The following is a 72,089-nucleotide window of genomic DNA, read 5'->3' as shown; positions in this document are numbered from 1 at the left end:
GACAAAGTGGTCTCCGGCCGGAAGGAGACGAAGAGGAAGACCGAGGTCCAAATGGCTGGAAGAGGTGAAGCGAGATCTAGAGGGCATGGGTATTAGAAATGCAGAAGAAAAAGCAAGAGACAGAAGGAGCTGGAACCGGATATGTAATGCAGTTTAAGAAAGAGAAGAACGGAGGACTGATCCACCTCGAAAACATGGATCTAGAGAGCCTGTAAAGGCGGCGCTACCCCCACGGGGGTGTTTTAGCCACTATATATATATATGATATTCTCGACTTAAGCTTAAGATCTGTTGGTGCAACCGGGCATAAGAGTTTTAGATATATGAAAAAAAAATATTTTCATTTTTTAACTTCAAGGGGGTGTAACTTTTTTTTAGCTGAGTTGGACTATCTTTTTTAGATGGAATCGTAACCGTAGAGAGGGATTGCTGGTGACAGATTCGATGACTTCTGATTTCAATAAGGTCGTTGTACTGCATATCATGTAAGGAAAAGAAGATATGAATCATTCTCGTTTTTCTATGAAAGGGCAGTTAAAAAAAGACGAAATCAATTATCAAAATTTTATTTTTATAAAAAAAAAAAAGGTTGGTAGGCCAGGAACTCAAGCTTTTCACCTCGCAATTTTTACAGAATGGATCGATTTGCTTGAAAATTTTAGAATAAGTAGTAGATAGTCCAAGGATCAAAATCTATATGATGCCGTAAGGCGCTTTTATCATGGGGGTGGTTGCCACCCCATCTCGGGGGTGGAAATTTTTAATTATATTTTGACCGAAAAAGTTGATAAAAACGTTCATTCTAAGCAAAAAATGTTCTATACATTTTTTTGATAAAATTAATAGTTTTCGATTTATTCGCTATCGAAAGTGTTAGTTTTGTAATATAGAAAAAATCAATGTTTTTCGATATATAATCATTTACAATACACTCAGTTTTTGCCGTAGAAAAATTTTTTCAAACCAAGTTCTTGGGAATTAAATAACCTACAATTTTATATTAAAATATTTATTCGTATCTCTGATGCTAATCTTTCTATTCTGAAGAAAATGGCATTTTTTACCAAACTACAAAAATTCCTTATTCGCTTTTAACTCCAGTTATTTCAAAACTAATCATTCTAAGTCAGTCAAACTTCTAGAATCTATCAATAATACATAAATAAATAAGAATGAATAAGCCCAATGACTAAAAATACCGCCAACTTACATTATTATGCATCCAATTGGATTTCTCCTTTTTTTTTTTTAAAAAGATATATTGATTTTTTAACCGTAACTTTTGTATTTTTTATCTTAAAAAGTATTGTAAATAACAATTTTGTAGGGTTTTACAAGATCTATAAGCCTATTAATATTAAATCTTTTTGTTATCCTCAATCGCAAAAAAAGGTGACTATTAGTGGGATGGTAAAGGTGGTTTTTGCATGTTATTACAAGCTTTAATTGTCAATAGCTCACTCAATTTTTACCGTAGAAAATTTTTTTATGAACTGTGTTCTTGGGAATTAAACAAGCTAAAGTTTCATATTTAAACACTTTTTCGTATCTCTGATGCTAATCTTGCTATTCTGAAGAAAAGGCCATTTTTTTCCAAACTACAAAAATTCGTTATTCATTTTAACTCCATTTTTTAAAAAACTAATCTTTCTAAGCCGATCAAACTTTTAGAACCTATTAAAATACATAAATAAAAAAGACCAAATAAGGTTAATGACTAGAGACTTCTTTTTAATTTTGGGATAGATATTTTTAAGTACTTTAAATTAGTTTGAATAAGTTGTCCTCGAAAAATGCATAGTTTTCCAGTCTTTTGACTTTGAATCTAGAATATTTAGCATTTGACGAAGAAGAGCCAACATATAATAAAGTATAGCTCGATAACTATTGGTCTTAAAGTAAATTTAAAAAAACGGATTTGTTTATTTTTGATAAAGGTACATTTTTGTTAAACAAAGTTGTTTTGATAAAACGAAAACTTTTGGACTTATTAGCAGAAAACTGATTAAAAACATTGATTTTTTCGATATAATCCTAACACTTTCGATAACGAATAAATCGAAAACTATCAATTTTAGCAAATAAGTGTATAGAAAGTTTTTTGCTTAGAATGAACGTTTTTACCACCTTTTGCAATTAAAATAAGGTGAGTCGGGGTAAGATCGCACCAAAAAATGTAAACATGAAATTTGTCTGAAAATTGTAAAATGAAAATTAGGCATAGAATTATAATAATATGCATACTCTACTTTCAAGACATACACTATTCATCTACAAGGTTAGATTTATAGTTAACAAAACCGTATTACTGAAATATTAAAAATAATAATATATAGTCAGTGTCCGATCTTATACCTACTTATGGGGCAAGACCGAATAAGAGGTCAAAATTGTACAGAACATTCATTTGTCCTAATAAGGTGGAAGTTCGAATTCCGGTCTTCCCCAATGAGAAAATAAATTGTCTGTGCAAACGATGGCAGTAATTTAGTATTTTATTTAAGTCAGTATATAACAAGAAATAATGTAATACTTGTGAACAAAACTGGACATAAAGGAAAGTCCCATTATAACTAAATGTGTGCTTAAGTAACTACAAAATAAAAAGTAGTTTCTGGTGAAACTTAAAAAATACAACATTAATAATTTTAGCACAAGTTCATGCCAGAAAATTCAATATTGAAAGTCATATATGAGCCTCGACGATCTTTCTCAGGTTCTGGTAAAATCATTACAATTGTATCTTTCTTTACAGTATCTTCGTCGGGTTGCTCGGGCCAAAAAAACTGGGCACTGTTATGCTTATGTTTTAAGCATTTTACCAGGTATTCATCATTCAATGTGTTCACCTCGAATAAGGATTTATCTTCTGTGGGGCAAGACCGAATAGCTAAATTTAGTTAAAAAAACACACTAAATCTAAGAATATTCACTTCCTAAAATAAGTGTAAGTAAGCACGCTCCAACTTTGGTACCATCCAACTAATTCGTAAAGCAAGCGAAAGCACTACCGGTGACGTGATTTTACGAAGTAATCCGAGTTACAGCGACTGTGGACGGTCTTCCCCCAGATTCGATCTTACCCCGACTCACCTTATAATAAAAAATTTCCACCCCCCATATGGGGTGGCAACCACCCCCATGGTAAAAGCGCCTTTCGGCATGATATAGATTTTGATCCTTGGACTATCCACTACTTATTCTCAAATTTTCAAGCAAATCGATCCATTCTGTAAAGATTGCGAGGTTTTGTCCTATTTTAAGCTTCATTACTTGGACTATGGAGCCTGCAAACTGATTTTGTTTTGATGCAAATACCTGTATTCACTATCGAGGAGCTCTGATGAAAGATGTCCTCAGTTGAGGAGAAAGTAGTAATAATAAAGATGTTTTATTCAGTCAATAGTTTGCGTACTGTCAGAAATAGTAACGTGTGGCCTTAATTTTACGCACTTATTATGGCAAATGTATTCTATTTTTCAAAATTTTGGAATGTTTAAATCGTAGCACAATTTTAACTTTTGTTTTTAATACAGCTATTAATCCATATTGTGGTTCCAACTTACAGGGACATAATGTATATTTTGACAAAAATATTTTTAAATCTTTAGGCAAGTCAAAAGTGTAAACTTAACCTTAATTTAACAAGAGTTAGTATTAATTCCTTAAATATATTGAGAGCAGTAACACTGGTGGTACTCATTATTTTCTTTTAAAATATATAATATATTACAGAAGTATATACAAATCCCGTATAATATCCCTACTTTATAACATTTTCAATATCTTCCGTAAGCCGAAACGGTGAGTTTTCAATTTTTTTTTCAAGGCGTCCAACTTTCTTTGAAGCGAAGCTCAATTGTTCAAATATAAAAAAACTCTCCTGTGGTGTTGTGTGTATGAGATGATATGCCAGGCTTTAATGCATCATTGTCCTCTACGTTAACTTTTTGGTTTATCTGTTCAGCCTACAAAAAAGTTAATCCAATTTAAATTTTAGATCACAGCTACACCTGATATGAATAACATTGTAGCTCCACTTATAATGTTTTTCAAGTATTGCTTAAATGACATCTATAAAGGACAACTGCATTTTGATCTAAAAACTTTTATCCTATCCTATGTAAATATAAAGTTTTTTAATAAAATAACCTCAGTGTAAATGCAAATTTTGAATCACTCGGTGGAAAAAACTGTGTAGCCAATGTTAGAATACTATAAATTTCTATTATTGATGAATATTTTTGTAAAAACATTATAACATCTATATAATTTACGAGTGAACTAACTTCCACTGATAAAAATAAGGTAAGAAAAAACCTGATGTTCACAGTGGATTACATGTTCAAGAAGCATCAACAGCGGAAACCCCTTGGGTAAAAATTCCCAAAGAAGAAAAATCTTGGAAAGAAGAGACAAAGAGATCCAAGTGTTCCCAAAATGAATATTTTGAAGAAACTGAGGAACTCTGACCAAGAATACACTAGAAAAACTGGAAATTAACGTAAATGAGAGAATTGGGACCTCGATGTAACGATAAATGTAACATTAAATGTAAATCAAAATTATCTAAAAAAGAATGACTCAATTTATTTAATAATTTTTGGGCAATAGCTGATCATTATAAACAGAGTGATTTATGTAGAGCATACTTATGCAGATATGTTCTCAAACAATAGAGAAAAGTTAAAAGAGTCGAGGAGAAACTGGACATATGAATATAATTTGCAGTTAGCAGAACACCGACACCAAGTTCGTAAGAAACATTTTTGGATACTTTCAACATAACAAATATATGGTTAACTACGCTATTCAAAAAATTGATAGTCAGGAAGTTGGAGGGTGTATACCTGGAGATATGCGTGATTGCCACAAGAACAGAGCAGATTCTGTAGAAGGAAACGCACAGAAAAGCCATATGATTTAAACAGAACTAAGTCAAAACGACATCTTGGATTTTAAATAAATGTTAAACAAAATTATTGGGATTTAGAATTATATAGAAGAATGACAAGGTTTTTGATCGAAAGTACAATACCTATATAAAGATAGGTAAAGAACAACCACATGTTCTCAGTTTTCAGTACTCTTGTTTCTGAACAATTATCATTTATAAACCTAGAATACAAACCAAAGTTGAGCAAAACATCTACCAAACCGGGAATAAAAATATACAAGATTTATAGGAACTTCAAATTGCTTTAGTTGCACAACAGAATTCACAATGTATTACTTCCCATAACTACTTCAAAATATAAAGATCTTGTGGCTTTGGGTTCTAGTAAAGCTGTACCAAAGCAATATTGTAGTTTTTATTTGAACAAACACAATATTCGTGTGATGACTCTGAATAAAAGTTTGCTAGTGGTTATTTTTTTAAATAAAATATTATAAATTGTTTCATAATGTGTAAATGTTCATTTTGTAGTAAACAAATCCAACATTTATTATTTTATTTACTGTTTGTCAATATGTACGATGTGAATTTTTAGATACATATTTGTTACAGTAATAAATCACGTTTTGAGTAGAACCAAGAACCAACAAATATAATAATAATCTCTTTATTTTGATATTTACTCCTTACTTACCATTTATATGCACCCAATCAAAGAAACATACTTTGTTGAAATATCATTGTATAAACCACTTCATACTATACAATGATCTTCATCGAAAACTCTTAAAAAAGTGGCATTGCAACTCGACTTAAATCAGGACCATTAATGCTAACAACAATGTGATAAATGAAAGTGAAAAGCTGAGGAAAAGTTATAAAATATGGATTAAGCAAATTGGAGCTGGAACATCACATGACCTCATGGTTTATTGCAAATAAGGAGACAGTCTATTACCACCGTACTTTACTCAGCTGAGAATATTTTTTAACAAAAAATAAAAATGTTAAATCTGTTATAATGGAGAGGAGTGATGTTTGTTTTTAAAATTAATTAAATCACTCAAAAACTTGTCATTTCTATACAAATTTGCCAACATTCTTTATGATTTATTTTTTAATTGTTATATCCACTGGAAAAAGCATAAGATAAATGTGTTTATTGCATGTATTACTCACTTTTAATTCCCTTCTCCTTTTCCAATCTGCCCATTCTTTCAACATCATGTTACCTATTTACTTTTTGAGACTTGTGTACCTTTTCTTATGATGGAACTCAATCAGGATACTTTTCGTCCTCTAAGCAGGTTCGTCTAAAATCAATAGATTTATGTAAAATATTGTTATGTGAATGTATGAGGGCTATGTTTAAATGTCATAACAAAATTTGATCAGCTATTTTTAAAACACTAACCATTGGTTTTTATCAGTAATTTTGTGATTAAAAACCGCAGTCACAGAATAAAGCTCCACTTCTCAAGGCATGTAACGGGCATCTTTTCTATGTTAATAAGTCCAAAAATATATACGAAAACTATTTAAAAAGGCATTATAACTATTAACTAACTTTTGTCTGTTGTTTCTCTTCTCACAAATTTTAAAATGCAATAACCAATAACCACACAGAGCTGCGCCACAGCCGCCATATTGGATATTTTTGACATGCCATTTGAACACCCAATCAGAGCAAAGGTATAACGCTCCTGCGTCGAGGATCAAGGTTTTTGATTCACTCCCTCACCTTAAGAAGTATAACTTCAAAAACGAAAATGTTCACTTTCAAACTCTGCTCTTAAAAAAATAAAGGTATGTCATTTTGTACACCCTGCTGGGCAAAATGAGACACTTTTAATTTTTTTACTATTCCTAATAAAAAAGTAAGGGTGTCACTTTTTGTTCCAACCTGAGTTTTTTTAAGGTAGGCTCGTATTTTTTATATATTCGATTAGATTTCATAATAAACGTTTTTTGTTTCAAATATATTTTCTAAATAAATAACCACTATAGTAAGACAGAAGCAAAGTATAATAAAGAAATTTTAAATCCATCTATTTTTAAGCTTATAATAATTAAAACGTGGTAAAGTATTTTTTCATATCAAAATGATCAAAAGTAAGTAGAAACTTAGAATGTAGGTGTTATAAATACTGTATAATTACATGTAATAATTTATTGCGACAAGAATACTTGCTTGACCAAACTTTGCAGTTCAATGGGACTTATTGATTTTAAACTTGGTGTGTTTTGGTATGCGTTAATGCATTCTTCTATAGTTGGAACTGTTTTTAATGCTATATGATCACTGAATACGGAATAAATAATACTTGGTATAGTATTTCGTTTTTTTGATGGACATACGGAATTTTCTTTTAACATAATCTTTCTTTTATTATGCAGCCAAGTTCTTACTTGTGCCACTGTTCTTGATCTTAAACAGGGTGTACTAGTGATAACGTCTTGAATTTTACTGGCGCTTATTTTAAAATCTTGCTGAAGTAGAGTTTCCTCAAAAACATTCATAACTGCATTAATACAATCTGGTGTCCAGGGTTGTTTTCCATTTTTCTTGATGCAACCTACAAATGAAATGTCTTGAACAAAATATTGATTTTAATCACAGTAAAACAAGTAACTAAATACCAATTATCGATTTAGCCATTTAATTTGTTGAAGCACACTATTATGTTTCTGAATGTTTATGCAGTTTTTTGATAACCGCATAAGACAGTAACGACTATGTTATAGGATAACTTGAGATTACGTGAAAAACATAATTATGGGTATTACTGCTACTCACTCCTGTTTCCGTAGGTGTTTGATTGTATATACATATTAATTACTATTATTATTAATAAATAGTAATAATAGATATGACAATAGCACACAATAGGTCAGATATAACACACAATCAAATAACAGAAGATCTTATTTCTAGTCGATATTGCTATACTATCAGAAGCGAATATCAATTGGGAAAAATGAGAAAAAAACAGAAAAAATACACACCTAGCCATTGAAATCAGAGAGCTATAGAAACAGGAGTAACAGTAATATCAATAATTATGTCACCCACAGAAGTCATACCACACTCCTTCACAATAAACTTACTAAACGTCTATTCATTCGTGCATACGCAGATGCAGAGAGCAGTCATAATCAAGACATGCAATACAGTGCGGAAATCCCGCGATATAACAATATTCCTTCCTCCTTTGCACTTGGATTGCTCCCGTGCAGGAAGTGATTACCGTGGTGGGCAGTGGCGGCTCGTGACCTCAGTATGCGGGTAGGCGACAAAAAATATCCTACAATTTGTAATACATTTTGAGCCGTCTTGCTATACTAAATTTAATCTATGAGTGCAACAATGTGTAAAAATTGCTTTTGGAGCATCTACTTTAATTTTTGATTGTAATCCGTTTACAAAATGTGGGACGAGAAAATATAACAGCGGAAGAATTATACCAGCAAATTAAAAAATACATTCATGAGGCTGCAAGTGAAGCTTTGGGGTATAAATACAAACATGAAATAAAAAATACAGAATGGTGGTCGGAGAATATGCAAACGTTAGTAAACAAGAAGAAAACTGCTTATCAGAAATGGATGTCAACAAGAAAGGAGGAAGATCACAAGAGATATGCAGCATTAAATCGAGATGTAAAAAGAGAAGTAGTGAAAAGTAAAAATGAGATGTGGGACCGAAAATGCGCAGAAGTGGATAGGTATATGGGTGGAACAAGAGTTGGGCAAGCGTGGAAGGTAATAAAGTCTCTCCAGAGGGAAGGAAAGGAAAAATCTAACATAAAGTTAATAGATCTTAAACAGTGGAAACACCATTATGAGATTTTACTGACAGAAGATAGATGTAAATTCCAAGAGATCGAAATGGAAGATTTAGTCGAACATACACAAATAGTTGAGATAACAACCGGAGAGTTAAGCGAAGCCCTCAAAAGATCTAAAAACGGTAAAGCAGCAGGACCTGGAGACATCCCAATTGAGTTGGTAAAGTACGGACCAAACATATTACATGAGATGTTGGTTCAATTATTTAATAAATGCTTAAAAGGACAAAATATCCCTGATGATTGGAATGTTGGATACATCAGCTCAGTATTCAAGAAAGGGGATAAACGCATATGCTCTAATTATAGAGGAATAACTGTTACCAGCTCAGTAGGGAGGTTGTACGGTCGAATAATAAAGAAAAGAATAGAATCAGAATACGAAGACATGGAAGAACAAAGTGGATTTCGTGCAGGAAGATCGTGCACTGATAATATATTCGTTCTGCAGCAGGTAATAGAAAAACGGAAGGCAAGGAATCTATCTACCCACCTATTGTTTGTAGATTTGGAGAAGGCATACGATACGGTACCTTTGAAAAAACTGTTTCAAACATTGACGAAAGTAGGTCTCAGTAGAGAGTATGTGGATGCTATCGCAAATATATACAAAAATGCAAGAAGTGTCGTTAAAGAAGGAAACTTTATATCTGACTCATTCCCTATATCAAAGGGACTTAAACAAGGATGTTGTCTGTCTCCGACTTTATTTAAAATATATATTCAATCATCGCTAGAGCAGTGGAGGAAACAAGTATCCGGAATGGGAATAGACATAGGCGGTGGTAAATGTCTAACAACTTTGTTTTTTGCAGATGATCAGGTAGTCGTAGCGAATGATGAGGAAGACATGGACTACATGTTTAGAAAACTAAAGAAAGAATATGAAAAATGGGGCCTCAATATGAATATGTCAAAGACAGAGTATCTTAAAATAGGGGATGATGAAGAAGATCCAGAGTTAGAAATTAGAACCACGAAAAGATGTAATGAATATAAATATCTCGGATCTATAATATCTAAAGAAGGCACTACCAAAAGAGACATCGAAAAGAGAACGCAGCAGGGCAAAAAAGCGGTAAACATTCTGAGCTCTCTACTGTGGTCTAAAGATATAAGGCAAGAAACGAAATTGACAATCTATCGTACCTTGGTAGAGCCTATTATGACTTATGGGGCAGAAGTTTGGCAGATGACAAAAAAAGATAGGAAAAGAATAGAAGTAGTAGAAATGGATTATCTAAGGAGAGCGTGTGGTATATCTAAAAAAGATCACATCAGGAATGAAGATATTAGAAGGAGGACACATACTGTATATTCCAGTGTAGATAAAATTGAAACTAGACAACTAGTGTGGTATGGTCACGTGAAACGAATGAATGAAGATAGATGGCCAAAGAAAGCTTTAAATTACATACCACACCAAAGAAGAAGAAGGGGAAGACCTTCAGTTGCCTGGGAAGAAAATGTACGGCACATCATGAAAGATAGAGCCATCAAAGAAGACGAATGGATGGACAGAAAACGATGGCGGTCGAAATGCGAGAAGCGGCAGAGGCTGTAGGAACCTCGCTGATAGAGATAGAGATCCGTTTAAAGAGCCAGCCATTACACTTACACCATCGTAACATTGAGCAATTAATTTATTTTTGTAATCATATAGCTCAAGCGCGTTTGAAATTAAACTATATAGAGCTTCTGCAGATCTATTCTCGCTAATATCAAAAAACCCTAAAAATCTTTCTGTTACCTGACCAACTTTGTTAACAAAACGGATTGTTAAAGTACACTGATTTTTCGGTTATATCAGTAGTATCGTCCGCTAGTATAGAAAAAAATTGACTTTCATTAATTTCTGTTGAAATTTCATTTTTTACGTAATCGGCAAGACAATTAAATCATTTTGTATTGTTTTTGACAAACCCGTGAACATTCTATTTTTTTAACATGATCCCGGATTTCCTGATCGCGTTTAACTACTAAATTAAAAATTTCTTTAAAATTACCCATGTTTGAAGAATTATGGCTCTCATCACGACCGCGAAATGCAAATTCTTGTTTTGCTAACAGAATTGTAACATCAATTAAATATGTTAATAAAATTCTATTTTTTCTAACTTCTTCATTATATATCTTATTAGATAGAGAAATATGTCCAGCTAAAGCACTGTCAATGGTTTGTTTATTTTTTTCTAACCGTTTTAAACCTAAGCAATTGTTTAAATGTTCTTTCGAAGATTCATGTTTTTTTACACTAGCTGATAAATTTTTCAAATCTGAATATCCCTGACTCACCCAAACATTTTGCTTCAAATTTGAGAGCAACAGACAAGGCCAACAAAAAAGTGAATTTTTAAAATAACTTCCGCTTAGCCATTTATGATTTTCATACTATATTGTTTTAAACGATCTCGAAAATGGTCGATTGTCTTTTGTCTTATCTGTTGATAAAATTGTTAAATTTGGTAAAGGCCGGCCCATTGAAATAATTTCTGATCTTTCTTGATTTTGGCGCCTTGAAAAAGGCGTCTCGATCAAAGTGCATATTACATCGTTTAAAATATTCATATTCGATTACTAAAGTTTTTCCACCAATAAAACGTAACACACCTACGTTTCAACAACGTCAAATATTACTTATTTTATTTATGTATCAAATAATAATTTACTCTTCGAATAAATTAATAAATTAACAATTAACCTCGCTTTAAATTTTTAATTATCTATATAATCTAATAACACAATTCGTCAGTTTAACTTTAAATTGTCCAAATCGTATTGAAACACAATAAAAATATAATGGACGACTGACAAATAACTATTCACAGATTTATTTGCCGTTAGTGAATTATTACTAAATTAATATAAAATTAAAATGCCCTTCAATAGACCGATCTCAAATTTACCTGTTTATTATTCAGTTTTCATAAACAAATTTAAATTGTATTACCTAGTTTTATTGAATACTTAACCTACTAATAACAGCCAAAATCAAAAAACAATTATTTAAAACAGTTTCACAAGACACAAGAGAAGCAACTGATAAAATTTTGTAGGTCTTCAAAATCGTTGAATACGGCCGCTACCAGCAGACCTGCAGCAGGCCTTTAGTTCGCGTAAACAGAGAGATCGCACGTCAATTCGGTGTTGGCGTCGTTCTATTTCAGGCTACGTTTCCAAGTGCCTGACCAAGGAAGAATATAGAATCTTATGCAGTACTACTGATACTACAGGGAGCGTACAATAATTATAACTACGGAGAAAAATTTTTGGATATTTTTAAAAATAATTTGGATAATTTTTGCTATTTTGTTGTAGGTATTGTGTCAAAATTTATAAATTACAATTTTGAAATAAGTAATTTACATTAATAATTTATATTATTGTACTACATTTGAAGAGGGTAGGCGGCGCCTGTGGTGAGTGCTAGTAAGTTTTTTTAATGTTTAGTTTTTTAGTTTTTTCTACATACATTTTTTTATTTTTTGATGTTTTTTTTTAATTTAATTAAATCTAAAACCTTTTAAGATACCTCAATTCTGAATACAGATCTAAATCAGCCCAAAATTTCACGCCTAACATGTACCGGGTGGTGAATTGAAAAACGGGCGATAGGAAATTCAATGTAACATTCTAAACTGTTGAATTCCTGCTTCCCTAATTATTTTACATCAATAAAAATTAACTATTTGTAGAGGATTGAAATCTGTATTGAAAACAACTGTTAAAATTGTTTACGAATTAAACATATTTCAAAATTTTGTAAACATATAATACATTTTGCAGTTTTTCTGCCCAAAATTAGGCCACACGCAGTGCAATAATGTGTCACAATGAAATTATTGTCACATTTTTGAACTGTCAATATTTTTATTTTATCATTATGGTTTAAAAGCAAAAAAGGAAATTTCCCTCAATTGCTGAGAAAGTATTATTAATAAAGATGTTTTATTCAGTCAATAATGTGCGCATTTTCAGTTAAATAGTAACGTTTGGCCTAACTGTTGCACGCATACCAACTGTGGCAAATATTTTTTCCAATTTTGGAAGGCGTTTAAATCAAAGAACAATTTTAACTTTTGTTTTTAATAGAGATTTCAATCCTCTACAAATATTCTCTCATGACTTTTGATTTAAAATAATTAGGGAAGCAGGGATTCAACAGTTTAGAATTTTACATTAGGGTTCCTATGGCCCGTTTTACGATTCACCACCCGGTATATCATGTCTCGTAGCATACCGGGAACTTGCTGACAGACAGACAGACATATCGAAATTAGGTAACGAACTTTTTGAGTTCGTTGGTAACATATAACTTTTTGAGTTCGTTGGTAACAATAATGAATAAGTTTAAGATTTTTTAAATATTTACCTGCTAATTTTTCACATCATACATCATTTTTTGTGATAGACATACGCGGTTTGTTTCCCATTGAAAAACTATTATCTTGTAATTGAATATTCTCATCTTTATCATTCACATTTTCATTACCCTGAGCTCTTTCAAGCAGCTGAGATATCTGAATGATGTCTCGAACAGCAACCGGTTGTCTGTAATGTTTTAAATGAATTTCTTTATGATGTCCCATAAAATTAACTAGATCCTCTACTTGATTGTCAGATAAGTTTAGTGCAATACATGCTGTTGCAACATGTTTTATTAGCAAGGTGCCACGCAAAGTATGTGGAATATCTGCTTCACAAGCTTCCGAGTATTCTCTCATTAACATACAGGAATTTGCCTGTCCATCATTTCCAGGTAGCCCAAATAAATATGGATTATTAGCATGAACCCTTGCTTTTACTATGTTTCAATAATAACTTTATGCAATTTATGATGTCACTATCAATAAGTATTGGAACAGTGCGATTTAATTTTCCCCTCAACAGAATTCTGGAGTATTTCTGTGCTAATTTTTTCGCATTTATATTTAAAGATAGGAATAGATCAGTACAGTTTGTTGCATTGCTTTTTTCAATATTATTGAAATCTTCCAATTTGAGTCTTTCTATATCTCCAGCTCTTCTTCTGTTGAACACCTGTATAGTCAAAAGAGTAGTTTCAAGAAGTCTTTTCCAATGTTTTTGACTGTATCCACTCTAACTTCTCTACGCTTTCTGTATTTTTCGTCATAGTGCACTCATCGTTCCAAATCTTTGCACAATCTTTCATATAAGTTGAAATACTTAAGCCATTTGAAGGAGTTTCATACAAATCTCTATCTTCATTATATTTTCCAATTGCATTTACAGCATTTTCAAATGTGTGGAATGAAATACATCTGAAAGTTGTTTTAATATTTGGATCCAATCGATTTAATATGGTTACAAAATTCTCAAGTAATCTCAACTTAGCACGAATCATTTTATCACTATGTCTGGAATGCCTTTTTGTTGATTGCTATCAGTAAGTCATATTTAATTGTGGGATACATGTTGTCCGAATTCATAACACTTACTACCCTTTTTAGATGCGTATTAGCCCTCTCATGTATGTCTAGAAATATTCTTCGGCTCATTTGTTGAATTTGTCGACTGTTTTTGCTGGAACGTCCGCTACATATGTTGACATGGTGATGTAAATATTTGTTTGTTACAATTTCCTTGCAATGAGGACATGGTGCAAATTGGGAAATCATTTTAATTTCCTTGTTTTCTCTGCTTCTTCGTGCCACTTGAAAAGCATCTGTGTTGGTTGATTGTATTGAAATCTTCCTTGTTTACGCATTTTTTTCTAGAATTACCTTTCTTTCTTGTTTATGAGTTTTTGGAATAGCACGCAATTTCAAAACATCTTCATGGGATTTATGAACAGTCTCAACATGACGACTTAGTTTTTGAACCAACTTGTTGCAAAATAAACATGCATATCTTTTAGGGCTAAACGAACTGACCTCAGCATGCACGGCATCTGTAAAGAGTATACACAAATTAAATATATTTAATTAACAACTTCTGTCATATTTAATATATAAATAACAATGAGTAAATTACATTTTTATAATTCGAAATAAGTGATTCATTCTGTGTAAACAATCTTAAATTTGAAAAGGCGAGTGGCACTACGGGACTGACCGATGAAAAGGATAGGTAGCTTTCTTCAGTGGATATACAGTGATAGTCAAAAGTCCCCCCCCCCCCTTCGTAAAGGGGAAATAAACGAAAATCCTCGAGGAAATAAACGTAGGATTCTTAACTAGTCATGACAGGTGACGTAATAGTGACAGATGACTTTACAGCGCCACTGTGACAGATAATTTTAAATGGGATCTTATAGCAAGTGATACCTGATTTGAAAGGTATTGAAATACCTATTCAGTCATACTAATTTTGTTTAAGTTTAAGCTCATTTTGACGAAAAAATGAAATAAATATAAAATTGTAGTTTCGCATTTACTTAATAAAAATTCAAACTGCCGCCCACGGTTACTTGTTGTCAAAAAGGTAAAGGCTAAGGCTCCACGGGCGACAAATTTACGCTAGCAGTAGCCGTAAAACGAACTTCAGGTTCCGCGGAACGGAATAGAAATAGCCGAACTGAACCGACTACAGGACTTAAATAGGTAAATAGGTTTATGATACGAAAAAGCACTTTCGTATGTGCCAGATCGTATTTTACTTTTAGCGTTTGTAAAAATTCATCTATTTTCGTAAAACCATTTGTTGTTGGAATAGCATTACTTAAAATTGATTTTAATCAAAGCGATTTCATGAATTTTAAAAAATGAGCGTTTTCTTCATTTTTATTTAATATATTATAATTAAAGTCGCCCAAAACAATTACATTCTGATTCATTGGTAAAACATTCATTAATTTAGTTAGGCAATTTTCAAACATTATGTTAGTCGTTGATGGTGATTTGTAACCGCTAATTACATTGTAATTATGGATTTTAAAACTAAACAAATCTACTCGACTTTTTGTATTTTTTTTTCGAAAACATGATTTATGTTGCCATGAACATGTGGATACATATTTTTCTTAACGAAACATAACAATCCCCTACATGTATCAATACTTTTCAAGTCAAATATACTGACGTATTCGTCTGTCATAATATGAACATTATTTTGGTGCAGAGTTTCACCAAAAATTAAAATATCGGCATTTTTAAACCAATTGTCATTAATTATATTGTTCATATGTTTATTAATAGAACCGACATTGTGGTAAACTGTTTTTAAGTAAGGAATTATTTTCTTTTAATTCGTTGAATGGTATAATTAAGAACCTTTCTAGGTGCAAACGAGAAATTTCTTGCAATACTTCATTAGTTTTTTATTAACGTTGGGTACTCTAAACGATTTGATTATAAATAATCCACTTAATTTTGTTACTCGACTTAAAACAACATATGTCATAGACACTGTTAATGCTCGACATTTTTTGAAATCTATACAAATCTGATCGTATGTTTGACCTTGACTTTTATGAATTATTATTGCCACAGTTGGAGTGAGGGGATATTGTTTTCGGATTATTTGATATTCCGTATTCTTAGATAAATATAGGACATGCCCAATTTTAGTAATTGGCGTCAACTTAATATCTATATTTTGTGCTTTCATACACTCAAGGTATTGAGCTCGAGCTTTATTGCCGATTTTACTAGAATTAAAGTCGAGCCATAGTTTTTCTGTTTCTGTTACAGAATTTGGTTCGAAAGTGATATGTTTTAAACAACCGGTTGAACCATTAACCAGTCCATCCTCAACATCAATGTTATTTGTTATCATATATTTTATCGCTTTTTTGATAGATAACTTGTAAGGATATCCGCCAGTTTCGGATAGTTTTTTATTTATTAGACCGTTTAGTACTTTATTCTTAACATAATCTGAAGCTTTACCTACAATTTTATCTTTGGCTATAGAATTGTAGTCGTTGCCTGGATAATTCTCAATACGTTGCTGATTGTAATCATTAACATCAACATTTTTGTCAAATAGCCTGATTGCATTTTCCGGTACATCAATTTCATATATTTCTCGAGATTTTATTAGTTTTATATCTGAGTTAGTCATATCACTGGCTGCAAGATTATTTAAACAAGTTATAATTTCGGTTTCATCTTTTTGACGCATTATTTGATTAAGTTCATAATAGTAAAATTCATTCCACAATGGGTTGGTATCCAGCAATTCACTTAATTGATTTATTTTTGGCGCTTTATATATAGGTTTATCCATTACTGGAGGCAGGTGATTTAAATCACCGACGGCAAGAATTGAAACACCGCCGAACGGTTCTTTTACGCCTTTGATTTGACGAAGCCTTGTGTCAATGTAATGCAACATTTGCAACTATTGTCGTAATAATGTGTAATAACTTGATATATCATATTGATTACTAAACTTTTACCGACACCCGCAGAACCGCTTAAAAATATTTTAAATGGTATTCGATCGGTTTTGAAGCAATGTGTCCATCACAATTTCTCTTTGACGATCATTTAGTTTCTCTAATAGAATTAACATTTCATCGCCTGTCACTCTAGGGGGACACGTGAATCTTGTTTTGTTGACATCTTTAGAAATTTCTTTTCCAGCTTGAACTAAAATGTCCACTTGCTGCATTAATTTGTCATTTTCAAATTCTTGTATTTCATCATCGTTATCTTGTACTTTTGTTACAATTTCTATTGCATTTTCGATTGTTTCTTCAGCAATTATTACATTTATTTTTTTCGATTTGCTGTAATTTTTTTTCCTAAACAGATTTACAATCTATGTTTTCCACTTCGTCTAATTCATTTCTCTATGGATGGAAGAGTAGTATTTGCTCTCTATAATAATTATGAACATCTTGATCAAATTCATAATGCCTATATCTGACAGAGCTGGGTAGTATCCGGATACAATATCCGGATACATTTTATGTATCCGAAAGCTGTATCCGAAAGCTGTATCCAGATACTTTTTAAATTTTGTATCCGGTATCCGTATCCGTGATCAAATTTTAAAGTATCCGGCATCCTGATACTTTGTTTGATATTCGGATACTTTTAAATATTTATCGCCCGCCGATAATGCACCTAACGTAGGCACAACACTGCGATTCCTTCAATCCAGATGTGTCTAATATGTTAAATCCCATTTTTCGTACTGGTCACCGTTATAGGACAAAAGAACCAATTTGAACATCTTAAATGAATACCCAATCTTAAAAAGGGTGTCAATAAAGTACAACACATGCTTACCTTCGTCAGCACCAGTTGAAAGACTTTTCTCTTTTGCAACTATGAATGATACGCCTAAAAGAAAAGCTTTAAGCGATGACACTTTGAGGTATTGGTACTTACAAAGGCAAATTCAAAGGCACTTCACTTCTGACTTCGTCAGAAATTGGAATACTTTCTGTATTAGTACGTTTTTATTTTAATTTAATGTTTCCTTCTAAGTTTATGTTCTAGTTTTATTATTCATAAGCAATAAACAATTTTTTGAGTACTTTCTGATTTCTTTCTCCATCATTTAATGTATTTTTATTATTATATATTACATTAAAAATACATGCACATCACATAGTTCTAATACTAATAATTTATGTCCTTCTTAAAAAAAGTATCCTTCAAAGTATCCTAGAAAGTATCCGAAAAAAATATCCGGATACTTGTATCCGAATACATTTTTAAATGAAAGTATTCGTACTTTTTTAAAAAGTATCCGGATACATTTTGAGTATCCGTATCCGGTATCCGGATACTTTTTTCAGTATCCGACCCAACTCTGATATCTGATAACCACAGGCTTTTGTCTTTTTTCGTTATCATTATCTATAGCATCTTCATTTTCAGCAACGTTTTTATTAATTATGCCACTTTGTTTGTAAACTGCATCAAAATCAGCTAAACAGACGTTTTCCTTCAAAACTATTGCTGTATTTTTCAGATATATTTAGTTTGAAAACATCAGTTGATTTAAAATCAATTGATTTTAAAATTTGTAAATCTTTTATTTGTTTATCATTCTTACTCGTTCAGCTATTGAACTCGTATTTATATAAATTACTTTACGACTGCTTTTAGATAACGACAATGGCAAATTATGGTACACTGCTTCGTGCACTGAAATTAATTGGCCATTTAAAAATACGTTAGCAAATTTACGTAATTGTTCTTTAATACTAAGGTTACCCTTATTAATCTCAGATGCTGTTTCGCGCAATAATTTAGACAAACCAGCATCAGTTTTACTAAAATAATTCATAATATAAGATGCCAGACCATATTCATCTGTGACAAATTGTAGATCCATATTGGATTCAAATAAATATAAGAGGTCTTTATTATAATTGTTAATCCCAACTTCGAGATTACTACGTTTTAAAAATACTTGGGTACGTTGCAAAGAACTTCTAATAGCAATTATGTATTCTTGTTCTGACAATTTTAACATTTCAAGTATTTCATCGAAGGAAACTAATACTGGATTTTTGGATTTGTAAAAGTTGTTCATCAAATCATGGACTTTTCTGAAATTTGTTTTAATAGTTTCTGTGACGGTTCCTCTTGGAAGTGGTTCCAAAATTTTTGTGCATGGCATTACGGGTTTTGGAAAATTAAATCTGCATATTTTTTTTGCTCTGTTTTTATAACCCGTATACGTGTGATTGTGGAATTGCAATTTTATATACGGATCATTTTCTCTATATTTGCATGTTATATATTCATCAATAAATTGTATTCATTTATCAATGGATTCAGAATTATTCGGGTCATATTTTGGTGGATTTTTCGACCACAATAGAATATATTCATGTGGAGAACCTCTCATTTGAAATTCTACACGTTGATAACTATCTTCAATTGGATGGTTCTTAAAGATAGAGTTTTTGATTTTTAAATACAGCATCATTTTTGCAATTTTAAAGTTCAAATATCTTGCACATGTGACCGGGTCTTCTTTTATAAATCTAGTTTTTTCATTTGTACTTAAGTTAGCTGTTTCGTACACACTTAATGTTTTGGAATCTACTAATTTCGATAAACATTGTAATAATTCTATCCAAATAGTTTCAATTGCACTCAATGTTAAAAATAGTGTTGGTCTTCCCAGTTGCCTTATCAATGCCAGAAGATCTTTTTTCTTTAATTCCCAATAAGCAGGGGATGCTCTAATAGGTCTTAAAAATGGATAACCCTCGTTAATTTGAATACACTTTTTATGTATTCGGGATTTAATGCATGTGTAACGGTTATATTTTTATTGTTTAACGTTTTTCGTAATACTATTTCGATTATAGCACTTATAGCTAATTCTGTTTTTTAGAAGTTGTAAATAAAATTCTATGCGTAGTACAGGATCTGCGATCTTTTCTTCTGATTTCTGATTTAATTCGATCAGAATACGAAATATTATTAACGTTGATGGGAAAACCTCCAAATATTTTTGGAAAACATAATTCATCTATATCCTGTACTACATGCCAGGGCATAGGTACTTTGCCTTGTCCCGGGGCTATAATTTTGATATTATCATTTTGAACTATACTTTCATCTATTAGTAATACTTCTTCATTGATTTCCGTGTCAAGAATATCATTTTCGATATCCGAATGATCATCGTCTTCGGATCCTGATTCATTTTTTTCGTCTTTATGAACATCTTTATGTATGACAAAATCAATTGTTTTAGAATAATCATTCTCGTATTGCTCAAAGTATTTTTCATCAATTTTAATATCATGTTTTATGGAAAGCGCTGTTTTTATTAAAAACTTTAACGCGTCACAAATAGCCGCGGGCCTAATTGTTTCAAACATGTAATCTACAATATGATCTACATGTCTTTTTAATTTTACTTGCACAGTCATCTTTTCATTTATTTTACGAGGTAAAATAACTTATACCATATCTGTAATTTCAACAAGTATATTTACTACACTGCCTTTTAAACCTACTTGAGGATTTATTGTATAATATTTTAGTGGTCGAGTTTGTAAAAAGCATACGATAGGAGAAACAATTCTCTCTTCCAACGATGACAATGTTTTTAAACTTTAAAACATGTCCAGTAGTTTTTGCTGGGCGATGGCGACATACGTACGTACGTACATACTTCCGACATGTTTTTTTTGCTTTTTAGACTCAGGGCGACTCAAAACGTCTAGAAAAATTGAAATCTAAAATTTTTTTTTGCACGATCCTATAACTTTATCTTTTACACTACGTATGTGGTACGATAAAGTAAAAAACGGTAATCATTTCCGAAGGATGAATCCATTTCCTTCAAATGCTGTTCATAGGCACACATCAACTGCAACTTCTCATCACATGTAGCATGTTGATAGGACAAACACACAGAGCATTGATCTTTCTTTAATAATAATAATAATAATAATAATAATGGGTTCCATGGGTTGCAAAGAACAGCTTATCATCGACTCAGTCATTTCTAACCAGGCATTCACTAAAAAAAGGAACCTTTTTACTGCTTTTATTGACTATAAAAAGGCCTTTGATTCAGTACCGCATGAATGGCTAATAGATATTTTGAAAATATACAAAGTCGATGATAACATAGTGACCTTTTTAAGGCATATAATGAGAGATTGGAAGACTAAAATTCACCTCCAAATACCTGGTGAAAACAATATTGAAACCGAAAATATCGCAATCAACAAGGAGACTCGTTGAGTCCACTGTGGTTCTGTTTATCTTTGAACCCCCTTTCCCAGCTATTAAACTCCACTGACTCAGGTTTTAGCATTAAAAGCAATAATACTGTAGTCGCGAAGCTCAATCATCTGTTGTATATGGATGATTTGAAATTAATGGCTTCCACTCGAGAACACCTAGAAGAGATGCTAAAAACTGTAGAAACATTCTCTAATGATATTGGTATGCAGTTCGGTCTAGACAAGTGCCGTGTTTTGAATATAGTCAAAGGAAAGGTACAGCCCGGTGGATTCGATATGCAAAATGGCCAGAACATCGAGGCCATGGGCGATAACGATATGTACAAATATCTTGGAGTAAAGCAGGCGCGGAAAATTGACCATAAGCAAATGAAAACTGAGATAACTACTGAGTTTTAAGAAGGGTAAAACAGCTGCTTCGTTCACAGCTTAACAGTAAAAATTTGTTTAAGGCACTGAACACCTACGCTTGTTCCGCGCTTAGCTATTCATTTGGTATTGTTAAGTGGACAAAAACGGATATAGAAAATCTTCAGCGAAAAGTACGAACACACCTCACAAAGGCACAAAAACACCACCCTAAAAGTGCAGTAGAACGAACGACATTACCCCGGTATTTAGGAGGAAGAGGACTTATGGATATAGGTGAGCAATTAGATAAACAGATTGCTAATTTAAGAACTTATTTTCAGATGCAAGCTGAGACATCTACTCTACACCGCGCAATTTGCGCAGTAGATGACACAACACCGATCAAACTGAGGGAACCAGAAATGCGCATAAACCACCTTACTAAAGACGAAAAACTGCGCACCTGAATGAGTAAACCTCTGCACGGGCGACATCCCAATGAGGTTAGCCAAGACTATGTCGACAATATAGCGTCGAACTATTGGTTGACATCAGGAAAGATGTTCCCTGAAACGGAGGGTTCATTACTGGCCATTCAGGATCAGGTTATACCAACCAGAAATTACCTGAAATATATCGTCAAAGACCCTCAGGTTCAAAACTACAGATGCCGATATGGATGTCAAGCCCAAGAAACCATCCAACATATTACAGGGGGCTGCCAGGCATTTGCTGCAACTGAATACAAGGAACGGCATGACGCAGTGGGAAAAATCCTTCATCAAGAGATAGCTAACAAGCTGGGACTTCTCCAAACGGACCATCTCCCATATTATCAATACGTTCCTGAGAGTATGCTTGAGGATGGCAACTACAAGCTATACTGGGACCGCAGTGTGCTCACAGACCAAACAGTGGCACATAATAGACCAGATCTTGTACTAGTTAATAAATTAACAAGACAAACAACACTAATTGATGTGGCGATACCTAACAACAATAATCTACGTAGTAAATTTACTGAAAAGATCGCCAAGTATAGAGATCTGGAAATTCAAATACGGAGACAATGGAGAATGCAAAGTACCCAGACGATACCTATTGTTATGTCTACTACTGGAGTCATTCCGAAGACCCTCCTCGAAAGCATAAAAAAGCTGGGTCTCAACGAACATATTTATAAGACCATGCAGAAAGCTGTACTACTTGCGACGGCCAGAAGTGTAAGAAAATTTTTGGGAGATACACCTGCATTCCAAGTCACCTAGGGCTCGATAACACGGAAAGAGTCCCACCAGAGCTCAATCCTTTTGATACCGTAGGTATCTGGGATGAGTCAATTTTCCCCTCAGAGGGAGTGTGAGCCGTATGGCTAAATCTATAATAATAATAATAATAACCTGTGGGAGTTTTTTGTCAGTTCTTCTATCAGGCGCGGCCCCCTGCGAATGGGGGATGCTTTCTGGGTATTCGTAGCGCCAGTACCCAGAGAGTAGCAGGGATACTTGCCGTGGAACAAAAACTGACACCTGGCAGTAGGTATAAAATGCACACCCATGAGAATGGAGAATAATAATTTATGTTTAGGATCGCTGCCTGGGGATCGCCAGGGCACGTCTGGAGCCGGCGCTGGACGTGACAGCATGCGGGACGTCGGTGGCAGGGTGTTGAGGAGGCGGGCCCCTGTCACACAAACAGCTACAGCCCAACCACAACCACAAGCGAGCCAAACAACATCAAGAGCTCCACCCGCCGAAGGTGCTGCGCTGGATCATCAGCCGGCGCTCACTCAAGCGGGACGACCGAGGCAGCGCATGAAATGGACTGTGTCCATTAATGAAAACATTTTGCGCTTCTACTACAAGGTGACAAACCTCGGTCAAGAAACAATCGGCTACCGACAACAGCTGTATGCCGAATTTTGCAGGACGTACCCAGATATTCAAGTATCGGAGCAACGAGTATCAGACCAATACCGGGTAATTATAAGAAACAACCTTATCCCAGAGACTAGACGCAATATCATCAGAAGCGAAGTCGAACGGGAGATTCATAACGATATTGTAATTGAAGATCAAGTCCCCAGTGAAGTTCATGAGCAGATTCCTGAGCTTGCCATGCAAGAAACTCAACCTGACAATACAGAGCAGGAAAACAACGAGCTACATGATAACCTAGTAAGCGAAATGGCACGTGCTGTACAAGAGTTTAGTGGAACAAACCCACTTAGCAGACCACCGCTACCACGAATAAACTCTTGTAAGAGACTAGGTGTGCTGTTACAAATTGTGAACACTGAAGTCCTACCCAATTATGTCGTAGAAGCCCACACATTAGAGTATCTGCACATGCTAATCTACTGTGCAGCAACAGCAATTGCTAATGTAATGGGCATTAAGATCAGAACACGACGGGGTACTAATAATGGAAGGACTGGTAGCAGAACTGCACCCTGGGAAAAAAGACTGATCGGAAAGATTGAATTGCTGCGTAGGGATATTGGTCAAGTCACAGAATATATACGAGGTGTAAGAAGTACAAGAGTCATCAGGAGAGCTGAAGAAATAATACGGAATACTGCAAGACACTCAAGATACGATCCAGAAAACAACACAGCCCAACAGTGCCTGGATACATTAAAACAAAGACTCTCAGTTTATTCAGGACGACTAAGAAGGTACAAAGTGAGTAACAACCGAAAATCCGACAATGCCCTTTTTGAGACTGCTGAGAAGGCGTTCTATCGAAAACTCAATTCCACCGTAGAAAATCTCGATAAGTCTTACCCAAGCCAAGCAGAAATTCATGAGTTTTGGGGAAATCAACTTTCCACACCAGCTGCTCTTAACAACAATGCTGGATGGATAGAAGATACGGCACAGAACTGCCAACACTACACTACTTCTCTCTACGAACCCTTCACCACTGAAGAAGTCTCAACTATCATCAAAGAGCTTCATAACTGGAAATCTCCTGGACCAGACGGAGTTCAAAACTTTTGGCTCAAGAAGTTTTGGAGTGCTCATGAATGCTTATCAACACTAATTAATCATGTTATTTCTAATCCGCAGGATATACCATCATTCCTAACTCAGGGAACCACTTATCTAATACCGAAGGATCAAAATAACACCCAAGATCCAGCAAAATACCGCCCAATTACTTGTCTTCCAACTTTGTATAAATTCGTCACATCCTGTGTAGCCCGGCGTATCTACCAACACTGTGCTCTGAACAATATCATAGAGCCTCAACAGAAAGGATGCGCTAAGGGTTCCATGGGTTGCAAAGAACAACTTATCATCGACTCAGTCATTTCTAATCAAGCATATTCCAAAAAGAGGAATCTATTTACTGCTTTTATTGATTACAAGAAGGCCTTTGATTCGGTCCCGCATGAATGGCTTATAGATATACTGAGAATATATAAAGTCGATGATAATATAGTGACCTTTTTACAACATATAATGACAGAGTAGAAAACTAGAATTCATCTTCAAATACCTGGTGAAAGTAACATCGAAACTGAAAATATCGTAATCAGCCGGGGCCTGTTTCAAGGAGATTCGTTGAGTCCTCTGTGGTTCTGTCTAGCTATGAACTCACTATCTCAGCTATTGAATTCCACAGATGCAGGTTTTAGCATCAAAAATAACAACAATGTGGTGGCGAAGCTTAATCATTTATTGTACATGGATGATTTGAAATTAATGGGTTCCACTCGAAACCAACTCGACGAGATGCTAAAAACTGTAGAAACTTTTTCTAATGATATTAGTATGCACTTCGGACTAGATAAGTGCCGTATTTTAAATATAGTCAGAGGAAAAGTACAGCCCGGAGGATTCGATATGCAAAATGGCCAGAACATCGAGGCCATGGGTGAAAACGATATGTATAAATATCTTGGAGTAAAGCAAGCGCGGAAAATTGACCATAAACAAATGAAAACAGAGATAACTACTGAGTTTATACGAAGGGTAAAACAGCTGCTTCGCTCACACCTTAACAGTAGAAATTTGTTTAAGGCACTAAACACCTACGCATGTTCCGCGCTTAGCTACTCATTGGGTATTGTTAAGTGGACAAAAACAGATATAGAAGCTCTTCAGCGAAAAGTACGAACACACCTCACAAAGGCACAAAAACACCATCCGAAAAGTGCAGTAGAAAGAACAACATTACCACGGAATCTAGGAGGAAGAGGACTTATGGATATAGGTGAGCAATTAGATAAACAAATTGCTAATTTAAGAACTTATTTTCAGATGCAGGCTGAGACATCTACTCTACACCGCGCTATCTGCGCAGTAGATGACACAACACCGATCAAACTGAGGGAACCAGAAATACGTATAAACCGCCTTACTAAGGACGAAAAAGTGCGCGCCTGGATGGGTAAACCTCTGCACGGGCGACATCCCAATGAGGTCAGCCAAGATTATGTCGACAATATAGCGTCGAACTACTGGTTGACATCAGGAAAGATGTTCCCTGAGATGGAGGGTTCATTACTGGCCATTCAGGATCAGGTTATACCAACAAGAAATTACCTGAAATATATCATAAAAGACCCTCAGGTTCAAAACGACAGATGCCGATATGGATGTCAAGCCCAAGAAACCATCCAACATCTTACACGGGGCTGCCAGGCATTTGCTGCAACTGAATACAAGGAACGGCATGACGCAGTGGGAAAAATCCTTCATCAAGAGATAGCTATCAAGCTGGGACTTCTCCAAACAGCCCATCTCCTGTATTATCAATACGTCCCTGAGAGTATGCTTGAGGATGGCAACTACAAGCTATACTGGGACCGCACTGTGCTCACAGACCAAACAGTGGCACATAATAGACCAGATCTCGTATTAGTCAATAAATTAACGAGACAAACAACCCTCATTGATGTGGCGATTCCTAACAACAATAATCTACGTACTAAATTTACTGAAAAGATCGCCAAGTACAGAGATCTGGAAATTCAAATACGGAGACAATGGAAAATGCAAAGTACCCAGACGATACCGATTATTATGTCTACTACTGGAGTCATTCCGAAGACCCTCCTCGAAAGCCTAAAAAAGATGGGTCTTAATGAACATCTTTATAAGACCATGCAGAAAGCAGTACTACTAGCAACGGCCAGATGTGTACGAAAATTTCTGGGAGATACACCTGCACACCAAGTCACCTAGGGCTCGAAAACACGGAAAGAGTCCCACCAGAGCTCAATCCTTTTGATACCGTAGGTATCTGGGATGAGTCAATTTTCCCCTTAGAGGGAGTGTGAGCCGTATGGCTAAATCTGGATAATAATAATAATAGCTTTATTGCCCAACAGTTTCCCATTTCGGCGGGCGTAATTTCGGCCGGTAATCCCTTGGCCTACCTGCATAAATCAGGGGGTACCATTTATGACAGGGGTAATTTCGGCCGAGGGGTTGATGTTTACGATGAGATTAAAATATTGGTAATTACGCTTAATAGTTTCTGTAAAATATTAATTATGTATTTATTTGGAAATACCTAATCCTACGCCGCTGTAAAATTCACAAATACCAGGTATAAAATTATTATAGCTAGTCAGTTTGTATTGTATTTGTAGTATTGTTTTTCTTGAAGCTACTAGTCGATAGAAAGCATAAAATATATTATTTGTATACGATGGCATCTGTTTCAGTAATTAAGAATTCACGCGGTTGTGACTTACTAGTTGTAGAAAAGTTTCAGTTTTGTAAACAGGACGTATTAAAAAGTGGTGAAGTACGTTGGAGGTGTATAAAGAAAAATTTAAGATGTTTAGCCAAACTGTACACTGTTGGTGCGGAATACACAGTTACTAGAAGTGAATTAATCCACAACCACGAGTCCGATGAAACTACGTTGGAGAGAAAAATAGTGACGACTTCATGCAAGCGCAAAGCTGTGGAAGACATATCGGAGAAACCTTCAAAAATTATTAAAAGCGTTCTTTCAAATCATTTGCCAGAGAATTTGTCATCGATAGATGTCAGTCTAATAAAAAGAAATTTGTACAACAGCCGCCGTAAGCTCTTACCAGCCCTGCCTAAGGATATTCACGATGTACATTCTGTACTCGATAGTTATGGACCGAAAACCACAACAGGTGAAATTTTTTTGTTTATTAACAGCACAGCTGATAATATCATTGTTTTTTCTTGCCATACAAATATAATAAGTTTAAGTAAAATGAAAGATTTTTACATGGATGGCAAATTTTCTTATTGTACAAAATATTTTTATCAGTTATTTACCATCCATGGACTGGAAAATGGGCATTATGTTCCTCTTTTGTATTGTCTGTTGCCCAATAAGACCAGTGACACATATATGAGACTTTTTCTGTTGGTAAAATCTAAAATTTTTGAACTTTATAATATTGTTTTTGAACCGAAGGAGGTATTTGTGGATTTTGAAATCGCAATTCATAACGCATTAAAAGTTGTCTTTCCCAAAACCAAACTAAATGGTTGTAGATTCCACTTGCACCAGGCGTGGTATAGGAAAATACAATCATTAGGGTTAACCCAAATGTATAAAGATAAAAACTGCGAGGAAAGCAAATGGCTTACTCATACTTTTGGGCTAACTTATTTAGACCCCTCTGAAGTTGAAGATTGTTTCATATTTGATCTCATGTCATACAAACCGGACCATAAACTTATAGATAAATACGCAGACTATTTATTAGAAAACTACATAGCGCCAGAATCTCATTTTCCACCAAATATATGGGCATATGAAAACCCATCAATTAAAAGAACCACAAATGCCTGCGAATCATTCCATTCGCACTTTAATTCTAGTTTTTATTCAAGTCACCCTTCTATATTTATTTTTATAGAAAAATTAAAAGATTGTCAGATCGATGCATATTTAAAAATAAAAAATTTAAATATTCCAGCAAAAATTAAAGACAAACAAGTAAAACACAAACTAAAATTTATCGAAAACATGGTAAATATGCTTCGATCTGACAATATTTCTAGAATTAATTTCGTTAAATCTGTATCACATCTAAACGTTTTTTAAGTTTACTTAAGTTATAGAAATAAGTTGATGTAATAATTTTATTGAAATAAAGAAATATTTTAATATAAAGCATTCTGTTATTTTATTTGATTTGCGGCCGAAAATACCTATGAGATAAGGAAGCAACTTAAAACCTCCGGCCGAATTTACCTACCGGCTTTTAGTACCTGCCCTTTTTCCGGCCGAAATTGCATCCGCCCTCCCATTTACAGGACAATGATAAAAATATTACATAATTTATAACATCTATTATAGGTAAGATAAAGATTTAAGCAGTAGTACCAAAACAATAACATTAATAATACAAATTAGACTAAAATTAATATAAATTCAAACAGAAAAAGAAAATAAATTAATAAAAAAAAATAAAATAAAAAATTAGTGCTTATTTCAGATACTCAATAGCTACTTTTATAAAGTTCCTTTGAAAAGATGAAAAAATGTCACAATGCTTACCAATAACATTAAAATTTCTACACATTACATTAATAGGAGCCTTACATAGAATATTTGTACGAGCTCTTGTACACCTAAATAATACATTTGTTCTTAAATTTGACCTTGGAATATTAAAATTAATGTTTTCTAATATTGAAATACAATCAATTGCATTATTAACAAGTTTGTACAAAAAAATTAAAGATGCAACTTTTCTTCTTAATTCTAAACTACACATACTAAAACGATCACACAAGTAATTATTATCTACACCTCTAGCCGGATAAAGACCATTTACTTTAAACATTAAAAATTTTAGAAATTTTCTCTGAACGCTTTCAATTGCAATGTTATGACAATCATAGAAAGGACTCCATACAATACTGGCATATTCAAGTTTAGAGCGGACATAAGTATAATATAGCAATGTTAATGACTTTATATTATTAAATGACTTACAATTGCGAATTAAAAACCCATAAGCCTTCAACGCTTCAGAAACTTTAACACACATATGTTCCACAAAAGTGAGTTTTGTGTCAAAAATTACACCCAAATCCTTAACCGTGTTCTGTCTTTCTAATATTCTATCGTGACAACTATAGTTAAATACAAATAAACTTGATTTCCTAGAAAACGTGACTACTTTACATTTTTTTGTGTTAAGTTGTAATTTGTTGCTGTTGCACCAATTTTCCAATATTTCTATATTCTGCTGAAGTTGGTTACAATCATCCAGCTCCCTAATAGTAGAACATATTTTCAAATCGTCAGCAAAGCCCAGTCTTTCGCATGAAATATTTTCAAGAAGGTCATTAATAAATAGTAGAAAGAGCAATGGACCGAGATTGGAACCTGAGGCACACCAGACGCAGCAAGATATTTTTCTGAGACATAACCATTATATGCTACAAACTGCATCCTTCCCTGAAGATACGATTTTAACAATAAAAGAGCACTGTCAGTAAAACCAAATGTTGAAAGCTTGCTAAGAAATACTTCATGATCAATTCTGTCAAAAGCCTTCGAAAAATCGGTATATATAACATCAACTTGGCCATTATCGTCAATAACTTCAGAAAGATATTGGGTAAAATAAACCAAATTGGTTACAGTTGATCTTTTATTAACAAAACCATGCTGACGAGATGAAATATAAAGTTGAACAGAAGATAAGATCCTATTATACAACACGATTTCGAAAACCTTTGAAAAATTAGATAAAATAGAGACAGCTCTATAGTTTTCTATTTCTGACTTCACCCCAGCCTTAAATATCGGACACACCCTTGGTTCCTTCCATAGCTCTGGATACTTCATTTGTTGTATAGATAAGTTTATAATCTTGGTTAAAGGTATGACAAACGCACCAGCGCAATCTTTAATAAGAAACGAGGGAATCTTGTCAGGGCCTGATGTCATCTTATCTTTTAACTTTCTGATAGCAGCATTTATTTCATCCTCTGTAACCGATTGAAAATTAATTGATGTCATATATGGGTTTATTGGATAATTGCAACCACCTTCATCATCAGAAACTAAATACACACTACTGAAAAATTCCGCAAAAGCATTCACTATGGCTTGCGGATCTTTGTAATCACTTCCCTCAAAACTCATGTTGCCAGGAATTCGTGATGATTTATTTCTAGAATGAATGTAAGACCAGAACTTAGTCTTGTGTTGAGAAATATTTGTTTGAATATCCTCCAAGTAATTATCATATGCCACCTTGACCTGATATTTTATTAGTCGTCGTAATCTTTTAACCCTTTGTTGCCCAAATATAGAGATTTAAGAAAAAATTCAAATATTTTTACATTTTTGGCATAAAAACATGTAAAATGAATAATATATGTTGTTGTTTTAAATGATTGATATTTACAGGAAAAAAACAAAAAATTGGACTTTTGAGTACCGTCAGGAAATACCTAAGTAAATATAGGGCATTATATTTTATTTGAATATTTATAAAATTAATTGTTTTTTATGTCTAAAATAGTTCTAAAATATCTTAAGCTACACATTATCATTAACAAATAATTAAATATTGATAATATGATGTTACAAATTTATCTCATGATAAATCGCAAAACAGTTTTTTTTTTCATTGCAACAAAGAAACACCCCACATGTGCTGCATTTACTGTGAGGACGTGACTGGATACCTTGGGCACTACAGTACTCACACCGGCCTCTATTACCTTCGTATTTGACCCAGTGGCTTCCCCTATTTCCTAAACGTATGTCGTCTAAAACACTAAAGTTGTACTTTCGACGCTTTTGTAATGGTTTCAAGATTGAGTTTCTCTTCTTTGATTCACATTTGTTCATATTCAATAATCCTTGAGAGACTGACCTTCGAAACTCAAACGTGGTCATCTTTTCAATAAGGTCACAGTGTATGATATATGAATTTATAAATGCAATATCTAAAAATCCCCAAAATAAACGGTGCCACCATTTTTTTGATCTACGATTCATACCATACGTAGTACGAAGTTGATCAGCATGATCTACCCCACCCATGTGACGATTATAATCCTCCACAACTACTGGACAACTTATGTCAGATTTTGTACCATCTTTATTAGTTCTTTTGACTGATGTCACCTCGGTTCCGTGGAAGTTAGTTGCAAAGTTCACGATTGTATTATCATTCCATTTGAAAATACCTATGTTTGTGTTGGAGTACCTATAGTCAAAGTCTCCCCTTTTAAGAGTTTTATCTTCAGCTAAAGTCTTAGGAAAATCCTTTCTATTATTGCGAATTGTTCCACATGCCAAAGTATTCTCAAGTCGTAGTTTTTCCAGTAACGGTATTGATGTGAAGTAATTATCGAAATAGATGATTTTATTTTTGCCCCAATGTGGTTTTGTTAATGACAACACAACACGTTCTCCTAATCCATGGCGTCTAAATTCATTTTGCAGTTGTTCATTCTTGCCTTGATACACATCAAAATTTGAAATATATCCTTTTTGGTCAGCTAAGCACCAGATTTTATATCCTCGTTTTATAGGCTTCTGGGGATTATATTGTTTTAGGGTCGACCTACCCTTGAAACGTATCATACTTTCATCAACGGCGACCCTTCTTGTTGTTTTGTAAAGAGTTTGAAAATTCTGGTTGAGTTTTTCCATAACTGGACGTAATTTGTATAGCTTGTCTGTGTTATTTTTTGGAATTTCCAAGTTATTGTTGCAATGAATATTTGCCAAAATTTTCTCAAAGCGATTACGTGACATTGCATTAGTAACTAGAGGAATGCCTAAATCGGGACTTCCATTCCAGTAATGTTTCCAGTTCGGCAGTTGGTGATAGGCCATGAAGAAATTGATGCCAATGAAACTGAGGAGCTCCTTTTCCGTGAGATCCAATTGTATATTTCTCTGGACAGCGTACAAATTACTTTGGTAAGTGATATCGCTTATGATGGAGCCAAGAACTTTTATGAATACGCTGGTTGGTGTTTCAGAACTATCAAACAATTCCTCGACCACACCTTCCGGCTCGGGATAATCGGATATTTTGGTTTTAACACTACACTTCTTCCATCTACGCGCAGGTTGTTCTTGAACTTCATTCTTAGCAGACTCTTCTACTTCAACTTTTGATAAACGCAGCTTTCTGTTTATAGTCGCAGTGTTTTGCTCACAAGATTTTCTTGAAGTGCACGCTTCCAACGATACAGTGGTGATAGTGACTGAGTCGCTTGAAACGGTTGGAGAGAATCCAATATCTTGTAAAACAATATCCTGTTTCTCATCATTATTACCATCCAATTTATTTTCAAGTGTTTGTGGATATAAAGAACTAGACTCTGTGGCATTATCTTTATCATTCACTTCACTTGAAATGTTCGGAGGCAGTCTAATATCTTGTAAAATATTCACTTTTTTCTCATCACCATTTCTTTTGAAATTATTTTTAAATGTACTTGGAAATAGCGAATCGAAGTCAGTGTCACTATCATTATCACTTTCCTCTATATCAGTATCAAAATTATTATCTAAGGGTAAGTCATCACCTGCCATAATTTCGTTGGCGATGTCTTGCAATTCTGCTTCAGAAAGAGGTTTGTTGTAAAACCATTTTATTTTTTTATGTTCCATATTCCTGACGGTACTTTTGCGGACTCTGAAACAAATAAGGTTTTCTTAGCTAAACCTCTTTCTAAATACAGAATATTTGTTTTCTGTGCATACTAGATATACCAATTTACATTATATATATACAATTAGAGCTTACCTTGTCTTGTGAAATGTCGAAAACACGATAACAGTTAGGACTAGTTTGAAACTAACCTCACACCATGCACTTTAGAACGTAACTGATGAAATATGAATGTAAATATTACTTCTGCACATGCGCTGCATCTGAGAGGGAGAAAATACATTGGACTTCTGTGTACCGTCAGGCAGAAGCGAAACAAATGAACTATGTACAATATACACGCGTTCAAACTCTGTGGTACTTTAAGGTACCGTCGGGCAACAAAGGGTTAAACTCAATAAAATCGGAATTAATCTTAGATTTTTTATATTTGCGTCGGAATTTAGCTTTTAGTTTTATGTTTTTTATAATCGCGGAATCAAACCAAGGTTGATATTTATGAGCATAATTTTTGTAAACCGGAATATGCTTATCAAAAATTTCATAAATTTTATTATAAAAAGTTTGTACAGCAATATCTACTTCGTCGCAGCATTCGATAAAACTCCAATCACTCTGTAGGATACTTGAATATAAGTTAACAAAATCGGCATTCCTGAAATTATAAGCTTTATCAAGTGAATTTGGAATAAACGTTACTTCCTTAGAAAATATGTTGTTAAAATTTATTAGTAGAGCCGGATGATGATCATCCTCAGCTACAAGAGGCAAATCATCGTGAGACACAGTACATTTTATATTGGATGCTATCAAATCAAGTATTCGTTCAAGTGTATTTTTTATATTATTATATTGGTCCAAGTTATTAGTATTAAATAAATTTAAAATTGCTGCAGTTTTTCTATCCGATATGTCATTCTCAATAAATTTAGGCGCATTAAAATCTCCCAAAATAATCACAAAGTTATCATTCAAATAATCAAGTTGCTCTATAGATTCAAAGAAAAATTCAAAATCTAATAAACTTAACTTATCAGGAATATATAATATTATCAGGAATACATAAAAAACGATATACCTTATGCTGCATTTAATAACTAACATATCAATTAATGGAAACTGAAGATCAAATGGTGAAGTATCCATTACCTCGGACTTTATAAAAATTTTTATTGCAAGCAAAATGCCACCGCCTTTTGTTTTATCAACTAAATCAAATTTACGATCTTTTCGATGTACATCGTATTCATCAGTAAATAATTCATTACTGGATACTTCCTCAGTTAAACCTCAGTTTCACTTATAGCAATTATATCAAATTCAGAAACACTAACAGCAGCCAAAAAAGTCTTCAATTTACTGTTCAATCCACGCACATTTTGATAGTAGCATAATAAATCTTCTTTACAAGTTGAAAAGCTGTTGGGATTGTTCAGTTTAAATTTTGGACTATTCTTAGCACACCATTAATATACTTTATTCGGAAGTTTTGTTGGCCGTCCGAATTTTTTACAATAAGTTCCTCTTTTAATTTCTTATAATGAGTAATTTGACGCGGAGTGCGATCACTCGCAACAGAAACATTTTTATAATTTCCATTCCTAAGAACTTTTGAATTGCGAATTAATTTTAATACTTGATTTTCATCGCGTAAAACTACTTTGATCGGTCGAGTTCTTCCATCAGAAAATCTACCAACCCTAAATAGCCTTATATTTGAAATATCAAATTGCGGATCTAAGAGGTTAATAATTTTATTAACCTCCAGCTTATCATCAGCAACTTCACCCTGTTGACTGTGATCTGGAACTCCAAAGATGACCAAATTTTGCTTGCGTCTATTTCTGTCGTTAAGTTCCTCGATGACTTCTTCTAAATCCACATGCTGTGCACTAGGTTGTATTTTCACATTTTCAGCTTTCAACTCTTGAATATCATTTTGAAGTGATATAATTAATTTTTTCAAATCGCTTATTTGATTGCCAATTACTCTACAACTTGAACAAGACCAATTATATCCTTTATCAGGATCACTCAGGACACGGAGTTCCTCAGATGTTATGTTAACACAAGCATGTCGATAATGTCTATTGCAGACCGAACATTGAATCATTAAGTTGGTTTTAAACGATTTATTACAACACATACAAATTTTTGAAGGCATGTTGTAATAAAAATAAAACAATAAATGAAAAAAGAGTAATACACTAGCACGCCACTGGAACCAGCGAAAAAATCCAAGCTGATTCTGTATATAAACAGTAGTTCTTTTTTTGGTGATTATGTTTTAATTACACGACCGACGCAAAAAATTGTTTCACTAAATTGTCGATTAATAGTCTTTGATGGCAATAATTCAAATAAAACTTTAAATAAGTAAATACCTTATTTCCAGCAAAAATCAATTAAAAAGCACGGGAGCACCAATTTAACGTGTGTACACTTCTAATGCTAAACTACTACCTATTCTTTAGATTATAAAACGCAGTGTTAAACTCATTTCAAAAAATGTGTTTTAAAGTCCCTTTCTAAGTTCCTTGTTGAACTATATATTTGCTCTTTTGATGACACCATTCCTTATATTGGCAGTGCATCAAAGCCTTGTTCAAATCACCGTCTAGGTATTCCTTATTTGAAGTTGCTCAACAATAATGTGATCATTTTCTGGGGTAAGAATTTTGTATTCTCCGACACTACTTTTACTTTTATCTAGCACGTGTTATGATATTACTCAAACTCCTTGAAACAAAACCTGAAATATAACAGACATTATCATCCACATAATCAGTCAAACACTAATTTGAGCAATTTAGAAAATTTAGGTTGTTAATAGCATCTTCCGATTTTTGTTCAGCAGTCTGGTATCAATCTTCTACATTTTCAGTATTTGTGGGTTTGCCACTACTACAAAACAGTATTGAAGTTGCATCAAGGTTGGTCACGTCACCTGTATTCCCAGCATTTATTTCAGAGTGAACTATTAATCTTTTATATGCTCCTTCAAATTGTCTTGCGGTAGGGTCGTTGCTGAACCCTCCACGACTCCTCACAGCAGCAAAAATAATTCTAAATGGTCCTGAGAAATTTTATACGTTAGAATATATTGTAATTATTTTTTACCAAATGAGTATCATATAGACTTTTCAGACTCTCTATAAAAACAACAAAACCTAGAAATCCAGTTTTTCTTCTAGTTTCTAGAATATTAACTAACCCACAGGATAGATGGATTGTATATTCTTTAAGAACATCTAAATAACTGATAAACTGTTCTTTTGTTTTAGGAGATAATGGTTTTCTGTATAAATATCTGCAAATCAATTTTTTGAATTAACTAATTCGAATACATCGTTAAAATATTGACTGAATTTGGCTGTTGCCTCGGCACCTCTAAATTCGCATAATTTTAAATCTTGACAAAAATTTAGTAGCGCATCAACTCCACTTTTACTTAAAGTTTGAGCAGCAATTTTAACTTCCATTTTCTCCTTCGTCCAAATGACGTGACGCTTTCGCAATTTTGTCGCAACATGTAAGCCTTGATTATACTGGACACTGACCAGCTTGTTGATATAAGACCAATTAATTTGGTTCTTATCAAGATCTTCTAATATTTTTTGGGATCCTAAGCAGTTACGAACTTATTTGGTCGTATGACATGTATCTAGAAATATTAAAACATTTACTTTTGTACTGAATGACTAAAGTAACTTTTCAAAGAAGAGATTCTAATATCAGATCCTAAATATGTTGCCATTTTTAAATTAGTTGGAGCCCCATCGAATGTTATGGAGGTAACTAGTACTCCAGTATCATGTACCAATTCCAAACATTTCCGGACTAATGCAGCTTTTTCAGATCCATCAATACCAGCTAACAAAAAATATCCTACAGGTATCTTCCACGAACTATTTAAGGTAACTAGCATAAATACAAGCACTTCCTTAGCTTGTGAAAGTTCATCGCTATCAAAACTAGTACCAATATCCACAAAACCACAAAAATTTTTCCCTGTCCAATTAACTTGCCTTCGAATCGACATTAGTATGATACAATTGATCCAAAAGATGGCATAACCCAGACATCCAAAGTGAAAGATATCCTCCAACACCAAATTGTTCTATACGGTCCATATAATGTTCAGAAAAAAGTCACACTATTTTGAGCGTCGGGTTTGGGGATGAGAGGTGGAAGAAATCGGTAAATTCGTAGTTTTTTACGGTTTTCGTCAATATTTCTAAAACTATGCGGTTTAGTATGAACAACATTCTATACAAAAATGTTCAACATTAAATTTGAAATAAAAAAGGCCCTATGCATAATCCTTCTAAAATGGACGGTTCTAATGTTACGGGGGTAGTATAGTATAATTGGTCCAAAAAAAGGCCTAACCCAGTCATCCAAAGTAAAAGTTTTCCTCCAACAAATTGTTCTATATGTCCCACATATTGTTCAGTAAAAAGTTACACCATTTTGAGCGTCCGGTTTGGAGGGGGAGATGGGGAAAAGTCGGTAAATTAGTAGTTTTTTTACGTTTTTCGTCAATATTTCTAAAACTACGCTTTAGCGTAAACAATGTTCTATACAAAAATGTTCTACATAAAATTTAAAACAAAAAACATAATATAATAAAATACATTATTGTTATAAAATCAACGGTTCCAGAGTTACGGAGGGTGAAAAGTGGAGGTTTTTGATACTATTTATATTTTTTGGGCAATTGATGATGATTTTGGGTGGTGAGGTTGACGTTTCTTCAAGGGCTTATCACTAACATACCATCGGCCACTGAAATAGCAAATTTTATTTACAAAACACAATCCTGTTAAAGAAAATTTCTTTCACCAGTAGTAATATTACAAATTGCCCAAAAAATATAAAAAGTATCGAAAACCTCCACTTTTCACCCTCCGTAACTCTGGAACCATTGATTTTATAACAATTATATAGGACCTTTTTTGTTTTAAATTCTATGTAGAACATTTTTGTATAGAACATTGTTTACGCTAAAGCATAGTTTTAGAAATATTGACGAAAAACGTAAAAAACTACGAAATGCTCAAAATGGTGTGACTTTTCTGAACATTATATGGACCATATACAACAATTTGGTGTTGCGAGGATAACTTTCACTTTGGATGTCTGGGTTTGGGTCTAGTTATACCATACTAGATTTCATCAAATACCAGGTTACACACTATATTTTTATTTTGTTTTTTCATTAGCTTTTGCACTTAATGTCTTTAATGCCTCCTGTGTAAATCCTGGAGTCCCGTTTATTGATTTTGACAATGTTGTAGGGTGAGGTAGTGATTTATTCAATGTTTTTCTCACAAACTTCTACGCCCTTATTGAGTAGAAACGTAGAGTAAGAGCAAAAAACCTAAGTGCTGGTGAATATTTTTGATTCTGCCCGTTCTGCATTCTCTCAAGAAGACCATTAACAGATTCTGGCAAGGAGGTCTGAAATAAATATAATTAATTAATAATGTAATTATGTTTAAAAATATAGACAGTTATGTAGTTAGTTAGTATTGGATAGCCATACAATATTATAAATAATACTCACTTTGAGGTTTCACAATTTTCTTGCAAGCATGATTTTTGTTTCAACAACTTCTTTGAAGATGTAACCCTAGATTTCAACCTCAGCCTCCGTACTGATTGCTGCAAGGTTTATATCTTCCTTATTTGACACACAACAGTGTTTTTAAAACGTGGAATTTTTTTTTCTTGTTATGGGTGTAGAAAAATCACTGCTAGACATTTCCTCAACTGAATTATTTTTCCTGAAAATAATTACAAAATAAAGTATAATAATGAATATTAATAAAGAAAAAATTTTTATAACTAACATTTTCTTTGACGATATATTCGGAAAGTTGTTTTTTTTTTGTACTGTGGAGCTAGGAATATCATTGTTAGCTTGAACTTGCTCAGTTTCAGAAGTTGACATTGTGCTAAAAGATTTTTCAGGTGAAATGTCTGATGCACTGATGGTATTAGATATGTCGGATACAGTTACGGTATTTGATGAATCAGATTGGTGATCTTCTACTTCAATTTTTTTTCTAAAAAGACAAAAAAACAATGCCTTAATATTAATAGATCATTATTATTATCAATGAAAATTCACATATAAAGTAGAGAATAATTTAATGAATAATAATATATTTACAACTTTCCTCTTAAGCGGACGACCTTTAGGATCAATGTCAATCTCAAAATTCTCAACTGAAGCTGTATCAAATGATGAATTAGTTGAAGCTTGTCTATCAAGTATTATCTTAGAGCCTAAAATATGCATTACATATATTATATACAATTTAAACGTTCATAATGATTTTACATATAATAATACAAAAATGTATATCCTCAATATACCTTTTTGTCGATGAAGGACCTCGAGAATTCACATTGTATTTAAAATTAAGATGTGATTCATTGTGTACTGATGTATCTACAAATAATCTCTTACTTCGAATTTCTTATCTGAAAAGCAGTATGTATTACTTTTGTTTATTAAAGTTTTGCAATATGGATATGAAATTTTAAATTCAACTTATTACTTTTATATTGATATAATTATGTTTACTTTAACACTAATTCTGAATCAACTTCAGAAACAGGCATAGCACCATTTCTCAAAAAAATTTTGCCGCTTGGTTTACTTTCAAAATCTCCTAATAACATGGTATAACTAGACCCAAACCCAGACATCCAAAGTGAAAGTTATCCTTCAACACTAAATTGTTCTATATGGTCCACATATTGTTCAGTAAAAAGTTACACCATTTTGAGCGTCGGGTAAAATCATTCTAAAACGAACGGTTCCAAAGTTACGGAGGTAGTATAGTATAATTGGTCCAAAAACGGCATAACCCCGTCCTCCAAAATAAAAATTTTTCTCCAACACCAAATTGTTCTATATGGTCCACATATTGTTCAGTAAAAAGTTATACCATTTTGATCGTCGGATTTGGGGAGAGGGGGCGGGGAGAAGTCAATAAATTAGTAGTTTTTACGTTTCTCGTCAATATTTCTAAACCTAACCGGTTTAGCGTGAACAATATTCTATAATACAAAAATGTTCTACATTAAATTTGAAACGAAAATTTAATTAAACAAGTAGCACAGAAAACGACAATCCATATCCTTCTCAGACCACTAGATTGACAACAGGTGGAGGCTCCGGTTACTACCCCCGTGACATTAAAAAATTATAAGCCATACGAGTGCCGAGACGAACATTAAGATGAGAGAATTTTAAATAATTCACGTCCCATCTGCTCAGCGTGGTAAAGTTCCAACGAGAAAGCTTCCGTACTCCACAAAAGAGTAAATGAATTAAATATGTATAAACATTTTCAATTTCTTTGCAACCCGAAAATGGAGCAGCATTATACACTAGTTAAATCGGAGAGTGCAGGAAGAGTCTATACCGGTTTCGGGAATTTTCCCCTCATCAGTAGTCCCATATCCTCTTCTCTCAAATTCAACCAGGTACCTCGCTTTGTGCCTATCCGGATTGCAAAGAAAGAAATGCCATGGATATCGTAGAGACATCTACCAAGAAACAAATATGTCTCTACGATATGTCTTTCTTTGCAATCCGGATAGGCACAAATCGAGGTACCTGGTTGAATTGGAGAGAAGAGAATATGGGACTGCTGATGAGGGGAAAAATCCCCGAAACCGGTATAGACCCTTCCTGCACTCTCCTATTCAACTAGAGTATAATGCTGCTTCATTTTCGGTTGCCAATAAATTGAAAATGTTTATACATTTTTAAAATTTTATTGTTGGAAATAGATGCATGCGACATTGTCCATAGAAAGTTCAGAGTGGGATTCTCCGTACTGTAACAAAAAAGAAGAACTTCTGTTGGAGTGAAAGTAAAGAGGACGATAAACTCCAACACAAGTAAGGAAAAAAGAACTTAACTAACTGTAAGCTAATGGAACAATAATGAGAAGATAGTGAGGTGGCTTCTCCGTTGAAGAAGCTGAAGTAGGAAAATACTACTTGTGTAGTGGTACTTGTATGGGGATAATGATAAGATGATGAAGTTGAGGAAAGGGGAAGTAAAAGAAATAGAAGTAGAAGTCTGAAGAGACATAGGCAAACTGAATAGAGTTGGCTAGCAAGAGATGCAAGAGAACAACTTGACACTCAAGGATGGATACGGCTCGTTTGCATGTCTGTCGAAGAACAGTAGCTCAAAGTAGATAATGATGACTAGAAAAGGTAAATATTAAGATAAGAATAATGTACTGAAAATGTATAGAGATGAATAAGTGCTAAAGAAGAACCAATTAAATAAAATTAACAAATCATGGGCGCCAAGAAAATGATCTTCGATCACTCTCCTAGGTATCTTACACTGCTGTCAAATATTAAATATAATAAATATATAAGTAAATGTAAATAAAAAGGAAATAAGAATAAATGATATGCAAAATAAATAAACATTTATTAAAAATAACTGCCAGATTTCTGACAATCTCTGAATTAAACAATGCATATAACGTGACTCTAACATGACAAAAGTTATCGTTAAACATGATAAATCATATAACAACAGTCCTGTTATATGTATGTACAAAAGATATACCTATTACTTATACATAGGGTACAACTCACATGGGATTTCTACCAAATGGTTATAGTACGCTTGCTACGTACCACTAAATTGAAACCGACAAAGATGAACATAATACAAATAAATAGGCATAAGCCTGACTACGAGAAAATACTATAATGAATTAATCAAAATTAATGAATAAAAGTTATAGAAATTCTGTATCGAGCATCGAAACAAAACGGACTTGTTGGCTCTCCGTGTTTACAAAGAGTTTTTCAGTGCTGCAAATAAATTTATTAATAAACAATTGAAATAGATAAGACACATCATTTCCGCACCGTCGAGGTGAATGAGAGTGTCTTGTTTCGCGTGTTATTAATAAAATCGAAAGCGATAAAATACCAATTAGTGATAAAGTGATCAGTCAATGAAATGAAAAAAATTACCAGATTTTCGACAGTCTGAGTAAGTAGTTAATTTTTATTTGCTAATTATTTTTGTTAAATCATTTAAAATTTCTCAATAGAGATTCCATATAAAACTGTGCTCGTGACTCAGTATAAAATGGAAATTCAAGTAGAAACACAATAAAATGTTTCCACAACCAGATTTATACCAATCGCAAAATGAAGCGATATCATTACAGCAGGATAATGTGCTGTTTCAAGAAAACTATCAACGTTCACAAACTGAACAAATGCTATTTAGCAGTTGGAAATTATCTGAGGCCGAGAAGAACAAGGCCTTGGAAGCAACTCATCAACTACAAAACCAGCTAATTAACATGCAAAAAATGTTTGATGAATTAAATGAAAAATATACACTGCTCGAGAAAAAACTGTCTAACAATATCGATAAACAGACGGTTGAGTATCATACAGACGAAGATGATCTTGCACAGGAAACAGAGTGGATTCGTGCGAAAAACAAGAAAAAGAGGAAAATGGACACTTCCCTAACACCACCACGAGAAGAATATAACAACACAAAAAGTCCTGAAAAACCTAAAATAATTGAGAAACCCCCACCGATTATAGTAGAAGGGGAGAACAACTTTAACGATCTTCATGCTATGGTACTTAGCTATCAAAATGCTCAAATAAAAGTCATCAACGACAAAACTATAAAAATTAATGTACAAAAAGAGGAAGATTTTAAACTGCTTACCGCAGCATTAAATGATAAGAAATATTCTTGGCATTCCTATGAAAACAAGCAAAATAGGCCCATTAAAGTAATGGCCACAGGATTACATCATTCTGTAAAGCCTAATAATATTGTCCAAGAAATGAGGAGACGAGGCTATAAGCTCATCGAAGCTACACCCAAGCTAAAGTATAATACTAGACAACCTCTTAATATGTTCATGTTATCATTCAGACACGATGAAAATATCGATAAAATATTCGGAATTTCTGATATATTACAAGTTAGAGCAGATTTTGCCGTTAAGAAAATCCAGACTCATGCCTCAATGCAAAAAATGCCAAGCTTTTGGTCATACGCAAAAATATTGCGCAAAGCAACCACGATGTGTTAAATGTACCGGAAAGCACCTGACTATCGATTGTGATAAACCTGTTGTAATGTTAAGATGACATCTGGCAACAGTGTCTATGGACGGTTGTCAGCGGTCACGGGGCATGGCATCGCCCTTGGACGGGAGGGGGGTTCGATGTTCGATGTGGAACAATAACAATGTTTATAACCTTGCTTATTCAATAAAGTTCTTTATTAACAATCTGGTAATCACTAATTACTACATGGTGTCAGGTGAAAAACATCAGAAACATAAAGAGGAAGGAATAGTGTTTTTGTGAACACAGGAAAAATAAAAACCACTTTGAGGTTAAGCTTTAAAGAAAAAAGGCCACGTGTAAAATAAAAGAACAAGAACATTTTTAGCAAATAACTTTTAGCAACTAACTAGTAGTAGTGAAAATAAGTAAGGTATTATGGCTTTTTTTAAACCACCAAATAACCTAAAATTCGATGAGGACATAGCAAAAAACTTTGAACAGTTCCATAATAGTTTCAAGTATTACATGAAGGCATCGGGATACGAAAAGAAAGATGACGAGACAAAAATAGCTATATTTTTAAACATAGCGGGAGAGGAGGCGCAGGTTGTATTTGAAACTTTCGAACTAGAGGATGATAAGAAAAAAATATATAAAGAAGTAATTCAAGCCTTTGAGAATCACTGCGCTCCTGTTAAAAATGAAACTTATGACAGATACAAGTTCTTCAACAGGCTACAAGGAGATAATGAAGACTTTGAACATTTTCTCACGGATATTAAAACTTTGGTAAAGCCGTGCAATTTTGGTACTCTTGAAAACAGCCTGTTGAAGGACAAGATTGTAATTGGAATTAAAAATAATGAGCTGCAAAAAAGACTATTAAGAACACCAAATTTGGATTTAAAAACAGCAGTAGAATATTGCAGGGCTGCAGAAATGAGTAAGAAACAGTTAAAAGCACTTAATAATGAGAAAGCAATAGATGCAGTAATGAAGAAGGACTTCAGGAGAGAAAACAAGTTAAGAAATAAAAGTCAAGCAGTAGCAGTACAGAAGAAATGTCAATTTTGTGGCAGGATGCATAAGCCCAGAGAATGCCCAGCTTATGGGAAGATATGTGTTGTGTGCAAAAAGCAAAATCATTTTGCTAATGTCTGCAAATTTGGTCAGAGGAAAGTGCATGAACTTCGGGAAGTGGAAAGTGATAGTGGTAGTGATATAGGTGACTACTTACAAATTGACTGTATAGAAGTAGATTCTGTAGAAAAACATGAAGATAAATGCTGGATAGAGAGGGTAAGTGTGCATGATGTTGACATACCTTTTAAGCTAGATACCGGCAGTGAGGTTTCTATATTGCCACATAAATATTTTTTAAAAATTGATGAAAGTAAAACCACTTTAGTAGATACTGATACTGTTCTAGTAGTGTATGATGGCAACAAAATAAGACCTCTTGGGACAGCAGTTTTGGACTGTAACGTTAAAGATAAGAAAACAGAAATTAAATTCATTATAGTTCAACAAAACAACACTGTACCTATTTTGGGCCTAAGGGATTGTGTTAGTTTAAACTTGATAAAAAGGGTAGATACCATATTCACAAGCAAAGAAAAGCTAGAAAACCTTTTTGCTAAAGATAAAGTAGTATTTGAGGGACTAGGTAACATAGGTAGCTATAGTATAAAGTTAAAAGAAGGAACAGAGCCAGTAGTTAAGCCTCAGAGAAGAATTCCTAAGTCTATAAAACCTAAATTAAAAAAGGCTCTTGACAAGTTAGAAAAGGAGAGCATTATACAAAAAGTGCAGGGACCTATTGAGTGGTGCCATAATTTAGTTATTGTGGAGAAACCTAATGGTAGTTTATGGTTATGCCTTGATCCACAGTATCTAAATCAGGGCATCATAAGGGAGAGGTGTTTAATACCCTCTGCGGAGGAAATTTTTAGTAGATTGGCAGGAAAAAAATACTTTTCAGTCCTGGACATGAAGGATGGGTTTCTTCAAGTAGTGTTAGATGAAGATAGCAGTAAAATGTGTTGCTTTAGTACACCTCATGGTGTTTACAGATATTTACGAATGCCTTTCGGGTTGTCATCAGCTCCTGAGGTAATGCAGAATTTGAACTTTAATATTTTTGGGGACATAAATGGGATTGAAATTTATTTTGATGACCTAATAATTGCAGCAAATAGTATACAGGAACATGATATAATTTTTAAAAATGTCATTGATAGAGCTAAAAAGCATAATGTTAAATTTAATAAAAATAAATTGCAATACAGGGTAAACCAAGTAAAATTTTTATGAGTCATAATTTCTGTTTTTGGGATTAAATGTGATCCTGATCATGTAGAAAGTATATTAAAATTAGAAACACCCAAAAATGTAAAAACTTTGCAATCTTTTCTGGGAATGTGCAATTATTTAAGCAAATTCATACCACATTTTACTGAAAGTACAGCTCCTCTTCGAGAGCTTATTAAAAAAGAAAATATGTGGAATTGGGGTAACAAGCAAGACAAAGCTTTTCTAGAATTAAAAAATAAATTAAGTAAAGCGCCTACTTTAAAAATATTTAACAAGGACCAGCCCATAATTTTACAAACGGACAGTTCTAAAGAAGGGGTGGGTGCTTGCCTCTTACAAGAGGGGCAACCAGTATCTTTTTATTCTAAAAGTCTTACAGATGCTCAGGTAAGATGGGCTCCTATTAAAAAGGAGTTGTATGCAGTTTGTTCTGGTGTTGAAAAATACCATCAATTCATTTATGGTTATAAAGTAACTATACAAACTGATCACAAGCCCCTAATTTCGATTGCAAAAAAGGACATAAATAAGGTAAGTTCTAGGTTGCAAAGAATGCTATTAAAATTATTAAAATATGACTTGACTTTTGAATATGTTCCGGGGCCAAAAATGTTTATGGCAGATTTTCTCTCAAGAAATTTTTTAAAAAACACAGCTTGTGAAGATAAAACCTTGTTAGAAGTAGTCCACTGTATGAGTGTTGACTCACACATTAGTGATAATCGCTTAGCTCAAATAAAGTTAGAAACAGCCAAGGACAAAAATCTTAAAACATTTCTAGACTGGTACAGTGTTGGTTTTCCTAAAAATAATACAAATATAGAGAGTCATGAACTTAAAAACCTATATAAACTAAGAGATAACATTACGATCCAACATGGTATTCTTTATTTAGGTTTAAAAGTAATAGTCCCAAAAAGCTTAAGAAGGGAAATGCTAGACATCATACACACTGGCCATTATGGCATTAACAAATCTAAAAATAGAGCACGATCTGTACTATATTGGCCGGGCATGAGTAATGATATTGTTAAGGTGGTACAAAGTTGTTCCATTTGTGAAAAATTTAACATATCAAATTCAAAGGAACCTTTAATACCCCATCAAGTCCCAGACCTGCCCTTCAATAAAGTAGGGGTTGATTTATTTCAATTTGGCAATAAAGACTATTTAGTCCTAGTAGATTATTATAGCAGATGGCTAGAAATAAAGGAATTACGAAACAAAACTTCAGAAAGTGTAATTAGTGTTTTAAAAGAAATTTTTTCACTGTTCGGAATACCATCTGTTATGATATCTGACAATATGCCATTTAGTAGTTATAGGCTTAAGGTATTTGCTAAGGAGTGGGGGATAAATATAATAACATCAAGTCCAATGTATCCTAAATCCAATGGGTTAGCGGAAAAGGGAGTGGGTATAGCCAAGAGACTGATGAAGAAATGTGCTGAAAATAATGAAGATGTAAACTTGGCTTTACTCGCTTATCGTAACACACCTATCACGGGTATGAATTATTCACCTTCCCAAATGCTAATGTCACGTGTGTTGCGCGATAAATTACCATGTAACACAAAGCTTCTAAAGCCTAAACTTTGTACAAATGTCAGTAAGCAAATACTAGCGTCTAAAGCTAATTCTAAACTAAGTTATGATCAGACTGCAATTTCTAGAAAAAAATTTGAAACAGGCAACAATGTCTTAGTTCAAGACGGTAGATCTAAGTTATGGTCGCCTGCCAAAATTGTTCAACCTTGTCAGGTTCCTAGGTCTTATGTAATACAAAAGTCTGATGGTCGGTTTTTGAGAAGAAACACTTTTCAGTTAAGAAAATCGCACAATGATGTTGTAGTTAATCCTAAGTGTGATGTTCCTCTTTTAGAAGGTGTGGTATTATAATATCACCCTGTACAAAATATGTTTAAAACTCATTCAAAGTCATTAATCCATGTAGTATCTGTTCTTGTATCAATAACCGCAAGTAACATTGAATTGTCATGTTTTGTTATTATTTAAATGTGTATATAAACATTAACTCGGTGGAGAAAGATTATTGTACTCAGTATTTAATTAATGTAAGGTAGGTCGCTACTGATATATATAAACAGATTGTTATGGTTAGTCATTGATGGAGTTGAGTGTAAATAATATAATGTATTTGAACTAAGAAGAGAGTTTTAATTAATTACGACCTAGAAGACAGTAACATCACACTATTTATTACATGGCGCTCCTGTAAATTAATTGGGAGAATCTTCTGAAAATGGGCGACAAAAATTGGAAACGGAGACGGCGAAGATGGACCAGGACGAAGATGCAGAGAACCCAGGGAACAAAGACAAAGTGATAAAATGTAAGTAAGAATGTCTATCTTTATTAAAAATGCTTCCCTCGTTTTATATTATTATTGAACATTGAATATTTATCTTTGCTGATTTTTGAATAATTTATGAAGTATCTATTTTTTTTATCTATGAATTTTGAAATATGAAGTGATTTTTGAATTGAATATTTTTATCAAAGTTTATTATATATGCTATTATTGAATTTTTATTGAATTTTGAATTTTTATTGAATTTATTTGAAAAATCTCTATCCGATTTCGATTTTTAGTCCGGTTATTTTTGAATATTTTATGGAATCTCGAATTTTTTTTCAAAAATTTCTATTGAATTTTGAGATATAAACTTATTTTGAATATTTTTATCTAACTTTTGCATATGCTATTTTTGAATTTTATTGAATTGTTGTCGAATACGTACACTATTATTGAATTTTTATTAGCCAGTTGTTTTTATTATTGATATTTATTGATTCTATAGATACATTTTCATCGATTTTGTGTTAAATTTTGTATGAGATGAACCTGAATTAATATTTTTTTGAGTGATAAATGATATTTTTTTAATGAATAATGATTAGTGATGACATACGTTGATATAAGAGCTTTAAGACAAACATTGCTATAAGCAAGAGATATATTTTTAACGAACCGACCTGAAGAGTCGAGATAAAGAATCTGGAGGACTATATAGATAAGAAGAAGAACTAACAATATTATAAGCTAAATATTATGAGGCAACTAGAGACAATAAGAAACCCACTGCTCTTGTCAAATTAGGAAGGTACTAAGTGATTTATAGAAGCTTGAAAGCTTATTAGAGACCCACTCTGTGTTTTGAAGGGTACCTATTTTATTCATGATTATTCGTGAATAAACAACGGCCTCAAAGCAAGGGATTGAGGTTGTGATATTTTTAGAAGAATTTGAACCGCATAAAATACCTATTTCGTGTTTTGAGTTAACTATACCACCTCGCAATGGTGCGTACAGATCAGGGCGAAAATTCGGGTTAATATTGGCGGAGAACTAAGACATCGGAGTGAAACCTCTTTTATTAAGGTAAAACGAAGGTATCGGAGCTAGTATATGAAGTGATGATTATGATGTTATATGAAATGATATATGAGATAAATGATATATGATTGTTATATGAAATATGTATATGAAGATGAATTATGTACACTGTAGAAGTGTTATTATGTGGAGAAAAATGAAGAAATGTATAGTTGTAGTACCAGACAAGAAGAATAGAAAAAAAAAGAGAATTTTTAGTAAAATATGTGGGAAAAATGAAAGAAGACACATAAAAATTGCAAGAAAAGAAGCAAAATTAAGAAGATACTAAGCAAATAAGTAGCTAATCATTGAAATATAAGAATTAAAGCTGTAAATTTTTTTCTCTAAAGTAATGTAAATTATAAATAACTTATTTTTAAATGTATATAATGAATTCAGGTTAAATTTTCGCGGAAAATGGAAGTATTTGAATTAAGGATAGACAATATCTTACAATAGTGTTAGTAGATAGTAAGCAAAGGGACACAAAAAGTGAAGTTCTTAGAGAGATTAAATCTTTATTATAGGTACAAGAGAGTTATTAGAAGTTTTTTAGAGACACATTAGAAGTTTTTTAGAGAGATTACATTTTTATTATAGGTACATTATTTTAAAGTTAGTAAGACATATATAAATAAATCAAAAGAAGACTGAAATAGGAATTATTAATAGAGTAAAGGATACATTTTTTTTACTTATTCGAGTAATATTAGCTTAGCTTAGGACTTTTAGGTAGATACGAGATTTTTAGTTAGGTATTCCCCCGCTTATATGAGATGCCTATAGGCACTAAAAGACTATTTAAAAGTAAGGATCAATTTCATTCACTGTGGACACTGTTTTGATGAAGTGAATTAGTGAACGAAAAAAAAAGGACGAAAAGACACGACGTGAAAGTACGTGAACTAGTAATAGGTTATAAAATACCAGTTTAGTATTAGAAAAAACCGGTTTAAAATAGGAAAAAGAATATACATGTTTAGGGAAAAATCGATTGATCTGAAACGTAACATGTTAGTTAGGATAGTTAGGAAATTTAATTTTTGAAAATAGTATTAGGTAACCATAAACATTTTTGTAAAAGGGAAAGAGGAGCATCACATTTTAAAAATATGTAATTTTAACAAAACGGGGAGGTGTGGTATTATAATATCACCCTGTACAAAATATGTTTAAAACTCATTCAAAGTCATTAATCCATGTAGTATCTGTTCTTGTATCAATAACCGCAAGTAACATTGAATTGTCATGTTTTGTTATTATTTAAATGTGTATATAAACATTAACTCGGTGGAGAAAGATTATTGTACTCAGTATTTAATTAATGTAAGGTAGGTCGCTACTGATATATGTAAACAGATTGTTATGGTTAGTCATTGATGGAGTTGAGTGTAAATAATATAATGTATTTGAACTAAGAAGAGAGTTTTAATTAATTACGACCTAGAAGACAGTAACATCACACTATTTATTACAAAGGTATACCCAGGCCAAGTTTGCCTGTTAGTAACATTCACAATAATATTGCTAAGACTGTTCAACCTAGCAATAATGAAACAGGATCTCCTCCTACAAATAAGTTTGGACGAACTATTAGAAAACCTGCCTATCTGAAGGACTATTGCACTTAAATTAAGTATTATATTTTTAGTTTTATATGTTTCTATATTTTTGGAAAAAGGGAGATGTTGTAATGTTAAGATGACATCTGGCAACAGTGTCTATGGACGGTTGTCAGCGGTCACGGGGCATGGCATCGCCCTTGGACGGGAGGGGGGTTCGATGTTCGATGTGGAACAATAACAATGTTTATAACCTTGCTTATTCAATAAAGTTCTTTATTAACAATCTGGTAATCACTAATTACTACAAAACCTAAAAATGCCCAACCAAAATGTGTCCACTGTGGAGAAAGTCATCCTGCAAACTACAGAGGATGCATGGTAGCAAAAGAAATGCAGAAGTTAAAAGACAATCGAAATAAGAGAACTACTATACCTAAACAACCGCAAAGGGTGCAGCAGCAGAATCCGATATACAAAACCAACGAAAACAAAAAAACCTACAGCCAAGCTGCTAGAGGTAATATAGAAACTGAAAGTACTAACCCAAAACACAGCTCTAACATTGAGAGCACTCTCCAACAAATACTGGAAACATTGACCAAAATGGATGAGCGCATTACTAGATTAGAATATAGCACCAAAGGAGCTATTCCTAAGAGTTTTAATGCCAGATAGTCTGAGGATAATGGAATGGAATGCAAATGGACTACTGCAGCATCAACAAGAACTGCAGACTGTCCTAGACATTGAAAAAATAGACATTTGTCTCATTTCTGAAACACACTTTACAAATGAAACCTACATTCATTTTAAAGGATTTAAAGTATACCATACCTTACATCCGGATAATACAGCCAGAGGTGGTAGTGCTATCATAATAAAAGAAGCAATTAGACATCATCAAGAAATATGCTACAAAACAGAAATGTTCCAAGCTACTTCAGTATGTGTTAAAACAAAATCTTTTGAGCTTATCGTTACCGCTGTCTACTCTCCACCAAAACATAACCTCAAAAAAGATCAATATCTAGAATTTTTGAATAGACATGGCAAAAGATTTATAATTGGTGGTGATTTTAATGCCAAGCACACCCATTGGGGTTCTAGGTTAATTACAACAAAGGGGAAGGAACTCTTGCAGGCAGTTAAGCAATTAAAATGTGAAACACTTTCAACAGGTAAACCGACTTATTGGCCTACTGATTCCAACAAAATTCCAGACCTGATTGATTTTTTTATAACTAGAAATATTTCTGTTAATTATATACATATTGAAGAAGCTTGGGACATGAACTCCGATCATTCACCCATCCTTCTCACAGTTAGTGATACTGTTATTCAAAGCCAGCCACCCCCTAAACTGACTAATAGGCTAACAGATTGGCGGAGTTTTCAGCTTCACTTAGAAGAAACAATCAATCTCAAAGTTTCACTAAAAACTAGATATGAACTTGATGAAGAAACGGAATGTTTTGTTAAACAAGTTCAACAAGCCGCTTGGAATAACTCACCTGAACTGATTCAGAGAGTTAAAGGTAATAATTACCCTAAAGAAATTAGAAAGCTGATCGAAGAGAAAAGAAAACTCAGAAGGATCTGGCAACGCTCTAGAGCTCCATCTGATAAAACAAAACTAAATAATGCTACACAACAGCTTAAAAGAGAAATTAAAAAAAAAATAAAAACGAATCAATTAGTAACTATCTAAGAGAATTGACAAATGATAGCACAACTGATTATTCCCTCTGGAGAGCCACTAAGAAATTAAAACGACCGATAATGCAAAATTCCCCACTAAGAAATACAGATGGAAGCTGGGCAAGAAGCAATTTAGAGAAGGCTAATAAATTTGCTGAATATCTCGAGGAGACATTTTAGCCAAATGAAGGTGATAACACACTGCAATGGGAAAATGTCACACAGGAAGAAGGTGAAATTAAACTAGTCACCCCAAAAGAAGTGGCCGACGAAATTAAATCAAACATCAATCCCAGGAAAGCACCTGGTTTTGACTTAATTACTGGGGAAATTTTAAAACAACTTCCTAGAAAAGCCATAGTAAAACTGACATATTTCATAAATGCCTCGTTCAGATTAAGATATATTCCCAAAATATGGAAAGTGGCTGAGGTCATAATGATCCTTAAACCTGGAAAACAACCAAATACAGTATCATCGTACAGACCGATTTCATTGCTACCCGTAATTTCAAAGCTGTACGAGAAGCTTTTGCTGAAAAGGTTGAAACCTCTCATAGATGCTAAGGCTCTAATTCCATCACACCAGAAGTCATTCAACTATCGACCAAGTCCATAGAATAACGGATATAATAGAGAGGTCGCTAGAAGGAAAGAAAGTTTGCTCCGCTGTCTTCCTCGACGTGGCGCAAGCTTTTGATAAGGTATGGCACGAAGGACTTAAGTACAAATTAAGCAGGATTTTGCCAAGACAATACACAGAATTATTGGAATCTTATATATCAGAGAGAGTTTTTAGGGTTAAGCAAGAAGAAGCCTACTCGGAACTAAAGGAAATCAATGCAGGGGTTGTAACAAAAATAAGAAAACTTCTGTTGGAGTGAAAGTAAAAAGAAAGATATACTCCAACAGAAGTAAGGAAAAAAGAACTAAATAACTAGATGTAAGCTATGGGACAAATATATGAGACATAATACGTAGAGATATAGATGTAAAGAAAAGGGTGAAGTGGCTTCTACGTTGAGAAGCCGCAGTAGGAAAAAATACTACTTTGCAGTAGTACTGAAGAAAGGGGGATTAGAAGGGATAGAAGTGGAAGTGGGAAGAGACAGAGGCAAACTAAATAGAGTTGGCTAGCTATAGATGCAAGAGAGCAACTTGACACTCAAGGATGGATACGGCTCATTTGCATGCCTGTAGAAGAACAGTAGCTCTATGTAGATAGTAATGATGACTAAAAGGTGAAATAATAAAATAAGAATAAGGTACTGAAAAGGAATGAAGATGAATAATTTTTAAAGACGAACAAGATAGATAAATCTAACAAATCATGGGCGCCATGAAAATGATCTTCGATCATTTTCCCAGGTATCTTATACTGCTGTCAAATATTAGATATATCAAACCTGTAATAATGAACATAAAGGAGTAATAAAATAATTGATATACAAAATAAGTAAATATTTATTAAAAATAACTACTAGATCTTTGACAATCTCTGAGTTACACAAAGTGCATATCATGTGACTCTAAAATGACATAAGTTATACAAAAAGTTATATTTGAGATAACTACAATAATGTTATCTATTACAAAATTATATAAATACCTCTTACATATAGGGTACAACTAACATGAGTCTTCTACCAAATGGTTATAGTACGCCTGCTACGTACAACTGAATTGAAAACGACGAAGATGAAAATAATGCAAATAAATATATATATAAATAGGCATGAGCCTAACTAAGGGAAAATACTAAATGAATTAAGCAAAGTTAAATATACAATGAATGAGTTATAGAAATGAAGTTAAGATAAATACCGAAACGATGACCAAAATTACCCGAGCAAATGCAATAAAATAAAGTAACGACGAATTAACCGAACAAATGAAATAAAGCGAATAAATAAGAAAATATTTGGGAAACAGGCAAGTAATATTACAAAAAATAAATATCAAACCAAGAATAAAATATAAAAACCTAATTTTCTAGGCTTATTACCTTGTGTACACAAGTAACTTACCAGAGCTACAATAGTTTGGGAACCAAATATTAATATTCAAATATGTCATATGTATACAAGTATGTCATATAAAAAAAAGTACGCTAAATCTGAAAAAGTAATTAATAAACATAATGTATCACATAAATGTCTGGAATATAAAAAACCCTAGTTACTCTTATCACCACACTAATTGTTCCCAAACGACTCCTAAAGAGGTTGCTGATGCATCCTCAGAAATGAGCATCAGGATGATGCAAAATCATGCCTCCTGTAGACCCAGGTGCGAAGACGAAAATTGAGCTGGAATGCTCCCCAAAGAAAACTTGTTCCCAAAAACATACTCCCAGTTTGACTTGGCGGTGGCTGCAATAAGGTCAAGGTGGCTTCCCTAGGTGGTCAAAGTGGGTACGACTTCACAGGAGGGTTAGCTTTCTTCCAAATGGCTAAAAACATATACTTCGTTTGATTTCTCATATAAACCGGTAAACAAAAGTAAAGAGAAGAAGAAATAATCGAGGAAAACTTTTTAGAAGCAATAACATAGAAAAAAAAACAACCATTAAAAATGGAACAAAAACTAATCTCAGGTAACCTTGAACTATTTTGAGTTTGAAAACATGAACAAATAATGATGAATGTGAAATTTGAATATGATTTATCTGAGGGAATATCTGTAAAAATATATAGAATTTATAAAAATATTGGATGTTCAATCGGTTTAAAACGTACAGAGAAATGGTAATTATTTCCAATATTAATTTGAGGACTTCAAAACGTTTGGTTATGTAAAACCAAAAACCCATTAATATAAAAGATCGAGATAAAGATAATATACAGATCGAAATAATCTACATCCTTCACCTAAGGGCTGGCTAAGAGAATTTAACAAGGAACCAAAAATTTCATATATTCAAGGTTAGCTAAAAACATTATTAGAAAAGACGATTTACCGGTTAATTTTTTATTCCTCTTCCACTGATGGTACTCCCATCCTTACTCCAGGAAACCCGTACTCCAGGAAACAAGTGGTGGTAACTTTTCACTATCCTTAGTTGAAATAAAAATTAATTTTGAAGAAATTAACCGCCATTCTATGGTACTAACTACCAACACCAACCTGTCAACCTCGCAGCCACCGGCCAAGTGTCTCTCATTCCTCCCACAGTCAGCGAGGAAAACGTCAAACTCTCACGGAACACGAATTAAATGACAAGGAACGGCTCAACAACTATGTTCCGTACAGTGTGACGTCACATGAGAAGTCCTTTACGAGAAAATTAAGAAATTGATTAAGCGATCAAGAGAAAATAATTTTTTTAAAAATAATTACAGCGCTAAAAATGATATTATAACGGGTGGACCGTTACAATCCCCTACTACTTGGGAAAATTTTTTTTTAACTTCAAAATATTAACAACTAAATTTACAATAGTCTAACAATCCACGTTGATTCGCAAGATTACCAATAAGCATAAACTAATGATCAAGGAAAAATAAATTACTCAAATTCATATCAAAAATGTTACTGTTACTCTCTGCTACCAAATATTAACATAATATTGCTTAAAAGCCAAACAAACCTAAATATTGCACTAAAGTTCATAATAATGCTAATTGTCGAATTGGGCACCAAACCAAAATTGAACTATCCATGGACATCAGATTTATAAAGGATATAACCAAGGACGGAACAACCAGGAAAGGTGTGAGCCAATTCGCACAATATCACAAGTAAATGTATCGAAAGTGAATAAAAAAAAATCAGTAACTAAATAAATAAAGAATTGAACACTTAATCCAAAATTGAACTAACAATGGACACCAGATTCATAATAGTATATCCAGAGAAGAACAATCAGGAAGATTTATGGATGTCTATTAAGCCAGATCATCCATTTCATAAGTCCATATTTGGAATAGTTTCATATTTTTTTGCTAATTTTTTGCTAATTTATTACCACAAAATCAAATTTTTTGCTCCACCCCTAACCGAGAAACAATGGTTGATGTAGCTTAATATTATGTCACATCATCGATAGCCATATCTCGCGAACCTAAAGAGCTAGAAAATCGTACGACGCGGCATATTTTTTTGCTAATTTATTGCTGTCGATCTGCATATGCAACATACCCCAAAACCACCCCTGCTTCCCTTACAGCTAAACAACACCCCCAAAAAACAACGAAAAATCTTGAAAAATGATTTTTGTGATATAGTTGACGGTTGATATTTAATTGCTAATTTTTTGCTGTCATTAGCCGTAAAAAAAATTTTTTGCTCCACCCCTAACCGAGAAACAATGGTTGATGTAGCTTAATATTATGTCACATCATCGATAGCCATATCTCGCGAACCTAAAGAGCTAGAAAATCGTACGACGCGGCATATTTTATTGCTAATTTATTGCTGTCGATCTGCATATGCAACATACCCCAAAACCACCCCTGCTTCCCTTACAGCTAAACAACACCCCCAAAAAACAACGAAAAATCTTGAAAAATGATTGTTGTGATATAGTTGACGGTTGATATTTAATTGCTAATTTTTTGCTGTCATTAGCCGTAAAAAACAAATTTTTTGCTCCCCCCCTAACCGAGAAACAATGGTTGATGTAGCTTAATATTATGTCACATCATCGATAGCCATATCTTACGAACCAAAAGAGCTAGAAAATTGTACGACGCTGCATATCGTTTTGCGAATTTATTGCTGTCGATCTGCATAGGCAACATACCCCAAAACGTCCCCTGCTACCCTTACATCTGAAGATCACTTTTAATAAATAATTAAAAATCCTAAATTTTTGCCGTCTTAAATCGTTTGCATTTTTCGTTTCTGTAAACTTCGTTTTTCTTGGATCAAAATACAGCTGTGGACTTAATCTTATAAATCGATGAAGTATTAGTTTTTTTTTTAATTCTTATTTATGACTATTTATATACTCAATCACACTAATGTACACTCAAAATGTCATTTAACCAAGAAAACTAAAATTTGGTAAACCCCCAATTTGTTGTGCTATGGAAGCTCACTCTTGTTTAGATAATACAGCCCAACAGCATTTTAATAAATTCATTTGGCAGCTGGAGATAAACGATTTTGTAATAATAAATCAAATTGAATGCATATAACTATTCTCTATTCAGGTGTTATATCTAACTTCAGTTGACTTATATTAAGCATTCATTTTTTATTATATATATCTACATTTTTTAAACATTATTTCAACTTATTGTTATAACAGAATAATCTATGCAACTGTAAAAATTTAGGTGGGAGAGCAGAAAAACATTTTCAGTGTACTCTCTTAAGAAATTATAAAATATACAAATGAATATATACGAGTAATAGACTATTAAAACTTGAGATTATTATTTGATTTCATATCACTTATTTTGAAATAATAAATTTATCATATCAGTATGTTGATAAATTTATGAACCTGAAGCTATTGTCGGATGTTGAAATACGTACTGAGAAAAAAAGTGGTGGTTTTGAGCTAAGTCGGATTTAGTTGAGACTGCTAAATGAGATTTAGCTGAGTCAACTGAATAAATTTATCTGAGCTGATTAAATGAGATTTAGTTGTGACAGGTAAATAATATTTATCTGAGATAAATATATTTTTTATTTTTGTTATAAACCTTGAATATACTTAAATAACACAATAATGATGTTTGAAGCTACGTCATGCGTCATATAAATTTATCGTCTTCAGTTGGTTTAGGTAATATTATTTTGGTGACACAGCTAAATCTCATTTAGTTGGTTCAGATAAATTTATTTAGCTGACACAGCTAAATCTCATTTAGCTGCCTCAACTAAAACTCATTTATCTGAAAACCACTACTTTTTCTCAGTGTATCAGTCTATAACTATATGATGATGAATTTGTCCTTTACGAGGAAGTAGTTTTATAAAATAATATTTAAAATATTTTTAAAAATAGTCATTAAAACCTAATTAACATTTTCAAGCTTACAAACCAGTCCATTTTGTTAAATGTGCATTTCCCACAATTATATTCATTTAGACTTTTTTAAAAACGTATAGTACTTTAAAGTTGTTAAATAAAATATTATTTTTTACAGTGATAGTGGACAAAAATGTTAGGCACCATTCACATTGAGGAATTGTCGGTAGAAGTAGATAAAGGAAATAGTCGGTAAGAGTAGGGAAGCGACGCAAAGCGAAGTCGGAAATAGTAAGTCTTTTCGCATCTTTTCGTGTCTATTCTCGTTTAAACAATATTTTCGTCTCTGTTTTTTTTTATCTCGAAACCATTTGATTAATCGATATAAATTTTGCAAATCCAATATTTTTTCTATACAAAAATCTTTACGATAAAAAAATCTGGAAAAATTCATGGTAATTTATAGTCAATGGAGGCACCTTCATGAATTTTTTCAGATTTTTTGGTGCACTGCAACGTCCCCTAAAAAATAATCTCGAAAAATCGAAAATTGAAAGTTGTCATAAGGGTGAATAACATATTTTACGGAGTTTCACAGATGGAATCTCATTTTTTTCGAGATAACCTATCGATGTAGGGGTTAGGAAGACCAAATTTTTAAATTTGGGAAATAACGTTCATCCTAATACATATATTTTTAATTAAAGGTTTTAAATAACTATAAAATTTATTTTTTACATTTGACATACATAAGCAATCTTGGAACAATAGAGGTGGTATTTTTGACACTTTTTGAGTTTGCTAATAAATCATCAACCATCATCCATCCAGAATTTCCCCGACGATATGCATATAGAATGTAATGTCCACATCTTTGTAAAGGATCAGAACATCTAGTGCCCGGTAAACCCCGGTACGATATTGCTCCTACCAAATACAATTCTTCTCCCTCGCAATTTTTTAGCTGAAGTTTGCGGTGTAATTGATTAAGTTTAATCAATCTATTGGTTTCGAAATCATTATACATCGCAAAAAGGAATATGTCACCTGAAATAATTTTAATTATTGTAATTAAAAAACTGCTATCAATAAATTGACAGTATGCTTCCTCTCGTGAGGTTACATTCGCATTTAATATTTTAAATTGAAAAAAAACTAAATTATTCAGTTGTACATGAATTACAACGTCTTAGTAAAATGCGAAGTAAAACAAATTGTACTTATTTTACCTTACATTAACTTTTAACGCCGCGACGTTTCGGATTTTAATATTTTTGTTGAAGCGGAATAGTATATTACAGCACAAGGCCATAAAAGCGCGTAAAAGTAAGGAAAGGCTCAGAGCGCATGTAATATCGGTTGAAGCGAAGAGAAAAAGATGCGCTCTCGGCTGCGCCTCGGTCGACAATTAAATGTGATCTGAGACATTCCTTATTTTACTGGCCTTGGTATGTAATATACTGTTTCTGTACACGTGGCCCGAAAATGGTTGCTTTTGTTTCGCGGCAATGCACGAAAATAGTCACTTTCCGGCCGTAGTAGAGAAAATATTTTTTAATGTTGAGTCTTATTCGAGTTTTATGTGCATATTCAAAAAATCGTAGCCTTATCTTGCTCCAGTTTTCGGTAAATTTTCAAATTAGGGCACACTTCTGGAACTTCGATTTCTTTGTTCTTTAGGGTATTGCGAACCCGAAAATAATAGTGTACAAGGAAAATTCGAAAAGTTCTTTTTTTAAATCTAAAAATACAATCCGATTTTTTCAATTTCATTTTTCAAATTTGCCGGGCATTTTCGCCAGACCTCAATTTTTCAACCATGCAAAGTTATTTCACGTAATGCAGTACGAAAGTACAAGCGAAAACGCATAATTTGAGCATATGGATGTCTTTAGGAGCTCTGAAAGCAAAGTTACAACCAATTTAAGAATATACTACGCAAAAATTGCAAAATAAGGTTAATTTGGTATAATTTTTATAATATTTCTGTTACTACTGTTATTTGATAAAAAATGACTCGGTAATAAAATTTTTGCGATAAACATTACGAATCTACATCCCATGACGTACATTTTGCTTTTTTAAGACAGTTTTTTGCTCATTCCAATCAAAAGTTATGATGGTTTTAAAAAAAGACGACAAAATGAAGAAATTTATTTGTCCTAATTTTTCAATTTTCGCATAGTCTATTCTTAAAATAGTTGTAACTTTGCTTTCAGAGCTCTTAGAAACAATTTCAAATCCTCAAATTTCTCGTTTTTACTTATACTTTCATACTGCATTGCTTGAAAAAATATTTCATGGTTGAAAAATTGATTTCTGGCGAAAAATGCACGGAAATTTTGAAAAATGGTATTAAATAAAATCGGTTAAAAATTGTATTTTTCTCGATTTAGAAAAATAACTTTTCGAAGTTCCCTTGTACACTATTGTTTTCGGGTACGCAATACCCTAAAGAACAAAGAAATCGAAGTTGCAGAAACGTTCCCCTAATTTGAAAGTTTATCGAAAACTGGAGCAAGATAAGCGTACGATTTTTTGAATATGCACATATATATATATATATATATATTGCATTTGCGTCCCTCGTGGCTTCTGTATAGTTTTGACTCTTCGTGACTTCCGATCAATATACAGCGTGTATATTAACAAGAATTATTTCATACAGTTAGCGCTCGCTTTGGCCTCCGTTATACTGGCAACAATGTACTTATGGTATCAAGTAAAATATTTTATTTAACCTTGGTCGTGTTTATGTGAGAATTTAGTTGAAGAACCCAGACAAATTCTATTTATAACTTTTGCCAACTAGGTGGTTTTGCTCGGATATACGATAAGGATTTGCTGTAAATTGTTTGTTTTCGTTTTTATACTCTTAAATCAGATTAGAAAAACTTATTTCTTGGGTGTAGTTAGGGATAATGTATTTTCTAAACTTTTAAATTTTCTATTTTATTTCGATGGAAGAAGATTATGGATCTCGGAAGATTCGATGGAATAAGTTATAATGTAAAATACTTAACAATACCACTATATACCCTTGACAAATGTTTATTTTTTAAAGTTAATAATTGTTTGCTGAGCCTTTCGATAGGTTAGGTTTATTATTAAATTTTATTTTGATAAATAATCGGTATTGTTTCTCTCTCTCTCTATCTCTCTCTCTCTCTCTCTCTCTCTCTCTCTCTCTCTCTCTCTCTCTCTCTCTCTCTCTCTCTCTCTCTCTCTCTCTCTCTCTCTCTCTCTCTCTCTCTCTTCAGCGCATCCTTTTCTGTTTTATTCTTTCGAAATTTGCTATACAAGTATTTTCCATTGCTTTCTGTTTCTCGCTCTCTGTTTGACTTCTCTCCATCTCAACGCCAATTCTTTCATGATCTCTTGTTACAGTTCTTCTCCAGCTATTATCAGGTCTTCCTCTTCTTCTTCTTCTTTCGTCTAGTTGGTATTCGAGTGCTTGTTTGGTTATATTATTTCGATCCTTCCTCAGAGTATGTATAATTCATTTTCATTTCCTTCTTTTAATCGTGACTGTTATTTTCTCTTATTTTGTTCTTCTCCGTAGATCTATGTTTTTTATTTTATCTGGCCAGTATATTTTTAGGATTTTCCTCAACTATTTATTTATAAAGGTTTGTAATTTTTTGCTAGTTGTCTCTTCTTGTCTCTAAGATTCTGCGCCATACAACAATATAGTCTTAAAACAGCTGTTAAAGATTTTGATTTTGGTTAATTCTGATATATCGCGTGTGTTCCAGATTTTCCTTAATGCATTATATGATTATATAATGAGTGCATATTGTGCCTTTACTATCCTTTTTCCTACATCTGATCTACTAGCGCCTTTTTTCCATGATTGATCCCAGATATGTAAAGTTATCTACCTCCCGTATTTGTCTTCCTTGTATTTTAATTTGAGTTTATTGGTTACTGTTTTTTTAAGTTTTGTTTTTTGTCTTTATCTTCAGGCCCATTACCTTGGAGTATTTTGCAAGCGTGTCGATCTATTTTTGCTTATGGCTGCTATGTTCGGTTAGGGGACAAATATCATCTGCGAACTACAAATCCTCCAACTAGTAATGCAATTTCCATCTAATACATGTTTTATTATCGCTTACTTTCTGCATGATCCAGTCCGTTATTATTAGAAATAATCCTTGTTTAACTCCGCTTTGTATAGCTATATTATCTACATACTACCATTTTTCCCGCATGTTCTAGTCTGGCTCTATATTTCTTGTAAAATAGTCTGATTAAGTTGATGTATTTTATCGGTAGTCCATATAGTTTTAGAATCTTCCACATTTGTTCTCTGTTTATACTATCGAAGCCCTTTTCAAAGTCAAAGTTAAAGTAAACATGTTTATATTTTTTTGCCATTCACTAGCTTGTTCCAAGATAATTATAGAGTACAAGAGATACAGCGGTACAGGTACAAGATACAGAGGTACAGATAGAGTACAAATGTGATCGATAGTGGAGCGTTTTGCGCGAAAACCTTCTTGGTTGTTTCTTAGTCTTAGTTTCTTGTCTAGTTCTGGCTTCAGTCTATTCAATATGATATTTGACATTATTTTGAATGTGGCACTTAGCAGTGTTATTGCTCGCCAATTCTAGCATTTATTTAAATCGCCCTTTTTTGGTATCTTAATGGTTACACCCTCGTTCCATTTCTGTGGGAGCTCCTGGTCGGCCCATATCTTGTTAAAGAGTTTGTGTAATATTTCTACTGATTCGTTTGCGTCCGCCTTTATTAAATCTATCGGTAGGTTGTAGCTTTCAGTGGCTTTGCCATTTTTTAGTTGATTCAGTGTGTTTTGTATTTCTTCTTTCGTAATTTCAACTGTTCTAATGTTTATTTCCTGTATTACATTATCTTCGTTTATATCTGATATTTGGAGTATATTTCCTCGCAGTGTTCTTTTCATCTTTGTATTATTTTATGTTCTGATGTAATTATATTTCCTTGTTTATCTTTGATTTGTTTATTAATGTTTAGTGTTTTCCCTGTCAAATTTCGGATGATATTGTACTGTATTTTCAGGTCGTTTTCTTGCGCAGCTTTTTCTGACATTTTTACCATATGATTTACATAGTATCTTGTCTTTTCTGGGTTGCTTTTTAACCGCTATATTTTTTCTTTTTATTTCCTTTCTACTGCTTTTCCTTCTTCGGTTGCTTCTTTTTGTAACATTTCGTCTTTAAGTTTCTTTCTTTCTTCTCTTAGTTAGTTATACCTATTATATTATAAATACAACAATGCCCGTCACAGTTCGGACGAGAATTTTAGTTATTAACAAATAAGGGTCAAATATGACAGTTCTTTCGTTTAAATCGCTACAGGTAAAAATAAGGTAGTTAAATATCTTATTTAGATTATTCATCTTTTAGTAGATAAGCAAAGGTTTAAAATGGAAGTTTTTGAATTTTGATCCGATTATTTGTTACTTGGGAAATTGCAAAATAAAACTAAATTTCGAAAATAAAAAATTGCTATAACTTTTGCAAAAATGAACTTAAGACTTTGATATTGCATGAAATGTTGAGTCAAATAGTCCACATAATGCACAAAAAATTTCCAGACGATTTGTCAATTAGTTTAAATTTCATTCGATTTGTTTATCACAAAGAGCTTTTTTTGCAATGTTGTTGTTCAGAAAATAATAATGATACAGCAATTCTGTGAAAACCACAGGAAAGAAGAATACTTATATTTTCAACTTATTTAAAAAATCAATAAAAAGTCATTTTTACCATTCTGAAAACATTTTACGAAAGTAGAATCATTTTTGGCTTATAAACAATTTGAATAACCATATTAACATATTTATTGACTAAATCTGCGTTGGGATTTGAAAAGCTGATATTTTTACACGAATTTTCAAAAAAAAAACCTTTCGCCTAGGTTAATTACGAGCAAAGTTAGCCACGTTATTTTTAACGATATATTAAACACTATGTTCAAGTTTACTCAAACTTTTACATATAAACTATATACATACCTTGAACTTCAAAATAGCGATAGTTAGGTTTCTTAATTGTTATGAACAAACTGGCTGTGAATTAAATAAAAAAAAGTGGCTAACTTTGACCGTAATTAACCAAGGTAAATTTTTTTTAACATTTATGTAAAAGTACACATCGAAAACAAGGTGATAACTACAGGGGTATTTCCGTTACACCAACAATCAGCAAAATATACGGAAGGATCTTAAAAAACCGAATAAAAGACGAATACAAGGAAATGGAAGCAGAAGAACAAGCAGGATTTAGAGCCGGAAGATTTACAATTGATCACCTTTTTGCAATCGCACAAGTCATGGAAAAGAAAACAGCGATTAACCAAGAGATTTATTTCGTATATTATATTGATCTGAAAAAGGCATACGACAGTGTACCTTTGGTAAAGTTATGGGAGGCAATGGAGAATACAAATATTAACATAGAAATGTGAAAATTGAAAACTACCCCTAATTGTTAAAAATTATAAAACAACATTTTAAACTTTAATATTGTCAACATTTGGTTTTTATTAGGTATATAATGATTGTTTTATGCTTTAAGATATACTATCATAATATTTCAACCCTTAAAACCACCCTTCTTGGAGCTATATATAAAAAATTTACTTATCCTAAAAGAATCATTTCATAAAAATTTGGGATTAGGATCATCTCACCCTGTACTTCATATTCTATATCATGCTTAAGGGCATTGATTATTTTAGGGGTGTAACCTACCCCTTGTTAACAAAAATTATATAAAAACATTGTAAATTTTAATATGGGTAAAATTTGGTTTTGATTGGTTAAATAATGATTGTTTTATACTTTAGGATAAAATATCATAATATTTACATAATAATAATACATTTAATATTTACTTAATAATAACATCACAATTTTTATAAATAGATAATTTAATAGATCTATACAGGAAAAAAAGTAGAATTAAAGAATTACAAAAACATTTATTTACACAAAAATACGAATTTACAAATATGTACAAATACAAATACAAATAGTTTTTAGTCATATAGTCATATCATCTTAGTCATTTAGTCATATCATCTTCTAGTATACGAACCGGTTCTGTGGTATTATACATACATTGAAAATGATCCATAAGTGGACTATTCCAATTTTTCAAAAAAATATTGGTTTTCTAAATATAGCTCCTTCATTTTTGGCGATAAAAAGTTTTTTCAAAAATAATTTTGTAGGATTTTTAAAGAGTTATAAGACTGTGAAAACTAAATTGTGTAAGAGCCCTTAGTTTTTAATTGGGGTGGGTTTAAAAGAATAAGGGGGTGTTTGCTCGAAAATAGAGGTTTTAAATAGCTATAGTATCTCGCTAACTGTTCACTGTAATGAAAATCTATGCAGAAGGGAATTTTACTAATTAAATAATAAGCTAAAATTTAGTAGTCCATAATTTTTTTCGTATCTTCAGTATTCGTAACTCCAATTTTTCTAAAATTATGCCTTTTAAATAGGTCAAACTTCTTGGGTGTATTGATAATACGAATATAAAGGGAATGACAGAAAGGTGAAGACCAATTTTTAATTAGTAGGGTAGTTACGGGGTTGTTTTCACTGATTTTTTCATAGAGAATAGCAGGTACCGACTGTTTTGATCATAAGTCGCTTAATTTTCATGCTAGAGGAGCTTCATATTATTATTTTTTGAAAGGTGTAACAGTATATATACTTGAAAAAAGATTATTTAAGTTTAATTTAATTTGTGTTACTAAAAGATACATTTTTGATATCTACAGTTTTTTTTTTATTAAAAGCATATTTTTCGAGGTATTCTCAAAAAACCCTCTAAAAAAGGCAATTTTTTCGTCGAAAAACTGTTACTTTCAAGCGCGAATAACTCGAAAAATATTAGTATTACGAAGAAAATTTAAAAAATATTTTTTTCTTAGAATTACTTTTTACATCGATTTACATGGTTAAAATGCAATAAAAAATTCCCGTCTCCGAGATAGGGTGGCAACCACTCCAAGCTTTTAGCGTACAGCGGCATGATATAGAAAATGATTCTTGGACTATTCCCTACCTTCTGTGAAAATTTCAAGTAAATCCATGTTGGACGAAAAAATTGCGAGCCAAAATGCTTCACTACCTCGACTATAGAAGGAGGAGAAACAGTCAGTAAATGTTACGAATATAAATACCTGGGTATAAAAATCACGAATGATGGAACACTGGACGGAGCCATTAAAGAACGAAATACTCAGGGCAGGAAAGCAATTAGGCTCCTAAACTCAGTACTCTGGGACAAGCAGATAAACAACCAAAACAAGAAAAAGATCTATAACGCCGTAGTGAAAAGCATTATAACATAGAGCTGAGAAGTATGGCATATGAAGGAAAAATCAAAACGAATGTTAGATGTCACCGAAATGGACTTCTGGAGAAGAGCTGCAGGAAGATCAAGAAGAGAACATGTCACCAATGAACGGATACGAGAAATAATGAAGGTCACACATACAATAAATGACGAAATCAACGAAATACAACTACGATGGTTTGGTCACGTACAAAGAATGCATGAAGACAGAATCACAAAACAAGTGCAAAACTAGAAACCGCAAAGTAGAAGAAGAAGAGGTAGACCGAGGAAAAGTTGACAGGCAGGAATAAACAAAGCCATGGATGAAAGAGGTCTGAAAGTAGATCAATGTGCGGACGGAGAGGAGTGGCGAACGGGTATCGGAAGACGGAGAACGTTATAAACCGATAATACAATAATAATGTAAAAGTACCAGCCTTTTAAATCCTAAAGTCCAGGGATGGCCGTTGTTGAACAAAAAACCGGTTTTCGGTTATGTTTTTTTTACTTACGGTTTAACCTGGCGGTTATAACCGGTCAAAAACCCGGTTCTTCCAAAAACCGGTTTTCGTTTTTTTAATCAAAAGCAAATACTCAATAGATTATAATGTTACATTTATATTGCACTTTAGTTTGCTCAATTTTCCTCCCGAAAAATTCCCCAACCAATTCAACCTATAAAAATTTTCCCAGGCGCTTTCAAATTACCCTAAACATGGGCGAAAGTACCCCAATCTCTGATTCGTCGCTCGTTGTAGACGGCGTTGGCGTATATTGCGTTGTCAATAATTGGGATATTCCCAAAAGTGATGATCCTACCGATCTACCGAAATGTCCCTTGGATTTATCAAATTTAAAAAAATATCCAAATGACTTATATTTTTCTTAAAAATAAATTCCATAAACCAATTCATTATTTACTTCTCTATTGCCATCAAAAAATTTCAGTAGGTAATATTTTTTAATACGTTCGTATAATACCTACCTTTTATATCCTAAGAATTATTTATTGTTTAAAAATTACATAATGGAGGTTCCTAATCGGTTTTCGGTATTCAAATTTCTTACAAACAAGAGTCTCAAGTCTCAAGTACTCAAGTATAAACAAATTTTTAGATGATGGTTGGAATATCAATTTCAAGCAGATCACTTACTTTTTTATGTAAATATATTATCATCTAAATCTAAAAATAACTATTCCCAAAATTGTTTCACAAAAGCTGATGTGACACTTTCGTCCAGTTCTCTATTAGTAAATAAAAGTTGAATTATGGTTGTGTGGGTTAATTACTTCGCATATTACTTATAATAAATATGATTGAGATCGAAAATAGATAGAAATTTCTTCATTTTTCTCTAAATAAATTTTTTTTCCACGGGTAACTTATTCGGTTTTTCACCTGTAATTACTTTAAAAAGAAAAAACCGGTTATAACCTGGACAAAAAAACAACCGGTAAAACCGGTTGTTTCGAAATAAAAAACCGGTTTTAGGTTATAACCGGTAGGTCTTTAGCATCCCTAAGTCGATTAATTTAGTTTGCAGTCAATACTAACAAAGTTATTCAAATTGTTTATAAGCCAAAAATGACTCTATTTTACTAAAATATTTTCGGAATGATAAAAAGACTTTTTATTATTTTTTTAAAAACTTTGAAAACATAAGTATTCTTAGGTCTGGATCCCGCGTATGAAAACAAAAGTTGATTAATAGCAAGCTGAAAATTTGTTAATAGCTTAAGGGTGTCTAGTCGGATAAACTTTAATATATGGGAACACTGGAACATGGGCTGTTTTAATTGTAGAACAGGTTAAAAATTTGGAACGGTCAGACCACGAAAACGGCACATTTATTTTGTCCGACAGAATAGACTTAAACTCTCCGAACAGAGATTAAACTCTCATGCAAAAATCAGACTGCTATTTATCACCTGTCATAATTCCTGTCATTTGACATATTCTACATGTTCCACTCATTAAAACGCCAACTTGGTGATAAATAGCAGTCTGATTTTTGCATGAGAGTTTAATCTCTGTTCGGAGAGTTTAAGTCTGTTCTGTCTTACAAAATACATGTGCCGTTTTCGTGGTCTGACCGTTCCAAATATTTAACCTGTTCCACAATTAAAACTTCCCCTGACCCAGTGTTCCCATATATCAAAGTTTGCCCGACTAGACACCCTTAAGCTATTAACAAATTTTCAGCTTGTTATTAATCAACATTTTTTCATACGCGGGATCCAGACCTATCTGTTTTCATGTTGTTTCCACAAAATTGCTGTATCATTGTTATTTTATGAAGAAAAGCATGCTTCATCATTGCAAAGAAAAGGCTTTTTTTATAAACAAATTGACCAAAATGTAAACTAATTGACGAATCACCTTGAAATTTTTTGTGTATTATCTGGACTGCACATGGACTGTTTGACCCAATATTTCATGCAATATCAGTCTTAAGTTTATTTTTGCAAAAGTTATAGCAAATCTTTTATTTTAGAAATTTAAGTTTTATTTTGCAATTTCCGAAGCAACAAATAATCGTACGAAAATTTAAAAACTGCCATTTTAAACCTTTGTTCATCTACTAAAAATGAATACTCTATCTGGTGTAAGATATTTAATTACTTATTTGTACCTGTAGCGATTTAAACGAAAAAACTGCCATTTTTGACCCTTATTTGTTAATCATTAAAATTATCGTCCGAACTGTAACGGACATTTTTGTATTTATAATGTAATAGGTATATAGTGTCCAAAAAATCCATTTGAAACCTGACCGGTCAAGTGTTCCGAACGTATATTTTTGATATATTTCCCTGGAGTACAATGTGTCTCCGGTTATCCATTTCTTTTCTCTTTTTTTCATCCCTATAATTTCGTTTGCAGTTTTTGCATAATATCCTTGAAGTTCTTCCACATTTCTTCCACTGTTTCCTCATGTTGGGACAGTGCTGTTCGGTTTAATTTCAGTCTTTTTTTGAATTCGATTCTTGTGTTTTCTTGTTTAAGAGCTTCGACATTGTATCTTCTTCTTGTGTTTACTTTCCGGTTTTTGTCTTTGACTAATTTCATCTTTATTTTGGCCCTTATTCGCATGCAATATTTAGTATTCGCCATAAGTGTCTCCACTTGACCTTGTCGAACGCTTTACGATAATCTATAAAGCATATCTATGTACAGTGGAATATTGAATTCCCTAGATTTTTCGATTATCTGTCTTATATTCAACAGGTGTTCTCGAGTACCTCTACCTTTGGTAAATCCAGTTTGCTCTTGTGGAATTTCTCTTTGAAAGAATGTTTTTATTCTCTCATTGATTATATGTAGCATTATTTTAATTTTAACGGCATGTGATATAAGAGAAAAAGTTCTATAATTGTCGCATTTATGGAAGCTGCCTTTTTTATGAATTGTTGTTATTGTAGATTTTGTCCAGTCTTTAGGCCATTGTTTAGAATGCCATATTTGGTTACAGAGTCGATGAAGTAATTTTACGCCAGTTTCTTCTGTGGCTTTGAGTATTTCTGCTGTTATCATATCTGGACCTGGTGCTTTATTATATTTGAGCTAAATGATCGCTAGTCTTACTTCATTTTCAAGTATATCAGGTTCTTCTTCTACCTCCTCAAAGATTTGGTTAACAGGTTCTTGGCGTTGATCATCTTTATATAGGTCCCTGCAATACGATCTCCATGTCTCTGCTATATCTTCTCTGATTGTTCTCAGAGTTCCAGTGTTGTCTTCAATGGCCCAAGTTCTGGCTTTGAAGTATCTTGTTAAGTAGCGTATTTTTCTAAATAGATCTCTCGGCTGATTATTCTGATCATGTCTCTCAATGTCTTTGCATATACTTTGATAGTACAGTTTTTTATCTGCCTTGCATCTTTGCTTTACTTCTTTATTGAGGTTTCTTAAACTAGCTTTTTCCCTTTCACTATGTATACCACTTTGACAAAGATTTCTTCTATTCTCAATGATTTGAAAGGTTTCATCTGTTATCCAGTGTTTCCGTTGCACAGGATTATTTATCTTTGGATGATCAATTGGTGTTGTTACACAATGTTTAAAAGTCTTCCATATTTCTTGTGATGTTCCGTTACGAATAGAGGGCATTATTTTATGTACTTCCTGGAGAAGGTCGTCCTGCTTTCTTAGTTATATCTAATGATCTATCTGATTCTATCTATGATAAAGGTGGTGACATCATAATTGATATATTATAGTATGAGAACAGAAAAATTATATAATTAAAAATATTGTAATAAAGAATAATATCTATATATCTATAAGCGAGGTTCCTATAGCCTCTGCAGCTTCTCGCATTTCGACCGCCATCTTTTTCTGTCCATCAATTCGTCTTCTTTGATGGCTCTATCTCTCATGATGTGCTGTACATGTTCTTCCCAGGTAACTCAAGGCCTTCCCCTTCTTCTTTGTTGTGGTATATAATTTAAAGCTTTCTTTGGCCATCTATCTTCATTCATTCGTTTGACGTGACCATACCACACTATATATACAGTTCTATAATATGTTACAATTGAGCAATTAGACCACCAGTTTCGGCAACTGGTTATGGTAAATTCATCAATTTTAATGAACATACTTAATTTTTTTTTATTTTTGTAATAAAAAAATACATTGTTAATTATACAAAGTGAACATCATTAATCTGTCACAACAGTAATTGTTTTAACATACTACAATATTCATTTATAAAAATATCCGAAGTCTAAATACCAACATTTGAGGTGGCAACAGCGTAGTAGAAGCCATGAGGACATAAACTGAAATATACGGATTCCGCGACAACCTTAAACTGAATAAATATATATTTGGACGTCACCAAAACCGTTAAAGTGATTTTAGATATACAGTAAGCGAACGTGGCGCGCCTGACGGCAACTGCTCCAAGTAATGTGTATATTATTATACAGATAACGTGTCTGAGGACATCCGGCCAATATTTTGTTCAGGCATTGTAGGAAGTGCTACCTTTCACCTGCGATAAATTTTAGAGAAAATCCTCGTGGCAACCGTATATCGGAGTCCACGAAGACCTGGACGCCACGAGAGACTACAGTTTAACATGGGGGACGTCATGAGAGGCTTAAAATAAATATATATATATATATATATATATATATATATATATATATATATATATATATATATATATATATATATATATATATATATATATATATATATATATATATATATATATATATATATATATAACAAAATAAAGGGTTTACCAATAAAATTAGAGCAGGGGTGCTTTTAAGCAGCCCAAAAAATCTTTATGATTATTTGACCTGCCTCTATTTTTCAGAGGTACTCTACAGTAGTCCAGAAGTTTAGAATAGAACAAAATATATTAGTTTAACTGCTTTTGTAAATTTTACTT

At 33.0% G+C, this 72,089-nt stretch overlaps 2 protein-coding genes and 1 long non-coding RNA gene across 3 annotated transcripts; 1 reads left to right on the top strand and 2 right to left on the bottom strand.

The window, feature by feature from the left end:
• Positions 1-15,981: 15,981 nt before the first annotated feature.
• LOC126891145 (ATP-dependent DNA helicase PIF1-like) lies at positions 15,982-17,043 on the bottom strand. Its single transcript, XM_050660327.1, has one exon. The coding sequence runs from the start codon at positions 17,041-17,043 to the stop codon at positions 15,982-15,984; it is 1,062 nt and encodes a 353-aa protein (XP_050516284.1).
• A 29,121-nt stretch (positions 17,044-46,164) lies between these two features.
• Positions 46,165-50,972, top strand: LOC126891858 (uncharacterized protein K02A2.6-like). The gene is made up of 2 exons (XM_050661186.1): positions 46,165-47,646; positions 50,641-50,972. Exons 1-2 carry the CDS (start codon positions 46,314-46,316, stop codon positions 50,790-50,792), a joined length of 1,485 nt encoding a protein of 494 aa, XP_050517143.1. The 5' UTR covers positions 46,165-46,313; the 3' UTR covers positions 50,793-50,972.
• A 2,897-nt stretch (positions 50,973-53,869) lies between these two features.
• Positions 53,870-55,815, bottom strand: LOC126891860 (uncharacterized). Its single transcript, XR_007700598.1, has 2 exons — positions 55,383-55,815; positions 53,870-54,875 (listed from the first exon to the last, which is right to left on the bottom strand). It is a non-coding gene; the product is annotated as an uncharacterized LOC126891860 (long non-coding RNA).
• Positions 55,816-72,089: the final 16,274 nt, after the last annotated feature.

This window comes from Diabrotica virgifera, chromosome 9 (assembly GCF_917563875.1).
Source record: "Diabrotica virgifera virgifera chromosome 9, PGI_DIABVI_V3a".
NCBI lineage: Eukaryota > Metazoa > Arthropoda > Insecta > Coleoptera > Chrysomelidae > Diabrotica > Diabrotica virgifera.
The sequence above is the reverse complement of the archived record's forward strand: the minus strand, read 5'-3'. Positions and strand labels throughout refer to the sequence as shown.

Bases quoted from the DNA above. Each gene is read 5' to 3' on its own strand.
- LOC126891145 (XM_050660327.1), bottom strand. From the start codon at position 17,043: ATGTTGCATTACATTGACACAAGGCTTCGTCAAATCAAAGGCGTAAAA.
- LOC126891858 (XM_050661186.1), top strand. From the start codon at position 46,314: ATGCTATTAAAATTATTAAAATATGACTTGACTTTTGAATATGTTCCG. The intron at 47,647-50,640 runs GTGTGGTATTAT...TTTATTACAAAG, and splicing joins TGATGTTCCTCTTTTAGAAG to GTATACCCAGGCCAAGTTTG.